This window comes from Mytilus californianus, unplaced genomic scaffold (assembly GCF_021869535.1).
Source record: "Mytilus californianus isolate M0D057914Y unplaced genomic scaffold, xbMytCali1.0.p SCAF_1, whole genome shotgun sequence".
Taxonomy (NCBI): Eukaryota; Metazoa; Mollusca; class Bivalvia; order Mytilida; family Mytilidae; genus Mytilus; species Mytilus californianus.
Window position 1 is genome coordinate 12444141 of NW_026262581.1, and position 72089 is coordinate 12516229.

At 32.4% G+C, this 72089-nt stretch overlaps 2 protein-coding genes and 1 non-coding gene across 6 annotated transcripts; 1 reads left to right on the forward strand and 2 right to left on the reverse strand.

Annotated features, from left to right (window-relative positions):
• Positions 1 to 528: 528 nt before the first annotated feature.
• Trnak-uuu (transfer RNA lysine (anticodon UUU)) lies at positions 529 to 601 on the reverse strand. The gene has a single exon. It is a non-coding gene; the product is annotated as a tRNA-Lys (tRNA).
• Positions 602 to 8770: 8169 nt separating this feature from the next.
• On the reverse strand, positions 8771 to 42713 carry LOC127701077 (transmembrane protein 209-like). 4 transcript variants are annotated; one of them, XM_052204980.1, is made up of 16 exons: positions 42453 to 42713; positions 35994 to 36138; positions 35548 to 35606; positions 32004 to 32135; positions 30140 to 30348; positions 28969 to 29164; positions 28531 to 28620; positions 27339 to 27511; positions 23570 to 23632; positions 22952 to 23048; positions 21661 to 21786; positions 17405 to 17499; positions 16371 to 16485; positions 15710 to 15807; positions 10583 to 10656; positions 8771 to 9028 (listed from the first exon to the last, which is right to left on the reverse strand). In XM_052204980.1, the coding sequence occupies exons 2-16, from the start codon at positions 36128 to 36130 to the stop codon at positions 8974 to 8976; spliced, it is 1719 nt and encodes a 572-aa protein (XP_052060940.1). In that variant the 5' UTR covers positions 36131 to 36138; positions 42453 to 42713; the 3' UTR covers positions 8771 to 8973. The 4 variants fall into 4 exon arrangements, with proteins under 4 accessions (XP_052060940.1, XP_052060873.1, XP_052061054.1 ...); XM_052204913.1 differs by having other exon boundaries at positions 42449 to 42712; XM_052205094.1 differs by lacking the exon at positions 42453 to 42713 and adding an exon at positions 37676 to 37708.
• Positions 42714 to 42905: 192 nt separating this feature from the next.
• LOC127703034 (U6 snRNA-associated Sm-like protein LSm3) lies at positions 42906 to 59656 on the forward strand. Its single transcript, XM_052207452.1, has 4 exons — positions 42906 to 42966; positions 54371 to 54481; positions 57534 to 57629; positions 59355 to 59656. Exons 1-4 carry the CDS (start codon positions 42946 to 42948, stop codon positions 59436 to 59438), a joined length of 312 nt encoding a protein of 103 aa, XP_052063412.1. The 5' UTR covers positions 42906 to 42945; the 3' UTR covers positions 59439 to 59656.
• Positions 59657 to 72089: the final 12433 nt, after the last annotated feature.

Here is a 72089-nt window from a genome sequence, read left to right on the forward strand (position 1 = left end):
CATTAGTCTATAATTGGTTTGTTTATTCAACAAATGTCTAATAACCGTGAACCAAATTAACGCCAGTCGTAATCACCTAATTCAATCAAAATCTACACCAACAAGGTCTTTTATTTGAAGTTCTAATAATTAATTGTTATTTTTTTTTTCAGGTAACATGAAGAAGAAATGTACAATATTTCTTTTCGCCACTTTCTTCTCTGTGTTCTATTTTTTTTTTGTACCATCAAATTGTGATATTAAAAGAACAACCCATCCTATCTCCTGTTTTATAGCAAGGATTCGGCAAATTAAACAACATTTCTCAATTTGAGAAGTTTTTATAAGGCCCGTCTGCATTGAAATTAAAACAAAATTAAAGCTTTTTCTATACAAATACCAGCTGTGTCCATCGTCAGCTGCTAATAAAATTGCAATTAAGACTACAATTTAAATTCGTACAAACTTAGGTATAGGGACCACGAATATAAACAAATAATGTCTAGAACAGAAATGACCCATGCAACCCAAAGGAGCAAAAATTACAATCGCCCACGTAGGGACTCGAACCCTAGACCCTCAGATTAAAAGTCTGATGCTCTACCGACTGAGCTACGCGGGCTGACGGGAGATACCGGAAAACAATATAATTTATACCTTTCATTTAGCACATACATAGTGTACAGTACAAATCGGTCAACACAGTCAATGTAAAATTCTCGACTTTTAAAGATAGAACAAGACCGTTTAGATTTCCTGGCAATTTTTCGGTCATTTAGAATTGAATATAGTGAATATAAATGTTCCTCGCAACTGCGGCCTTTTCTGAATCCGTTTTGTTCGTCGCACAAACAATCATTAACTTCTAACCATTTACTTAGTCGAAAATTCAGAACAGAATAACGTTATACCTCGATAATTTAAAAGGCATCTATTATCCGTGGAACCCTGTTTCAAAATAGATTCACACTCGGCCAAGTTCGAAACATCCACTAATTATTTGGTATAAAAGTTCTATTGCCACTTCATTTTCTCGGCCAGGTATATCATCAATTCCAGCAGCCTTCCGATTTGTTGCCAGCGTTACGGCTAACAGAATTTCATCTCGGGTAATTACACCATTAAAAGAATCAACATCTATGTTAGAGTCGAAATCCGTTTCATCAAGATCGTTGCTATTCTCACTGTTATTCGTAAACAAAGCATACCCAATAGTCTTGAAAACTTGTAATAAAAACATAATCAACATAATTGTTTTATACTGCATAATCATCCGTATTCATTTAAGGTTATTCAAATATTTTATATAAAAATATTATTATATTTCTTTATGAATCTGAATATAATTTTTTTTTTTAAATATTCAAATAAATGTCTCGTCTTATGAAAATTTAATCTCAAAATATTCGTCCACCTTTTATATTATTATGAAATTCATAAACACTGAATTCATATATATCTTTATTTTTATTCCTTATAAATATTTTTATATTGGGGACGGATCGACTTTAAATATGGGGCCGGATCGACTTGGGACGGATCGACTTGGGGCAGGATCGACATGAAAGCAAGTTGAACTGCACGAATAGTCATTGTTACAGCTTGGACTTTCTGGCTTCCTGATTGAGGAATCATCTTGAAAAGCCTGTGTGTCTCTACTGTTAGATGAAATGATACTATTAAAATTCTTATGGGTAAAGAAATTGTCAATTCTGACGGTTGCATTGTAACTAAGTAGAACACCCCGCAGACAAAATATTCGTTTGCTATTAAAAAAGAGGGGGAATAAAGCACAGGGGATGGGAACGAACGGGAGTCTGAGAAGTGATGTTATTGACTTCAACAACTTTTTTATTTAACCGCACAGCGTCCATTTTTCCTCCCCTTTCTCTCTTTTTTTTATTTTATTAAAACGATGTTGAAGCCTTGGTTTCCGAGCTTCCGCCTAGCTACGCCAATGTATATCAATGCGTGTCTAAACATGCATTTACAAGATTCTCTCTATCTATCATAGTTTCTGCAATAAACTGTAAAAAAATCATCTTTGAAGGGCAATAACTCCTGTAAAGAATCAATTGACATTTTCGGTCATGTGACTTATTTGTAGGTCTTAGTTTGCTGAAATTTTTTGCTGTTTTAAGTTTCTGTCTAGCTATCATAGTTTCTGCAAAAACAAAACGAGAGAAACATGTCAGTAATGCTCCCACTGCTTTAGTTTTTGAGATATAGGGTAAGCCAAAAATTGCATTTTACCCCTACCGGTATGTTTTATATTTAGCCATGGTGGCCATGTTGACTGCTCGGAATAAAAAAAACACAAACTTTATACCAGATTCCACAAGCATTCTGCGAGTATTGCCTGGCAATACAGTCTCCTACCGGTTAAAAATTCTTTGTACTGGAACAAAATGCTAACTTGATCTATAAATTGTCATGGTGTAAACGATATAACAAATATCAAGTCAATATCTTCAAACATGACAAAAAAAAATGTGAAAAATTGATTATTTGAGTGAATTTTCTAAGTCAAAGGACCATAACTCTGCACAAAAGCATCAGACTGGAACAAGTTAGACCTTGATCTGTAACTTGTCATGATAAAACTATATGCCAATTATCAAATCAATATCTCCAAGCATGACGAAAAAAAGTGAGGAAAAGTGATTATTTGAGTGAATTTTGTCCGAAGAAACTTTGATGAATTTTTATATCTATTGACATGAGCTCCCTTTCGATTTTTATAGATTTTTGATTTTACGTTTCCGAGTTATGGAGTTTTATTTCCCCCTTTTTTAATGAATAAAACCCCATAACTCGGAAACGTAAAATCAAAAATCTATAAAAATCGAAAGGGAGCTCATGTCAATAGATATAAAAATTCATCAAAGTTTCTTGCAAATTGGTTAAAGTGTTTTTTGAGTTATTGTCCGAAAACTGTAAAATCCCCCTTTAAAAAAAAAAAAAAAAACCCATAACTCGGAAACGTAAAATCTAAAATTTATAAAAATCAAAAGGGAGCTCATGTCAACAGTTATAAACAATTCACCAAAGTTTCTTGCAAATTGGTGAAAGTGTTTTTGAGTTATTGTCCGAAAACTGGAAAATACTCCTTTTTCAATGAATAAAACCCCCATAACTCGGAAACGTAAATCTAAAATTTATAAAAAAACGAAAGAGAGCTCATGTCAATAGATATAATCAATTCAACAAAGTTTCATGCAAATTGTTAAGGCGTTTTTGAGTTATTGTCCGACATGTGGACGACGGACGGACAGACGAACGGACAACGGTATACCATAATACGTCACGTAAACGGGCGTATAAAAACTAAAAAAGGCAGGGTGTTTTAAAATCTCAAAAAGGGCACTCAAGCATATAAAAATAATAAGAAAAATGTCACTTTAGCTTGTAAACAGAATTTTAAAGAATACTTAATCATATTAATATTGATTCCTCATATTGTTTGTTAAATGGGTAGTATTATCAGAGACATATAATACAATTATATGTCTCTGGTATTATACATGTATGCTAAGTATTCTGACAGATGATTGATTTTGCTCTTTTATCTGTATCCAAACAAGGGAAAACTGCCTTTACATTTGCATAATTGTGTTCTATGGCAATAGTTAGTCTTTTAGGCATAATCATAGCACGTTTCTATACAAAATGAGTAAAAAGAAGCAACATGAACCCCATCAAAAACCGAGGTGAATTCTGGTGCTCTGGATAGTGGGAAATCTAGTGACAAAATATTACCTCCCCTGTAAATACTGAAACTAGATCTTCTCAATGTTTGTCCCATTTTAGCAAGGACGCTATCAATTATGGATTCACGGGAAAACGTTCTGGTAAATAGTAAAGATAGAAATAAGTTGAAATAAAAACAAAACTTCCATTTAATGTTATCATTTCCTTCCTTAAGTAGCAAACGACGAGTACAGCAGGCTATAAAAGCTTGATGTAAAATTGGTTTAAAATGTTGCTATGCAAATATATTCCTGGAGTACCAACTTCAATTTATTTTTTCTACTGGCTGTATACCTCTCTGGAACATGCTAATTATCTATATATATATACAGCTAGATCAGAGAAAGTCAAGGAAAAAATTCCAAAGGAATCGATTGATATGCAGCAAAGATTGGTACTTTTGAAATTAAGTTACTAAGCAAATTCAAACGGACCTTATCTCGATGTAAACACTCCCCACTCATGCCATCCGCCCCTAAATCTCAATACATAGTCAGTGATTTTGCTAGCGCTCGTCATTTTCGTCATTTACGAAACGGTCTTCAAAATGACGAAAGTATTCCAAATCAATTTCGTCACTTAAATTTGGAAAGAGTAAAAATATTTTCGCATGAAAATACTATAATTCTACCTGTCCAGAGACATATATACACATATGTGTATATATGTCTCTGACCTGTCTTATTGTTTCTGACAAGTTTATGACCCTCAGCTAATTAACATTTTCAACAGGTGTTAAAAGTTGTGATTACAGATAATCCGCTTATCACCATCGGATGGGTCACTAATCCGTTAATCATTTATCAACCTCAAAATTGATCATCAATATAATTATTTTCCCCAGTAAAATCAGTCAGTCGGCATTTCAATTTCAATATTTATCAAACGAGCACAATTTGCAGTTCGTTTGTCGTAGTTTCGTCATTTCAACATTTGAGTATTCCCTCGGACAGTTCGCATTTTAATTTCAATATTTCTCAAACGATCACAATTTGCAGTTCGCTTGTCGTAGTTTCGTCAAATGAACGTATTTTCGTCATATTTGATATAACTTTTAATCAAAAACTTTCGATAAATTCGATTGAAAAGATAGAACTTTATTCATAACATTCAGAAATGTTTTCACAAGTCAAACAGGTACTTCTTTTACTAGGAACTGCGCTTGCGCGAAAGTATTCATATGAATTTAAAGATACTAAAACGTAAAATACGAAATAATTAAGTATTCAACTAAACGAGAGAGACAAATATAGTTCTTATGTAGCAAATTTAATTTAAAAAATGATAATTTCCTGCCTTTTTTAAACACGAACCAATCCGTAGATGAATCCGGATTCATTCTCAATTTATTATCAACTTGTCACTTCCCGTTTTCATTTCATTTGGAAATCGAAAGTAAACGTGACTATTCATGATAAATTTACAATTTAAAGTCATTAGAATTGTTCCAATAAGGATTTGTACAAATTCTTGGTTCCAACTTCATAAAAATTAATTCTAAATATCGCTTTAAAACGTTTTTAAGGATAATGAGTATGAATAATGCAGTGAAATAGTCCTTACAAGTTCATTTCTGCTGTGAATCCTGGTTTAAAAAAAAAATGGATCCCAACTTTTGCTGATTAGGAATGTACCCTGAAACTAACTGATGTGAAATTGTGAACTAGATTTCTAGATCTTATATCCTAATCTTTCGTATTAAAGTGCCACATCAGTCAAATCATGCAGTAACTGCCTAGTATGCCTATTAAAGTCCTTCAAAGACAAAGTCTGACAAAGTAATATACATCCTAGGTCCCTTGCTGCTACCCAAAAAAAGGTTGATTTTCATCCCACGCAAAAGTGACTAAAGCCCTCAAAATCCTAGCTTAAACCCTGCATAGTTCAATAGATCAGCATCAGTTACAGCATCAAGAGTCTATACAGATGTCAACTCAAAGCTTACTTCACACTCATTCCAAAAATACATGTTTTCTATGTATTTTGCTTTAAATAAGGGACATCATTTACTACTTTTTGTTCTTTCGGTTTGAAATAAGTAACCTCACATCGATTCAAAATATAGGTTCCTAGGTACTTTTACATTAGATAAGTACATAAAGGGCTACTTCCAGTTTACACAAAGTCACTTCCACTTATGCCTTCCAACCTAATTCAGAAGACTTTATGGCTTTAACATGTACCAGTATGAAGTTTTAGCAAAGGCCAAAATCTAGAATGTTACTTAGACCTAGACCTCAATTTCAAGGGCATTAAGCAAGGACCTCAATTTAAAATACCCTAGGTTTCTGCTGTGGTTAATGAGTTATATCACAATACAACTTATTTTAAACATTCCAGGGGAGAAAACTATTAAACGTCACTGCAACTCTTTGAACAAAATTTTTCAGTCGCAACTAACAATTTATTGGAAAAAAGAATATTTGAATTCTTATACAGTTTCTAAAGAGAAGCAAAAATAAGCTCTTACAAAAAATTAGAATATGACTTTGACCTGATTTTCTTTTTGGTGGACTAAGGATCTCAAATCAAACGACCCTGGGTCTCTATGACGTACAGTTATCAAGTTATACTTGTATTTCATTTACAATACATGAAGGAAAATAACTCTCATATGGAGTCTCCAGATCTCTACTGTAGGACTATTTACAACATCCTGAGGATGTTACAAGCCATTTGGAAAAAGAATTTTGTCTGTATCTTTTACGGTTATGAAGGAGTTGTGATAACAAGAAAAACATTTTCATGGAGATTAACTCTTAACTCATTCGACCCCAAGAGATTTCTTGAAAATCAGGCATTTTCGAAAATTTGCAAACTTATGCAAATTATATGCAAATTAGAGTTGATTCGAGCAAGGATTTGTATAGTAAGAAGGATTGGAATCTCATGGACTTTTGCATAGATTGTATTATAATGTCTTATGCAGCGCAAGATTTTAGTGTGATTACCCATGATGCATTTCGAAGATGCTCAGCGTGCCTTAATTAATGTCGGATTTTGCATCGACTAAACATCTAGATAACCGTTATGGAAGTATTACAGTCCATATTTATCAAATGTTATGCATGAAATAAGAAGTTTAAAATGGTTCTGGTGCAATTTATCAACTTTTTCGATTGCAGTACGAATACACGGGTCATAGAATGAATTTACATTTTTACCCAAATGACCTCAACCTATCCCGCCTAATGGGCAGTCCAAAAATAATTTTCTATTTCATACTCCTCCCTCAAAAAACGGAGATGAGTGATAGATATAGGATTGCTTCAGATCGTGAGTAAAATTCATAATGTTACATGCATTAGTTTTCGTTATTTTTCCGTTTCCTTGAGTTGATTACCACAAACAGGGGCGAGTCGTAACAAAAATGGGGTGGCTTAGGAAAAATCATTAAAGTTCTATAATTGGCCAAGGATAATGTATAAGACATTATTGACCGACCTTGCAAGGGCTGTATAGCCAGTCAAGGTCGTTAAAAACTTCCATCATCATAAGACATTATAATACAATCTATGCAAAAGTCCACGAGATTCCAATCCTTCTTACTATACAAATCCTTGATTTGAGAAAACTAGAACTCACAAATTATGATTGAAAAAGTACTACAACTGAAGTATTTTAGAAATCAGTGTAAGATAAGTTGTCCTCTGACTTACGAAGTGATTCTAAGAAACTATTTTCCAACCTCATTTTCAATTGTTCTGTTGACAATGTTTTAAATCTCTAGTTTTTAATATTTACATGCAGCAGTAGTTTGGGAGGAAACATTATATATTAAATAATGTCATTATTGTAAGCTTGTTTGGTTATAAATCTATATTTAATTACAATCCTGTGGCAGGGATTGTGAACCTTAAAAATCTTATCTTATCAAAATCTTCATATAGAAGACCTCTCGTTAGAACTTAAATAACTAAGGAAAAAAAATGGAGTAACATTAATGTTCAAAAGCATTTAAAGAAGTGAAGATATCTAAAATAACTTTCAATATTTTATTTTGTATAAGTGCAAAAGCATTGAAATTATTTAAGAACATTCTATAATGTTATTGCATTTAATTTTTGCTATTCAATTATTTTTTTATCAACAAATATAATATAAAATATTATATTTTGAAATCACTATAAGACAGGGGAAGTAACTCTACATACATTTTATTTTTGTAAACATTAATTGATATTCATGTATTATCCAGGGTTAAAGTAAAAGACATTAATAAGAAGTATGTTTGACACTGTAAATTAAAGCAAATTTAATGTCAAAATTAATTTTGGCTGAATTTAAATTTGCTGCAAAACTGAAAGTAAACCATTGTTTGGAAATTGTAAATTTGTTGTAAAAAAAAGCTCAGTAAAAGGACAGGGCAGCACAAAACAGAAAAAGTTCCAAAATCACAATCGCATAGGGTGACAGATAGGAAGGGCATGGGCTGTACCCTGTGATAATGGTCTAGCTTTGAAAAAAGGGGGGTGGGGTGGACAAAGTAAGTAATGTTTCCAGTGGGACATGTAAAAAGTCTAAGCATTAACCATATATGTAGCTCCATAAGGGGGCCCAGCCCCACTACCCCTAAATCTGCATCTGGAGATCACTTTATCTGAGGGAAAGAGAAGAATTGATAATGGAGTGATGACTGGAATAAATCCCTTGTTTGTGATACAGGAGGGTAGATACATATTCTTCCAGTGAAATGAATAGGGAAGCTTATGATGTATGGTTAATCTGCTTGAAAATTGATCTATTAGAGCCCAATGTCTGGGTTTGGAACTTTCATGTCATATAAAAGGAATGCACTCTAAAGTCCCAGGGCCCATGGAAATCCCCATAAAGGCTGTTAGACTTTACAGCAATATCTGACTAATCAAAGGGAATATATTTCCTTAATTTGGTTTCAAATGCTAGCTTTTTTTTTAAAAGTACAAATAGTTTAGGTCTGAAAGTAAACAAATATACACATCACAGGCACATAAATGGCTTAAACCCAAACGGTTTGTGGCCACTATGGATAATAAAATATTACTTAGAAAAAAAAATGAAATAAAAAAGACAGCCTTTATTTGACTTATCATTCTAAAAATTGTAAAAACTGTTTCCATATCAATCAATCTTTCACTTCTGTTATCTGTTATCATGCAACATTCTCGGAACTGTGACTAACAGAGATCTTCTTTCCTTTGCTTAGCAATTCACCACCACTGTGTTTATGTCCATATTTTCATACATATGTCTTACAAAACACTGTCATGACTCAAAAATCCATAAAACATTCACACCTGACATTCCAAGATTAACTCTCCTGTAAGTATAAATTAGAAATAAATAAATAAAACATGCTATTTTGAAAACCTATGAACGACCTACAGTCTTCAGATAAAAGGGGCTGTAGGAGAGGTGTCATCCGGAATCCCTGAAAAAATAAAGCATTCTTTCCTGGATCCAGAAAAAATTAATCATTATTTCCCTAGTGCCCGATGAATGTAAATCCTGAATTCGAGCAAAAAAAAAAAGGCCCAATCCTGACGTCCCGAAAAAGGTCCTTCCGCCCCTCAGATAAGATATAACACTAATGGAGCTCTATGTTTTGAACATTCTTCACGCTTTGTTTTGAATTCAGGATTTAGCCCTTCCTATTTAACTTTTTATGATTATTGACAAGCATCCTCCCCACATCAATATATATATGATTTTCATTTCAGAATTAACCTTGTTGATAGAAATAATTTTCATGTCATGCTCCACTCTTATTTAAACTCAGGAGTGTAAAATAACCTTTGGATGTTTTAGACAAATTACATACTTTTGATGGTCCTTTTTAAGAGGGAACATTAAGTTTTGATTCCACAGTGACTTTTTACGAAAATTTGCATACAAGCTTTTTTTCATCTAATCAATTTAAGTATGTAATAAAAAATATACCTTCATATTTTTTAGACTCAAAATGTCGGTTTCTTTGGACAGACATACCTAACCAAATATCTTCTTTACATATCCCAGCTATAAATTTATGCAACAATTGTTAAGAAATTATTTATTTTCATTAAATTTTCATGATTTAAAAAAAATCTGGCATTTTTGCTCTATTTAATAACACTTACCTTTATCTTGATAATATTTTTCATTAAATAATGTAAACAGCAATAACTGTCCTTTCATAGATTTAGATATTTCAGTTTTACATGGGAAACTCTACACAAATATTTATGACAAAAGGGATGATTTTTTTTTCCTTATTGTTAATTTTCCTATATTGGATGGTGATATTCCTTAGCCCCATCTCCCCAGGTTTATATATCCCAAATCCTTCACTTTTTATCGAGCCCAGAATTTTAGATACCATCTGGTGTCATATGGTATTTTGAATCCCCTAAAAAAACCAACCAAATATTTTCACTATACACCTATTTACATTCACGGTACTACATTCTGTCTATACCTATATTTTGGCATTGAACACAATCATTTTTTCCTCAGACTGTAAATGAGGTCTTTACACTAATTTCATGGGATGTTGGGTATGTACTGATTAAGAAATAATTCATGCAAGCCATAGATTTGTTGGATTTTCACATGGCCTGGGCTGTTATATTCAAATTTTATCCCAAGCGTATGGTGACTTATAGTTGCTCACTTCTTTGTCATTTGGTCTCTGGTGGAGAGTTGTCTCATTGGCAATCATACCACATCTTCTTATTTTTCTATTATGAATCATAATTTATGATATCATTAATTGCGAGTGATATCAGTATCAGTCACTTCTTTGATGGAGCTGTACTTGACTAATACAGCAGTATCATGGACCTTGATTAATATTGCCTGTTTACTTCTGTTCATGTTACAAATATATACCTACCCTAACATTCCATGTTCCTTTGTCTTTATGTGATGTAAAAATAACAATACTGCCTGGAACATGTTATTTCTTCCCTGAAAAACAACGACAGTGTGAAGCAAACTATTTAAGGCAATACAGATGGCAAGGTTGTTTAATATAACAATTATACAAATTTTTATGGTTAGATCATAGAATTCTATTTTTTATTTATTACCTTTTATCTATTTGAGTTTGATTATATTTATACTGTGTAACATAGTTTTATGCAGTAACTAAATAATAATAAAATGCTTCGCTGGGCGCAGCTTGATACGACCGCAGAGGTCGAACCCTGAACAGTTGGGGCAAGTATGGACACAACATTCAAGCTTGATACAGCTCTGAATTTGGATTGTGATTAAATATTTGACACAGCATAGGTTTCTGACACAGAAAGAATGTGGTCCAAGAACTTCAATTTTTTTAATTTACCTATTATGGTCCAATGTCCAAAATAAAAATACATGGTTAGATTCAGCATATCAAAGAACCCCATATATTCAATTTTTGTTGAAATCGAACAAAGTTTAATTTTGGACCCCAACTTGGACAAACTTGAAAACTGGTCCCATAATCAAAAATCTAAACACATGTTTAGATTCAGCATATCAAAGTACCCCAAGAATTCAATTTTTGTTAAAATCAAACTAAGTTTAATTTTGGACCCTTTGGACCTTAATGTAGACCAATTTAAAAAACTGGACCCAAAATTAAAAATCTAAAAACATGGTTAGATTTGGCATATCAAAAACCCCAATAATTTAATTTTTGATGAAATCAAACAAAGTTTAATTTTGGACCCTTTTGACCTCAATATGAACCAATTTGATAGCGGGCCCACAAATAAAAAATCTAAATACATGGTAAGATTCAGCATATTAAAGAACCCCATATATTCAATTTTTGTTGAAATCAAACAAAGTTTAATTTTGGACCCCAATTTGGACCAACTTGAAAACTGGGCCAAAAATCTAAAATCTAAATACATGTTTAGATTCAGCATATCAAAGAACGCCATATATTCAATTTTTGTTGAAATCAAACAAAGTTTAATTTTGGACCCCAACTTGGACCAACTTGAAAACTGGGCCCATAATCAAAAATCTAAACACATGTTTAGATTCAGCATATCAAAGAACCCCAAGAATTCAATTTTTGTTAAAATCAAACTAAGTTTAATTTTGGACCCTTTGGACCTTAATGTAGACCAATTTAAAAACGGGACCCAAAATTAAAAATCTAAATACACGGTTAGATTTGGCATATCAAAGAACCCCAATAATTCAATTTTTGATGAAATCAAACAAAGTTTAATTTTGGACCCTTTTGACCTCAATATGAACCAATTTGATAGCGGGTCCACAAATAAAAAATCTAAATACATGGTTAGATTCAGCATATCAAAGAACCCCAAGAATTCAATTTTTGATGAAATCAAACAAAGTTTAATTTTGGACCCTTTTGACCTCAATGTGGACAAAGTTGATAACGGGGCCCAAAAATCAAAAATCTAAATATATGGTTAGATTCAGCATATCAAAGAACCCCACATATTCAATTTTTGTTGAAATCAAACAAAGTTTAATTTTGGACCCTGATTTGGACCAACTTGAAAACTGGGCCCATAATCAAAAATCTAAATACATGTTTAGATTCAGCATATCAAAGAACCCTAAAAATTCAATTTTTGTTAAAATCAAACTAAGTTTAATTTTGGACCCTTTTGACCTTAATGTAAACCAATTTGAAAACGGAACCAAAAATTAAGAATCTAAATACACGGTAAGATTCGGCATATCAAAGAACCCCAATAATTCAATTTTTGATGAAATCAAACAAAGTTAAATTTTGGACCCTTTGGACCTCAATGTGGACCAATTTAAAAACGGGGCCCAAAATCCAAAAACTTAATACACGGTTAGATTCAGCATATTAAAGAACCCCAAGAATTCAAGAATAAAACCCCATTGAAATTGATCAAGAAATTAGCAATTTATACGAAGTATCTTCTTTTGCACAATACTGTGCAATTGAATATTTCTTGCTATTGTGCAATACTGTACAATTGACAATTTCTTGCTATTGCGCAATATTGTGCTATTGGATATTTCTTGCTATTGCGCAATACTGTGCAATTGAAGATTTCTTCCTATTGCGCAATACTGTGCAATTGAAGATTTCTTGCAATTGTGCAATACTGTGCAATTGAAAATTTCTTGCTATTGCACAATACTTATTATATAATAATTTACACATCCTGTTTGGTGTGTATCTCCTACCATATCATTATTATTTGCTTTTAAATATTAATCAGAAATAACCAACTTAAAATGGAAAATTTTAAAAGAAAAAAAAAAGGAAAAAAAGAAAAAAAAAAGAAAAAAAAGAAAAATCCCCCCCCCCCAAATTTTTTGAACCCCCTTATGATTCATCACCCCCAAACTCAATCCCAGCCTTCCCTTTGTGGTATGGTACCTTGCAGTACAATTTCAGAGAGATCCATACACTTGAACACAAGTTATTATCTGGAAACTAGAAAAATGCTTATTTTTGGCCCCTTTTTGGCCCCCAATTCCTAAACGTTTCGGGCAATTACCCACAAACTCAATTCCAGCTTTCCCTTTGTGATATGGAACCTTGTAGTACAATTTCAGAAATATCCAAACACTTACACACAAGTTATTGTCATGAAACTAGAAAAATGCTTGTTTTTTGCCCCTTTTTTGGCCCCTAATTCCTAAAATTTTGAGGTAATTACCCCCAAAATCAATTACAGCCTTCCCTTTGTGATATGGAACCTTGTGGTACAATGTCAGAGAGATCCATACACTTACACACAAGTTATTGTCTGGAAGTTACAAAAATGCTTATTTTTGGCCCCTTTTTGGCCCCTAATTCCTTAACTGTTGGTACCATAACCCCCAAAATCAATCCCAACCTTCCTTTCGTGGTATTGAACCTTATGGTAAAATTTCATGGAGATCCATTCACTTAAACTAAAGTTAGAGTGCGAAAACCAATGTGTCTTCGGACGACGACGACAACGAAGACGACGACGACGCCAACGTCATACCAATATACGACCAAAAAATTTTCAATTTTTGCGGTCGTATAAAAATGGATGAATTGTTTGATGTGTATGTGTACAGTACTAGGTAGTATATAGGGTAATTGAAGTACTCCCATTGATTGTAAATTGTTAAGTTGAATATCATTTTTACTAGACAGTAAAGAAGTGGATGAGAATGTATACTACTTTCTAACATGGGATATAAATACTATTCATAAATATAATACTGATTTCAAATCAATAGAAGAATTGAAGATATTACCTCTCATTTACAATGTATTATTTCTGTTATTACATTTCATCTTAACAGTTTGTAAATAATTTAAAGTTATAAATAATCTTTTGAATGAACATAATTTTTAGCATTAGAATTTTAAAATAGCCAAAAATAAAGTGAGTTACTCTTTATTTATTTATTGTGAAAACATTTCTTGCTGTTAAAATACTCATCATACCTTTGGGTGAAATGACAAAACCTTTTCAACAGTACCCAGACTGTGACTGTCAATAGAAGTCACTTAATGGTCCAAATTAATTGTGGCTGGTGTATAAAACTCATTGAATCAACTACTAAACTAGAAGAAAACCAGCTGTCAAAAATGTAAGTTTTATTGTTGTAAAAGAGTAGGAAGACTCATTAAAGCAGACAGGATATGATGGTTTGCTTGGACAACTTGCTTCACACAGAATAATAAACAGCTGCGCCATGAGCGCATGATACGCCCGTCGTCTTGTGTGTGAATTTTTATGCAATAAGCATAAATAGTTTCTGACATACAGCGTGACATGCGAAAACCCCCTTTTTTTTTTAACAAAAACTCAATATCTCTAAAATATAATTTTGAATCAAAACCAAAAAGTATACAGATCTTTAGATTAATATAACTTAGAAGTGTGTAAAATTTTAAGCAATAATCATAAATTGTTTTTGAGATACGGCGTGACATCTGAAAACCCCCCTTTTAAAAAAAAAAAAAATCAATATCTCAAAAATAAAATTTTGAATCAAAACCAAAAAGTATACAGATCTTTAGATTAACATAACTAAGAAGTGTGTAAATTTTAAGCAATATTCATAAATCGTTTTTGAGATACGGCGCGACATGTGAAAAACCCCTCCCCCTTTTTTTACAAAATACTCAATAACTCAAAAATAAAATTTTGAATCATCACCAAAAAGTATACAGATCTTAAGGTTAATATAACTAAGAAGTGTGTAAAGTTTTAAGCAATAATCATAAAATGTTTTTGAGATACGGCGCGACATGTGAAAAACCCCTCCCCCTTTTTTAACAAAATACTCAATATCTCTAAAATAAAATTTTGAATCATCACCAAAAAGTATACAGATCTTAAGATTAATATAACTAAGAAGTGTGTAAAGTTTTAAGCAATAATCATAAATTGTTTTTGAGATACGGCGCGACATGTGAAAAAAAACACACACCTGTTTTAGTTACTAAGTCCCGTAACTCAAAAAGTTTTAATCTAATTTTCACCAAAAAGTATACAGATCGTTTGACCATCATAAGAAACAACTATGTTAAGTTTCATGAAATTTGGATAAGTCATTCTCAAGTTACGGTGCGACATGTTTACGCCAGACAGACAGACGGACGGACAGAAAGACAGATGGACGCCGGACATTTGTATAACATAATATGTCCCGTCAAAAATTTTCTGGGCGTATAAAAATATGCATAATTGTCAATTATTATTCTTTAATGGACCATTTTTATTAAGTTCGTTGATGCTATGAATCTATACCCGAATCTAGTGTGATTTCGATAATTTGAAAAAAGGGCCCACCTTTTAAATCATATCAAAATGACAGAAATTACGGAAAAAAATTCTGGATCCTTGTATAGGACCACACTCTGAAATTATAGGACCGAGGGTCTGTGGTGCTTTAAGGTCCTGGGGAGAACACAGGATTTAAGATCATGGGGAGAACACTGGGTATGTTTTTTGAAGACTTGCCTATCGCTACATGGAAATCTGGTAGATTCATTCATTGTTGAATGAATAATACTTACTTTAGGTAAATTGTGCATAGACTTTCCTATAACCACTTGAAAATGTGGTGGATTTATAGCTGACTGATATATACAAAATGTGTCTTCTTTATCTAAATCTGAAAGATATAATATACATATAAATAAACTTTTTTTCAGCTTTATTTTATATCAGAGTTTACAGCATATTGAAGCAAGCAGAGTTCAAAGTATATGAAAGCAGGAAGAAAGTGTCTGACAGATCTGAAAAGTGCTCATACATGTATGCTACAATTAACCACTGTTTTAAAGCTGCTGATCAAATATGAAGTCATTCTGTTCTGCAATTCTTTAGAAGAGAGTGGCTAAAATATTTGCTGGACCATTGGACAGACAATGTGATAGCAATGTAGCCCCATTCCTATGGGAATGAAAGGCACTTTTTTAAGGCACCAACCACCCATAAAATAATATTTTTCATTTTACTTAAAATTCTTTTTAAATTCCAAGGAAATGCAACCACCCATACTTATTTAATTTGAGGGCTTCCAATCCCCCACCTGTTAAATTTTGGAACAGCCAAATTTTTTTCCATTAAAATCCGCCTAAATAGTGATTATTGCAGAAACTGTTGTTGCAAAAATGAGATAAAATAAATGTTTTCACTTTTTTTTAACAGAATTTGATACCATAGCCTTCTTACTTGGTTTATCAGGAGTTTTAATAAAATACTGTGAAGTAAATGTCTTTCCATCTGGATATTTTGGTTGAGCTGGTAATCTAGTATCAAAATAGGTACACAACATATGCATCACAAGCTAAAACAAATGACAAAAAGACAATTTATTAAGACAAAAAGACAATTTATTAAATATATTTGTAATATTTTAGATTTATAAAATTAAATATTATTTAACAACTAAAATTGTGGAAAGAGAACAACAGTTCACAAAATTTTGAAATACAACTTTCATATTTAGTTACCTTCTTAAACCTGTTAAACAATTTTTAAACATAGTGAAAGATAAATAAATAATAAACAGTCCGCCTGAAGTTCTATAAATGTTTTAACTAAAAACCACCTGAATTTCTATAGCTTTTCTTTTATATTGATATCTAACTTTTTTTTTTTATCTTTCACTATGTTAACTATGGTGATGCTCATTGTTTTATCTTTCACTATGTTAACTATGCTGATGCTCATTGTGATCATAAAAGTTGTAACTATACTAACTACAACGTTCCACTGAAGAAGACCGTGCATTTTCAATTTTAATTTCCAATATTTATTTGCATACATTTATTCATAAATCATATGAAATTTTTTGTCTTTGAAAAGCAAGAATGTCACAATTAAAAAAAAAAAAAAAACTACAAACTACAGAGAAAACCAAAAGCCCTATAAATTGCTTAAATTTATTGCACTCTTTAAAAAATCTGAGCGTCGTAATGAAATACTGAAATGATGACTTGATGATGCAATTCTTCTGACATTGCTAACTTGCAAATTTACAAGCCTAAATCTTGTTTTAAATCTAATGTACATCAATGTTTGTCAGGTCCAGGAATTTTTCTCCCAACAAGTAAGTGCATTTTGTTTACTTAGTTTAAAATGACCATACCTGAAGGATGAAGGGAATCATCAATGAGCATCATATAACATACATATGATTTTGCATGTGATCCCTTAAAAAATATTACAAATGAAATCAAGAGAGTTAGTTTCCTTTGACTTACACTAGCATCATTAGGGAGATGTTCTCCCCAAGTTTTCCCATAATGTCCTCCATTATTCCACACAAAGTCACTCATACAACCATCTCTCCCTAAATCTGTAATATATAACATATTAGATTAGTCAATACAACTGATGCAAGCCACCCTTTTTTATTAAACAGAAGATAACCATTTAGACTGTGGACCAGAATGTAGTAAGACTATACTTCAAGTTTCTTATTTCTGTCTTTCTTCAACTAATGACTTTCATTGCCCCTCGGTATTGTCTCCCCTTTTTTCATAGTAACAATAAAACTATATAGAAGATTTAATTATCATATGTATCAGAATTTATTTTAGTCAAAAAAGGCATTTTTTGCTGTATATTTATCTAATTTAAAAAAATTTCATCAGTGATTTGTTTATAAAAATTGGCACTAGTAATCTTCATACATAATAAAGCCAAATATCATTTTTAAAAATAGGGGCCTGTGAACTCGTTTTCAAGATAAATCAGTCTGAATGATAATAAAATGCTTCGCTGGGGCGCAGCTTGATACGACCGCAGAGGTCGAACCCTGAACAGTTGGGGCAAGTATGGACACAACATTCAAGCTTGATACAGCTCTGAATTTGGATTGTTATTAAATATTTGACACAGCATAGGTTTCTGACACAGAAAGAATGTGGTCTAAGAACTTGAATTTTTTTAATTTACCTATTATGGTCCAATGTCCAAAATCAAAATACATGGTTAGATTCAGCATATCAAAGAACCCCATATATTCAATTTTTGTTAAAATCAAACAAAGTTTAATTTTGGACCCCAACTTGGACAAACTTGAAAACTGGGCCAATAATCAAAAATCCAAACACATGTTTAGATTCAGCATATCAAAGAACCCCAAGAATTCAATTTTGCTAAAATCAAACTAAGTTTAATTTTGGACCCTTTGGACCTTAATGTACACCAATTTAAAAAACGGGACTTCAAATTAAAAATCTAAATACACGGTTAGATTTGGAATATCAAAGAACCCCAATAATTCAATTTTTGATGAAATCAAACAAAGTTTAATTTTGGACCCTTTTGACCTCAATATGAACCAATTTGATAGCAGGGCCCACAAATAAAAAATCTAAATTCATGGTTAGATTCAGCATATCAAAGAACCCCATATATTCAATTTTTGTTGAAATCAAACAAAGTTTAATTTTGGACCCCAATTTGGACCAACTTGAAAACTGGGCCAAAAATCAAAAATCTAAATACATGTTTAGATTCAGCATATCAAAGAACCTCATATATTCAATTTTTGTTAAAATCAAAAAAAGTTTAATTTTGGACCCCTACTTGGACCAACTTGAAAACTGGGTCCATAATCAAAAATCTAAACACATGTTTAGATTCAGCATATCAAAGAACCCCAAGAATTCAATTTTTGTTAAAATCAAACTAAGTTTAATTTTGGACCCTTTGGACCTCAATGAAGACCAATTTAAAAAACGGGACCCAAATTAAAAATCTAAAAACACGGTTAGATTTGGCATATCAAAGAACCCCAATAATTCAATTTTTGATGAAATCAAACAAAGTTTAATTTTGGACCCTTTTGACCTCAATATGAACCAATTTGATAGCGGGGCCCACAAATAAAAAATCTAAATACATGGTTAGATTCAGCATATCAAAGAACCTCATATATTCAATTTTTGTTGAAATCAAACAAAGTTTAATTTTGGACCCCAATTTGGACCAACTTGAAAACTGGGCCCATAATTAAAAATCTAAATACATGTTTAGATTCAGCATATCAAAGAACCCCATATATTCAATTTTTGTTGAAATCAAACAAAGTTTAAATACTGGACCCTATCTTGGACCAACTTGAAAACTGGGCCCATAATCAAAAATCTAAACACATGTTTAGATTCAGCATATCAAAGAACCCCAAGAATTCAATTTTTGTTAAAATCAAACTAAGTTTAATTTTGGACCCTTTGGACCTTAATGTACACCAATTTAAAAAACAGGACCCAAAATTAAAAATCTAAATACACGGTTAGATTTGGAATATCAAAGAACCCCAATAATTCAATTTTAGATGAAATCAAACAAAGTTTAATTTTGGACCCTTTTGACCTCAATATGAACCAATTTGAAAACTGGGCCCATAATTAAAAATCTAAATACATGTTTAGATTCAGCATATCAAAGAACCCCATATATTCAATTTTTGTTGAAATCAAACAAAGTTTAAATACTGGACCCTATCTTGGACCAACTTGAAAACTGGGCCCATAATCAAAAATCTAAACACATGTTTAGATTCAGCATATCAAAGAACCCCAAGAATTCAATTTTTGTTAAAATCAAACTAAGTTTAATTTTGGACCCTTTGGACCTTAATGTACACCAATTTAAAAAACAGGACCCAAAATTAAAAATCTAAATACACGGTTAGATTTGGAATATCAAAGAACCCCAATAATTCAATTTTAGATGAAATCAAACAAAGTTTAATTTTGGACCCTTTTGACCTCAATATGAACCAATTTGATAACGGGGTCCACAAATAAAAAATCTAAATACATGGTTAGATTCAGCATATCAAAGAACCCCATATATTCAATTTTTGTTGAAATCAAACAAAAGTTTAATTTTGGACCCCAATTTGGACCAACTTGAAAACTGGGCCAAAAATCATAAATCTAAATACATGTTTAGATTCAGCATATCAAAGAACCTCATATATTCAATTTTTGCTAAAATCAAACAAAGTTTAATTTTGGACCCTTTGGACCTTAATGTAGACCAATTTGAAAACTGGACCCAAAATTAAAAATCTAAATACACTGTTAGATTCGGCATAACAAATAAATAAATGTGATCAAAGATTTTACAAATCTAATGCGCCATACTGTGCAATTAAAGACTACTTCTTGAAATTTTTCAATATTTGAAATTTGAAAAAAAAATAATATTTGAAGAATAATTCTTTTTAATTTCTGAAATCTGAAATAAGAAAAAAATTGACCCCCCACAATTTCTTTTTATCCCCCCCCCTTTTTTCCCCCAAAAAATTCTTTCCCTCAAGATATGGTCATAATCTCAATTCAAATTTCCAATGGAGTTGGCAACCATAATTACCCATTAAAATTTACCATAGTGCTAACTTAATCTATTTTATAATAGAATTAAAAATATATTGTCAAATCTTTCATATGGATTTTTTTGTAAAAAAAAAAGATGCAACATTTGCAGATATTTTTACTGGTCTTCCTTTATAAATATGCATTTCTTTAAACATAATTTAAAAGCAGTGTAAGGGAAGTAACCAAAACGTTGTATTTGGATTACCTCCCTTACACTGTTTTAAATTATCTTTATTGTTCATTAACCATTACTTTATACATAATTTAAAAGCAGTGTAAGGGAGATAATTTGAATGATGTATTTGATTTATCTCCCTTACACTGCTTTAAATTATGTTTTGTACTAAAGTATTTGTCCATTAACCAGGACAACCTTGTTTTTCCCCCTTTTTTGCCCCTAATTCCTAAACGGTTTGAGCCATAACCCCCCAAAGCAAATCCTAACCATCCCTTTGTGGTATGGAAACTTGTAGCATAATTTCAGAGAGATCCATACACCGTTCCACAGTTATTGTCTGGAAACTAGAAAATGCTTATTTTTGGCCCCTTATTCCTTAACTGTTGGTACCATAACCCCCAAAATCAATCCCCACCTTCCTTTTGTGGTATTTAACCTTATGGTCAAATTTCAAAAAGATCCATTCACTTAAACTAAAGTAAGAGTGCGAAAACCAATGTGTCTTCGGACGACGACGACGACGACGCCAACGTCATACCAATATACGACCACAAATTTTTTTTGCGGTCCTATAAAAATCAGTCGAAAGATGCATCTTTTCCGATTTATATCATAGTTTGACATCGCGAAAAATAACATTTTACGTTAGCGACATCATTACCTCCCCTGTAACTGTATTGTATGCCTTTAATAATTCAATCAAACTGTCTTAGTAAACAAGTAAGGCTAATCAATAAAAGTGTTTTAGTTCAAAATTTTAATCGATTTTCAACAATGTACAATAATGTTGATGGTTTTAAATTTACATTCCATTGTAAATACTCCATAATATACCCTGAATATAGATGTGGCAACAAACCAGGAGAAATTTTGAGAATACAGCATTACCCTACCTAGTCCTGGGTCATACCCTGAATAAGCTTTTTAGATAAATACAACTTACCTTTGATTCTTTTGACAAGGTATTCTTGATTAGAAGAGAAATCTAAGTATGTTACAACAGTATTCAGTGATGGTACCAGTGATCCTTTGGTGAAGGCTAAATGTTTTAGGGTTGAGACACTCACCTCTGAAAACAGCATTTTCAATATTAAGGGATAAAACATCAATTCCAATTTTAGGCGATAAAATATCACTTCAATTTTAAGTGATTAAACATCATTTTCGATAAATTTCTATCAGCTAAAAATATTTAAAACGTTACTGTTTTAACAATTCAAAAATTTATAAAACAATTTCAATGAAAATAGTTGATTTTGTAACAGATCTCAGAAACTGAAAATTAAAGATGTTATTAAGACAAGTGTCATCATAAGAACATCAAACAGATGGTTAAAATATTGGAGGCTGTAAAGAATATTTGGATAGAGCTTTATCCTAATTACTGAAAGTCAACTTATTTTCGCAGATACTTTATTTTGTGTTAGCCCTTTCTAGCTGATTTCATGGTAATTTATATTTTCGGGATTACTAGTTTTTGTTGGTGTATTTATATCTATATGACAAGAGTAGCAAACTTTTTCTGTATAAAAAATAATAGAATATGGTTGTTACATTAAAATTGCCAGAGAACAAAGACTGTGCAAAACCTGCTAGGTAAACCAGTATATTAGACAAAATCTATTCAATGATATACAATTAGATGATGAACATTTCATCCATTTCCCTAATGAACAAAAATTATTTTATATTAAACCCAGTTTCCTGGCATGTTAGATATGTTAGAATTATTGGCTTCTTTTATAAAAGGTCATTATAACTGAGGGCAGAGGTCTCATTGTAACATGGCTATTGAATATTGTGTTCTATCACTAATGCTTTTTGTATTCTGTTTTGTTTTTATTTTGTTGTTTAAATTTGCATTGCCACAAACATGTAGAAATGTTTAATGGCAATAAAATTGATTTGATTTGATTTATAAAAGGGATGTCCCAGGTTTCACATTTTCGCAACAATTTATATTCACATTATTTTTGTACTCACTGAAATTAGCTGGTTTACAGTACTCATAATCTCTTGATGTATTTTAAAAGCACATATATTATAGTAAGTAGTGAAATAACATTGGTATAGCTTTCGTTATCACATTAACATATAAAAATTGAAGAACTGCAGGAAAAATACTGTGATTAACAAAAATGCCAATGATTATTGACACCTTGACTGAGACTAATAGAGTTATCTCCCATGTTAAATATCTGAAATTGTTAGATACCAGTATGTGTATTGTTTACCTCCTATTTCAGTTTCTTCTGACCCTATTCTTCTTAATGTAGCATTAATTTGGTCTATTTCTTTTGCAACTCTTGATACAACTGACAAACATATCCACTGTACAAATATACAAAACATTGTAAAAGATTTTTATTGCATTATTTCTTTACCTTTTTTCAAGGCAGATAAAATAACTTTCCATGAAGACAAACATAAATATACTATTTAACATTTAGTAGTTTTTATGGAATATATCTTATTAAATGAATCCCCTGAAATTGACAGCAAGCTAACTTTTGTGGACAGAGATGCAATTTCTCAGGAAAACTAAGAAAATATCAACATCTGGTGCAGCAAATACCAGAAAACCCATGGTACCATTGATAGAATTCATAAATCTGGTTTATCAGTGCTGGACCGCAGAGACTCATACCCTAACATTACTGTTGACTATTGTGCCACACATCCCAAAAATTTCTTTTTGATGTCTGAATACAAAACAAAAATAAAAATCACTACTGAACAAATGATTCTATTTTTCATAAAAATTGGTCAACCTATCAATATTAAAATGTATTATCTTCAAGACTTGACTGTATATGGCCTGGAAAATTTAGTTAAAACTGCTATTTACTAACCTTTCTTACTCTCTCTGTCCATAAATATAATTCATCTTCTGTTACACGTCTCTTACCCCAGATCTAAAAAGATAGGATAAATATGGTTGCTTATAAAATCAGATATAAATGATTACAAGACCATTTTAGATTTTTTTTTTTTTTTTTAACCAACTCATCTAACATGAGGGTACCCAAATTCCACCCATTTTGACAGTTTTTTCACCTAAGTTTATTTATGATCCAGACAAAAGTTTCCAATCTGTCTTTATTTTGTAGATGTATCCTTATTTACTACATATTTCCACCAATCTAATTTTGAAAACATATTGAATCATAGAAAAATAGCTTTGAACTGACCTCCAAACTACCCATATTGCTGTAATGAGGAGTACCAAAATTGAATCTGTTAAAATTGATCAACTGATGTTTTTTTTTATTTTTCCAAATATTTAGATAATTTGATAATAGTCCATGCTTACTGTTTATTTTTTAAGAAATGGATGCCAGGAACATATCTTAATTGCTAATTTTTTAAAGTTGGCTTTTTGTGGATGTCGAATGGCTACGCTTCCGTAGATTTTACATTTTCCAGTGAATACTTCATTTTTTGCTACAACTGTGAACTTTTTGTGTATATTCAAATATGTTTAGCTATGTGGAAAGACATGCATATTGTCAAATCATAAAAATACAAATTATTTTGTCTCTACGAACACTTGTAAGATTTCCGCTGCTATTTTTGCAATTTGGGTACTGTGACTTCAATTTCAATGTCCAAGTTTCCCCAACAATTCAAAGGCAAACAAATTGGCATACAATAACAAGTGTGTCTAGGAAACATTTTTGAAAATTCTACATATATATACATTTGCTTGAAAAACAAGTTGTAGTGTGAGCTACTGCTCACTTATATATACTCCTGCACTTGCTTTTAGAGAAAGAAAATACATAAATCAAATAATGTGGAAACAGACAACAGAAAGTAGATTAGCAAACTGTTTATAATATACAACTTGGTAGAGTAAGGGCCCTATTTGGCTCCCAATATTAAGTCTTATTTCAAGATGAAAAGTGTTTCAAGTAGATGCAGGTCTGTCATACTTTTTTTTTGTAAATTGTTTTGTTTTAAAATAGGCCGTTAGTTTTATCTATTGAATTGTTTCACATTTTTCATGTCATAGCCTTTTATAGTCGACTATACGGTATGGATTTTGCTCATTGTTAAAGGCCGTACAGTTACCTATAATTGCTTACATCCACTTCATTTGAACTTTGGTGGATAGTTGTCTCATTGGCAATCATACCACATCTTCTTATTTTTATAAACATACATGAAATGGAACAATTTTTGTGATTTAATTTTTTTTATATGATATTAGTTTTTTATATTCTCAGCTGATTATTGCATCTTCCAATAGAAGATCTGAGTTTAAACCATAGTTTGATGTTTTGAAAATGAAACACTTTAGGAGGCACACCACTAATTCTTGGCCCCATAGCTTTATATGTTAAATTCTTCAATTTCAAGCATTCATAGCTCTTTTGTTTTAAGTTCAAATAAAGTGACAGCAAGTTCATGTCAAAGCACTGCCATAGCTTCTTTTGTGCTGAAAAAAAATCAACATGTCTTTACTTTAATTCATTTAAGAGTGTACTGGTTCCCAGAACTTAGGAAGTACGAAAGCTTCAGGCCTGAGAAACATTCAAAATGTACCCTCCTTTTTAAATTTCATGCAATTTTTTATTATTCAAAATGTGTTCTTTAATGATCACCAATCATTCAATTTTCATTTGATACCAAACTCAAAAAAATATTCTACATATTTTGAAAGTTATACCCATGTGTAGGAACTATTTCGTTTAGAATATGTACTTTTTTCTGGAATGTTCATTCTGACCGGGCCCAAATTAGTGGTGTTACAAATTTATATTATATAATAAGCTAATACTAATGTATGCAGTTGATTTCTTATATGATACATGAGGGTGGTTAAATAATTAATGTATATAATAGAAAAACAAAGGATATGGGGTATCCATTCATAAAGCAAAATCAGTATATGCACCGCAAAAAAACACACAATAAACTGTTGACACAGAGATATGTAATTTTTATTGTATAATGCAAATATTGAATTGAAATATTTAAACATGTAAACTGTGTAAAACATTAAGAGTAAAAAAAAAAACCATGATTTATGGTGCAGGACCAAATGACTCAATGGAAATGAGAAATACCAATGCTTATAAAACTTATACCAAATACCAAGTACTTAGCATAAGTGGTTCCCTTTACAATTACCTAAACACAAACTTTAATTTGTAAACAATGTAAAAGTTTCAAAGTCAATGAACCATGCTGAGGGGGTTGGACCATATAAGCACCATGGAAAAGAGACTTGAAAATGTTAAAACAACTGCATACCAAATATCATTGACTTAACCTTAAACTGATCTAATCACAAACTTAAAGTAAACTATGCAAAACATTCAAAGTCAATAGACCATGACTGAGGGGGTGGAGCCAAATAATTTCCGTCGAAATGAAATGTGCCAATGCTTCTTCATACCAATTATCATTGACCTTCCACTAGTGGTTCCCCTTACACTGACCTAATTAAAAACTAATACATGAAAAGTAAGCAAAAGTTTCAAAGTCAATAGACCATGAATAAGGGGGTGGGGCAAGGTTGAATAATTTCCATGGAAATGAGATGTGCCAATGCTTCTTCATACCAAATATCATTGACCTACCACTAGTTGTTCTTCTTAAAATGACCTAAATTAATCACAAACTAATGTATGTAAAGTAAACAAAAGTTTCAAAGTCCATAGACCATGAATAAGGGGGCGGGGCCAAATATTCTCCACCGAAATGAGATGTGCTAATGCTAATACAACTGCATACCAAATACCATTGACCTAACACTAGTGGTTCCTCAATCCCCATAAACTGACCTAATCACAAACTAATACATTGTTGACACCACCGACACCGTTGGAAACAGCATAACTAAGTCTCACATTTTGATTCCACCAAAGCGACACAAAAAGCAAAGGAACAGAGCTTTTATTGCTGTTCTTCATCTGAAAGTCACAGTGAGGCTTTCTACATGGAGCAAAAGCTCTCAACTAACTGCAAGTTTAAAATGGCCCCATGCACCGGTTTGAGCGGAATTCTTTGAAAGATGTAACACCACCAAATCCAACCAGTCAAAAGGAACATACATATCTAAAACAAAATAGTTCCTACACATAGGTGTAAATATCAAACTATGTAGAATATATTTTGGTAATTTAGGTATCATATGAAAGATGAAGGACTGGTGATCCTTGTAGAACACCTTTGGCTGATAATTTTGAATAATACAAAAATGTATGAATAAATCTAAAAAGGAGGGCATATATTGACTGTTTCTCAGATATGAAGTTCCTGATTTGGTATATCCAAGGTTCCGGTAACCAATACGGTCTAATGTAAAAATAAAGGTGTATAGACCGCTCCTACATAAATGCTTGAAATGGAAAATTTAAAAAAATTAACATAGAAAGTGATGGGGGCCAAGAATAGGTGCTGTGCATCTTATTAAAATTTTAGTACACAATCTGGCCTTAAATTGAGAGAATACATGCATTTTATAAATTGTGACTTGGATGGAGAATTGTCTCATTGGCACTCATACCACATCTTCTTATATCTATTTGACATCAATTTTCTTACAAGGTCAAAGTGAAACATACTTTTCTATTATAAAACAAGTTAGAAATATTAAATCCTGTTGCTTACATCTTCTCCATTGTACAAAGAGGATTGGTCACTATCATAATGTCTAGATGTGGGTGATTGTGGTGATCTACTAGCCATCTGGTACATATATTTTTTCAGTAGGTGTGTACAATCCATTGCTGATCTTCCATAACTCCAGAATGAGGCTCCAGCTGAGGTATTGTCTGGCGAGCCTTTAATGTTTAAAAATGGTAAATCTGTAGTCAAGATTTTATTAGTCTTTTCATTTTTTCTACTAAAGTTATAATGACTTTTAAAACTGTCTTCTGAATATTTACATAAATTATCTAATAATATTCTCTATACACTAGTTCATGTACACTACAGATGCATTATTCTTCCGGAACATTTATCACCATCGCAAGAATGCAATGGAATCAAACATGGAGTAACCATGATTTCATATATTTAATCTGACAACTATAAAGTAAGACTATTTAACCTAAAAGGGGCATTAGCTACGTCAAAAATTAAAACATGAAGTTTTTGTTTCAAAAAATATATAAGAGCAGAATTTAAATATGTATTCATGCAACCTTTAGGTTGAACTTTAGTGGAGATGGGCATGCATGTGTTCAGCAGGTGGTTCATTCATTAAAAAGAAAAGAATGTCATCATTGAAAAGTGAAAAAAGGAAGACTCCAGGAATAATCATTTCTTAGACTGATTAGGCCCACGAAAAATCATTCTTATACATATATTTTTAATCTAAAACATTAAATCAAACAGACCTAGAAAAATCGTAATTTTACGATTACAATTGCTTGACTGTCTATTTATATTTATCTTTATAACTAGTTATATGACCATCAGCAGTCTTTGGAGGTCATCTAAATGGATACTTAGATTGCATTTAGTCTAAAATATGCACAAAATGCCTATTCATTGTAACGAGTCCATGTATTGAAGTCATAATTGAAAAGTGAGTGTTGCATGACGTCAGAAGGTTAATCAGAGACAGATCTCGGGTCATTCAGAGATGAAGTTTAGCCAAATATCCCAAAGTAAATAAGTCTATTGAAATAAGGAAAACTTAAACTGTCACAGTTTCTTGATATCATATCAAAACCAATGGGTTAATTGACATTTAAATATACTTAGACAGTAACAGACAACAAAAATAGAGCCATCTATCAAGTTTAGGCAAAAATCTAAATACTACTACTGTAAACGTAAACATAAAAACTCTTACTTAAAGCTGTTTTATATTCTCTTTCATCTTGTTCTTTTAAATACTGGCTGAGAGAATGAAGGTCTGTGATCCTATCAAAGGATGTTGATGCTAGAAATAGAACAGTGAAATTTTAGATGTACGTGTTGTTTGGAAAAAAGATATGACATTTGTGTTTTAATGTCCCTGTCAATCATTGTTTTTCAATTCACTTGACAAGGTGTGTTATTGGAAATTAAACAAGTCATTTTCAACACTGCTTTTAAAAAACTACTTCTAAACCTTAGACAGCATTTTAGTATATAATTCATTTATCCCCTTTTCTTCATTTAGCCATTATATTTTTGTCCATCTGTTAAAACTAACTTTATCAAAACCATGTGTTTGGAATATTCAGTATAAACCTCTTTTGCTAATATTAATATTGAGAGTTATAATTCATATATGTCAATATTTTACCTGGAGAAGCCTTGAATGAATTAGACATGGATCTCCTTCCTCTCAGCCCACTTGAATCAAAACTGTTCTGCATTCCAGGTGAGAAGGAATTTCCTGGTGAGAATGAGGGATGATGGGTAAATCCTGATACATTTGGAGAAATGGAAGAATTGTGAGCAAATGATGTTCCAGGACTTATACTGCTGATATTCTGAACCTGAAATGAAATGATTTAGAGAATTATTAGCCTTTAAAGAATAAGTTTTTAATTACAAAATATATGAAAGAGCTGTTCAATATTAAAATACAAGGGTAGATTTGCTTTTATCGATATATGTAACTGCATTTGGGACCTCCTGTATTTTGATAATACCTGTTGATACATATTGAATGAGATTGGTAGCCCATGGTTCTGATTCAGCTTTCTCTATGCAGAATGCAAGAATTTTGTTTCTGGTGATTTCATTTTCTTTACATTTTCTTTGTAGATTGTCAATTATTGTTTCAAATGGTCTTGCATGGTCATGACACAGATGTTTGTTGCATCTCGACCAGTTCTTGAAGTAATTGTCGATGTGTCTGTTGCTGATGGCCCATATTTATACTTGTTCTAACTAAAATCTTTTCATATACATATACATGTAGCATAACTTAAATTTTCTTGTCCGCAAGATTATCGGCAAATAGGATAGGAATATTCAGGAAAATTTTGTCAAAACCATGCACAATCGAATATTTTCAATGTTTTCTTACATGCACAATCGGATATTTTCAATGTTTTCTGAAGGAAATGGACCCGGAAGTTATGCAATTAAGAATATATTGGCAAATAGGATAGGAATATTCAGGAAAATTTTGTCAAAACCATGCACAATTGGATATTTTCAATGTTTTCTGAAGGAAATGGACCCGGAAGTTATGCAATTGCATATTCTTATATCCGATATTCAATAGCACGATAAAATTTACATTAAACATATAGGAAAGGGTTTGGTGTTTTGAAATAATATTACAATAGTTGATATATTCGTTTAGGTGGAATCTACTGTACTATAATAAATATTTTTAAACAGTATTGCAGTATTCTATACAAGTATTGTGATCGTCAAGTACAGGAGATCCTGCATTTGTAATAAATGGATAATTAAGTTAACAAGAAAATATGTCATCTCCCCTGACAGGTGAAACTTACCCCACTAATATTTGCTGCTGGTGAACTGTAAGTTGAATATATCATGGAATGATTAGTGAAGCTAATGGGACCTGACATATTTGTAGGTGTCGTCTGTCGCTGACTTGCTGTACTAGAGAAACTAGAATGAGCTGATGGAGTACTAGACAGCATTAAACTTTCTTCTGATGATAAATTCAATTTCCTTGGTGAAATGCTGAATCCAGCATCTGAAAAAAGAAAAGGAATTTTTTTAATTACAATGTTGTATTAAACATGTGTCAAAGCAACATATCAACGTTTTCAAGAAGAGTAATGTTGACACTGACAACTTGCAACCAAGCTAACTTCCTTCTTGGTTTATTTATAAAAAAATAAATGTGGATAGTGTCCACATGTGGACACAGATGATGCCCCCGCTTGCATATCATATAGTTATAAAGGGACATAACTGAAGAACGGTAAAAGTGACACTACCCAAATTTGAACTTGATCTGAGTTTTGTGGTAATAAGCATTGTGTGTAAGTCTCATAACATTTGGTTGAGGCTAACTTAAGTAGAGAACAGAAACTAAAAATTCAGCAATTTTTCTATTTGTAATGATGCATAACTCTAGAACGGTTGTGTATAAGTTTTACAACATTTGGATGAGACAAACTAAAAAATTCAGCAATTTTTATGTTTATAATGGGACATAACTCTAGAATGGTAAAAGTGTTGCCACCTAATTTTGTACTTAATCTGTATTATGTAGTAATTAGCATTGTGTATAAGTTTCATAACATTTGGTTGAGGCAAACTCAAGTTAGAGAACTGAAACAAAAAAAATGTACTTGATCTTTACTGAGTTTTGTTGGAATGAATATTGTGTATAGGTTTCACAATGTTTGGCTGGGGAAAACTTCAGTTACAGAATGGAAACTAAAAAATTTTGCAATCTTTCTATTTATAAAGGGGCATAACTCAATAATGGTTAAAGTGACACTACCCAAATTCAACTTGATCTGTGTTTTATCAGTGGTAGTCAAAATTAAACATTGCATTGTATAAAGCATTGATTGTAGTTGATTCAACTATAATCATGGTCAAAGGAAGATAACTCCAATTTTAAAAATATATTATATAAACTTGATATTTAGAAGAAAATAAAAATTTTGCAATTTTTCCTTTTATAAAGGGGCATAACTCTAGATCGGTTAAAGTGACACCACCAAAATTCAAACTTGATCTGTGTTTTGTGGTAATAAGCATTGTGTATAAGTTTCATAACATTTGGTTGAGGCAAACTTAAGTTAGAGAACGGAAACTAAAAATTATGCAATATTTCCTTTTATAAAGGGGCATAACTCTAGATCGGTTAAAGTGACGCCACCAAAATTCAAACTTGATCTGTGTTTTGTGGTAATAAGCATTGTGTATAAGTTTCATTACATTTGGTTGAGGCAAACTCAAGTTAGAGAACGGAAACCAATTTCGGGACGTACGTACGTACGTACGTACGTACAGACGGACAAGGGTAAAACTTAATGCCCCCTCCGGTACGGCGGGGGCATAAAAACACACTATGTTGGTTGGTTAAACTCTTTGTCTTCTCCTTAGTTCTACTTTCAGTAATTGTGGATTCATCAATTTTTTCACGGAACCACCAAATATTTCTAAAATGGTGAGTTTAGGACTCACTATTTTTAATCCTACTTAGAAATATGCAAAGATTATGATAGCCATTCTTATCTTCATAATTTTAAAACAAATTCAGTTATGTAACATACCGGTACCAGGTTTTTTTTACCCTTTAGTAATACATGTACATAGCACTTGTCAATTTTTTTAAAAATCAATTTCTGCTTCTGCTCCACTTCAATGAAAGACTTGATTGTTCATTACCTATGTCTCTGACAGCCAGGAGTTTTTTCTGTGCTGGAGTCATCATTACCGACTTGGTAGATATGTATGGTTTAAGGTAAACAAAAAAGTTTGTCACACTGTTTAACAAAAAAATCACAGCCAGAATACATTCTGAAAAAAAAAGAAAAACAATACAACAGAAAGTGATATTTTATTCAATAGTTTTTTATTATATTGAATGCATCGATCATGACCTCATTATCCTGGTTTATTGGTTAATGTTAGGTTGTTTCTCAGGTACTTTAAGCAAAAGGTCAACTGTATTTGGTGTATGGTGTATGATGTGAATGTGTGGCCAGTTCATCTTACCTTGACCTCATTTTCAGGGTTCAAAAGGCAGCATTACGTTTTCATGGTTAATATAAAAAAGAAGATGTGGTATGATTGCCAATGAGACAACTCTCCACAAGAGACCAAATGACACAGAAATTAACAACTATAGGTCACCATACGGCCTTCAACAATGAGCAAAGCCCATACCGCACAGTCAGCTATAAAAGGTGTATGGAATGATTGCAAATTGTACATGCCTCACTACATGTATCTGTCTAACAGAGTTCATCTGACCTTAACCTCATTTTCATGGATCATCGTTAAAAGTTTATTTTTATGGTAAGGTGTATTTTTCAGTTACTATTAGCAATATCTATAAGTAAACTATATTTGGTGTATGGAATGATCGTGAGGCATACATGTCGATTTGACAAGGTTCATATGAACTTGACCTCATTCACATGGATCATTGATAATCTTTATTTTATGTAATACTTGTTGTATAACCTTTTCCTCTAAGACTTTCAACATATATTCAACCCTGATCAGTACTGAGACATTTCAGCTTGTGCACTCTTGCTTAAATGGTCATTAGCCATGAAATGAGGCTAAAGATGATAGACAAATGCCAGATAAAAACCTCCTCAGACTATAAGACATCTGAAGCCTGAACCACAATTAATGACCCCGCTTTTCGTTGTCCACCAATATAGTTCCCTTAAATTAAAATGTATTTTTTCTTTATTTTTTTCTTCCCTTTCTCATTCATTTCTTAGTTTTTATGGGGTGGAAATTAAAGAAGACAGCTGAAATAAATTTTTGGATGTTGTATTTTAACACATTTTGATATGGAAAGAGTGATTAGGCCAGGTGCAAAAAGGTAATATTTACAGTTTTCGGAACATATCTTGACTTGTCCATAGGGGTATGCATGTGTATTGGCTAAATTTGTAAGATGTAAAAATGCAATCTTTCTGAATGTTGGATATATTTTTGGACTAGTACTGCACATTACACACACACAAGATTTGACAAAAAGACTAGGTGCATATTTTATAAATGAGACAAAACATTATAAAGAACTAATAGAGGAATTTAATTGTGGTCTGTGGCCTGTATACCAGATATGGATTATCAAGTTCCTTTACCTTCTGAAATATACTGTAGATTTGTTATTATTGTTGAATACCAATTTTCATGAATTTCATGGGTAGAGGTTAACCATGAAATTTAAATGTTCACCAAAGTACAAGTTATCTATAGACTTTGTATGCAGACGTTGGCAAAAGCATGAAATTAAGTATCCAAGAATATACAATGTTTCCATGTAAATCCAGGAAAATTGGTTCTTCTTTCAAAAGATGAATATTGTCCATATTTCACCATCACCGGTGTATATGCACAAAAATGTGCCTTTTAAAGCACTTTCTGTGGTGCTATTTGCAAAAAAGTATATGCTTTTTTTACCCTTTCACAGAGACACTTGACAATTTGCGCACTTAACTAAATGTGGTTATTTTTAATAATACCTTGAAGCAAAAAAAAAAATGAAATTGAATTCTGAATGATTAACTAAACGATCTCTATTGATATTCAGTATTATTAAACAAATATCTTTCACAGGTAGGATATTTGCGAAAAATTCTTCAAGAAGAGGTCAAATTTCCTGAGCCACAAGACAAAGGAAATTTCTTCAACGACTGGTATTTTTCACAAATACCCCACCTGAAAATGATACAAGAGGCTGTCAGAGTGACAGCAAACCCGATTTCCTGCAAAGGTCGAACCCTGAACAATTGAGTAAGTATGGACACTACATTTAGCTTAAAACAGCTCTGAATTTGGATTGTGATTGAATATTTGACACAGCATAGGTTTGTGGCACAAAATAAATGTGGTCAAAGAACTGAAAAATTTGAAATTGGACATTTCCCTATTATGGTCCAATATCCAAAATCTATATCAAAGAACCCCAAGAATTTAATTTTTGATGAAATTAAACAAAAGTTTAATTTAGGATCTTTTGGACCAATTTGATAAAGGAGCCCACAATCCAAAATCTCTAGATACATGGTTAGATTCAGCATTTCAAAGAACCCCATAAATTCAATTTTTGTTGAATCAAACAAAGTTTAATTTTGGACCCTGATTTGGATCAACTTGAAAACTGGGCCCAAATATCTAATGTTTAGAAACAAGGTTTAGATTCAGCATTTGAAAGAACCCATTATATATTTAATTTATGTTGAAATGAAACACAGTTTAATTTAATCCATATAATTTTCTGTTCAAAGGGAAATAACTCAAACTGACTAAATGTTAAACACATAGTTCTCTAAAATTAGATATGATTTAATCACTACAAAATAGTTCTCTAAAATAAGATATGATATTATATATATATCTATTTTCAAATTATAATCAAAGATATGATTTAACCACTAAAAAATAGTTCTCTAAAATTAGACACAATGTATATCTATTTTCAAATTATAATCAAATATAATTAATAGTTCCAAATATTTTTTCTTTCAATTGTCACAAACTAATATAGATCTGCAACTTATCTATCAATGTCAACAACTTTATCTACACAATGTAATGTAATGAAATATATCCTTTAATAAAAATAGATTATTATCTAATTAAAGGAGTTCACTTCATCAAAAAAAAATTATATATATAGCATTCAGAAAATTAGTTTATACAGAATAACAAACAAACCTACCACAAAATTCTTCAAACAATTTACCAAAGAAAAGAAAAAAACATATATAATAATTAATAATGTAATTAACTTCAAAATGTCTAATAATATAGCTTATAATCATCACCACTTAGGAAATAGAAAATTTTCAAATAAATCTGTTACTCCAATTTCAATTTTGAGATAAGACATTTACTACGCTTAGTCATAATATGATAACAAGAGAAAAATATTTAAAAATACCACTTTTGGATATTAAAAATGGCGATAACTCAAAAAGGATAAATACTAAAATAGTGAAAATTGAACTAGACCTTCATTTAGTCACAAGAAACAACAAATCTAAATTTGAAAAAAAATCATCACAGCGTTTTCATGTTATTGAAGAGACACTGTTTGGCAGCCGCCCGTCCGCCCGCCCGCCCGCCGTACATCCCCAAATCAATAACCGATATTTCCTTTGAAAATCCGGTTCAAAATTATATTTGTTCATTTATTTACATGCATATGTGTTTGCCTATTTTTTTCTTTAGTGTAACTTACCAAAGTACCATAGTACTGGATGTGTGATGTTCAAACTGGATCCTATACTGTTCAATTGCCTGAAAAAATGAGTTCAGATAATAAATAATCAAATTATAACTGCCTGAAGTGTTTATTGTCAACTTCAATTCACTGGTCACTTACATTCTTATCATTTTATCTATTCTTCCTTAATGCAGAGTATTAAGTTTTTGAATGTATAGTTTGTACATAAGCTACACATTGTACATGTAAGTTTCATTGACATTTCCATTGGCTACTATGAAGGGTTATGTTGCTGGTTCATGAACTTTTTCTTACAACATTTCTTAATGATGCTGAAAAATAACTAAATATCAAATATCTCACAGCATTAAATCTATACAACTGATATCAATAGAGGTATTCATTGTAAAATAATGTCTTTATTGAGAGATTTAAACATACTCTTGTACATTGGTTCTTACATTTCAGTGTACATCACAATAGCTAAGAGGATATTAACACAGCACCAGAAGGAACTCTTTCTTGCTTGTTTCCATGACTGCCTTTTATTCCAAGTCTCATTGACTACTGGATCTGTAACTGTACCAATCTTTGTCATCCTGTTACCTACAATTGACATCATATTTATTGTCTTTGTTCTCTCTATTGTTAGTTTTGTTAACAGTAACAAGATTTTAAAATTTAAAAGACATTAGTTTAACTGCTTATAAGTATATGCACTGAAACTTTTGGGAGCCCACTGTACTTCACCATTTTGATAACCGGATTTTTCCAAAGGAAAAACCCTGATTAAAAAAGCATCTGCCTAAATCATTGTACATGTATATGCACAAGCACTAGAGTTCTATCAATAATAAAATAAGGGCAATGAGAAGAAAATAGTGTCAATTTATATAAGCTCTTTTTTATATACATTGACACTATTTTCTTCCCATTGCCCATATTTTATTACAATAGACCTTATCGCTATTTGGAATCTGTGACACTTGACTTCAGAATCTGCAACAATTGAACTATTGACGTCATACAATAACTCTTCCTTTATTGTGTCAAACATTTGCTATTATGACGTCAAAATTTTCCAGGAACCTCTGTGATGTCCAGTAATAGCGGACAAATAGCAATAAGGTGTATAGATAGAAATTCTGGTGCCTGAGAAATTCTAGTGCCTATGGTATATGAAATAATAATATTACGGTGCAGTCAGGTGTATCTGTCGGTTTGGTTATTTCATTAAACCAATAATCCAATAATATTGTGTGAACAAATTCATGACATACTTTAATATTATGAAATCTTTATGTATGGTTTCATCCTTAAGATTTTAAGTAGTGTGTGTCCAAAATAAGGGAAACCCTTGTTTTGACAGTTCTTCAAATGTCTGGTGATTTCGTGCATGCCTTATAAAAATAGCTAATTTTGAATACAGGAAAGAATTATACTTTGAATTCTAACATGACGTTCCTCATACGCTTTGAGTACACACCTGTGGTAAAATATGAATATATTGTTTGGGCTGTTCCGTTCGTACTCCCACGTCATATGCTTTTTTATGAATGAGCTACACGACGTCATACAAATCTATCGCTCAGGGTAAAATATTTAGCATAAAGTGCCAACCCGTGGTAAAATCACGATATATTCAAGCCCCCATGAATTATTTCTTAAATATAGTTCAGTTTGAAACAAACAGACTGCCAAGGATGCGGAGCAAAATTTATTTCATATTGATAAAAAATTGACTTAAAATGAAACAATAATTATCTATTGATGTAATTTTTTTTTTGGAAAATGGCTAAATATGGTTAATCATGAGATTGCAATTATAAATTTATGCTTGAACTTATCAATTTTAATCTTTTTTGTCTCTTCGGAAGACTAAAACAATTACAAGAACTATTCTATTTGTGTTACATTGCTTATATGACGAAATCAGGTAATACGCAGGGGATTCCACTGTAACTTGTAGGTAAACTTCATGGAAGTCGGTCAGACATAAGAAGTAGGTAGAATCGATCTTTTTTTTTCTTATGTCAGACTCAGAGACTACTTTAACACAGTGTTATAGTAGTCTCAGTGTCAGACATATATCTATAATTATTAACCTCCTAAGTTTAGATGATGAATACTTGGTCACACTCACAGTGTTTGTAAGCGTACTTTCATTCCACCGTGTATTTATTCCGGGTTACTGTTTTTCACTAGAGAATATTGAATGTAAATTGTGTGAAAGCGTCGATCTTGATATCTTTGTTTTGTTTATATTAGACCGGTTTGTTGTTTACATAAATAAATGGGTTAAAATTAAAATGATTTTCAAGGAACCAGTTTAATAAATCTGAGTCAATGGGCTATTCCAGAAATAATCCATCCACCCCCTATGGAAGACATCAGCTGTGAAAAAAAAATTCCATGGAAATTATTTTGACCATTACCAAAATTTTCCGGAATTCCAGCATTTAGAATCATAATACAACTTAAAAATCCTGGAAATTTTTTCATGATGCTGTCAATTTGTCTGGAAATTTGAGTTAAAGGTTAGAAGCAATACCTATGGAAGACATCAGTTTTATATTTTTTGTCTGGAATTTATCTGTTTCTGTCTAAATGTGCAAAAAAATCCTGGAATTTACTTAGTAATACATGTATATGCAGCCATAACCAAAAGAAGCGTATTTAAAAGTTAAGCGCAAATATATTCCTGACTAGAAACTACATTTTTGTATGTTTACCTGTGTATATATGTACACCACTATTCCAGGATCCAGCACTGAACATACTCCACCCTTTTCATATCATATTGTTACTTATCAAAAATGTATATCTGTCATAAAAGCATAAAAATGTATTTATGAACAAATAATAGACCTATATAGTACCGGTATATTAAACTGAAGAAAGTTACATTGCCATTTCCTCTAAACACATCAGAATTTCTTTTTAGGATAGTAATGTAGTGTTTCATTATTACATATATTTAATATTATATAGGTGAAAATGTCAAAATAATGGGATTAAAAGCACAAACAGCAAGTTAATAGCTACAGCTATAGCTGGTAAGAAATTGCATGGGAAAATTGATAGAGAGATAATTGATATGACCTCTATTGGATACATTTACAACTGTTGTTTTACCACATCAAAAGATTCTGACATCTGATTAGTTTCAGACACTTGTGATATAAACAGGCAAGTTAAAAACTTGACCTTCATCTAAATTTTCAGATTTTATCATATGTAATGAAGCTTGAAATAGTGACCATGGTGACCAGCTCATCCCTAATAAGCTACCATTCAAAACATAGTCATTGAAATTGGATTTCCTGTTTGAAAATGCAACCTGCTAAAGTTCACTTATGAATGCAATAATCCTTCCATAAAATTTCTAGACCTTGAAATCTTCAAAGACGAACATTTCGAAAATACTAGCGTTTTAGATATGAAATGCTATTAAAAAATACCGAAAAATTCCAATATCTTCATAAAAACTCAAACCAGCCCATTTGGAACTTTAAATCCTTTATTAAAGGCAAAGATATCCATATACATAGAAACACAAACCAGAAAAAAACTCTTTATTGAAAGACTATTTTATTAACTGAAATTGGTAAAACAAATTCTATCAAAAATCAAATTCCAAGACAGACATAAGAACAAAGTTGAAAATAGATGTAATGTATCATTCATTACATATTATCATCCTCAAGCAGTAAACTTCAAAAAGTATTCAGGAAATACTGGCAACTTATTAAAACAGATTCAACAATAGGTGCTAGATCTCATTAAAACCTATCCATAGGATTCAAAAGAAATAGAACATTGGTGAATTAGTGAAATGAGCTATAAAATAGTTTGAATGACCATCACAGTTCCTACAAAATATTTCGCTGTGCAGAACTAATTAATGACCATCATGTAAACCACACAAGTAAACTGATATTCTTATGACAAAATTGTTACCATGAAACACTTCATTCAACATTTATTGAAATAGGTTGAAATAGGTTGAAATAGTTGAAAATCAAAAAATCAAATTCAAATTCAAATTCAAATTTAAATTAACAAATTTTAAAATTGTAATAAATAAAAAAAAATGTTAATAAAATTTTTAAAAAAATGAAAAAAAAAAAAATGAAAAACAGAAGGGGTGGTCTCTGCTGAAAGTTTCCCTTTAATTAACACATTTCCTGAAAAACCCAAAACATTGCTACATAGCACAGTATCAATGAAAGGCCAGAGAAATGATTTGCACTAAAAATCATATGTGGATATTGAATCTATTTGAAAAAATTCTAATTTTTACTCTACATGTCAGGTATTTATAGAGTATGAAGAATCTTCTTTAAAAGTTTCCTGATATTGCTTAAAGGTTTGAGGAGGTTATTGATATTTTGTTAACTTCAACACTAGGCTGTATCTAAATGTTTATTGAACAAAAATAAGTCTAATCATCAGTAAAATACAGAAGATATAAAAAAAAAAAAAACATTTTTTCTAAAGTTGCTGTTTTTGTCGAGAAGAAACTTCTGTCCTTAATCTTGAAATTCTATAGTTATATTGATGTCTTAATACTTTAACCCAAGACTATATTTAAATGATAACTTCAATAATGACATTTTAATATCAGTAAACTATAAAAATTGAAACTAATATTTTAAAATTTTACTCTTGATCTTGAAGAAGCTATTTATATCGTTCCAAGGACTTTAGTGCCCAAGTGTCTAAGTATTCTAACTACTGTATCATTGGCTCATTGCATAGGCGGATCTAGGGATTGTGCCCCCTTTTGTGGAAAAAATTTGGTTGCTTATATAGGGAATCACTAGATACAGGTTCTATCTACAAAAGACTCAACAGTGGCGCTCAAATCAAAAAGTTGAATAAAAGGCCTAATTAAGTATGAAGTTGAAGAGCATTAGCCCAAAGTTTCAAAGAGGTTTCGCCAAATACAGCTACTGTAATCTATTCCTGGAATAAAAAAAATCCTTAGTATTTTGAAAAATTCAATTTTTTGTAAACAATGTTAGTGCAAAACAAACTTAGTCCATTATATCAATGAAATATTGAAAAATGAATAAAAATCTCTGGATTCTGTCTTTGTAAAGAAGAAGTGTCTGTCAGTTAAGCAGAAATCCATCAAGATTTAACAAAGCTTTTGATGTTTAAAAAAAACAGAAATTAACCAAAAATGAACTTAAATGTTGATGATACTAGAGCAAAGGATTGCTATGTCTAGCTTTGACGACTCTAGTCACAGGCTAGACAAATAGTAAATTGTAAAACAGGATGTATTAAGAATGTCAAGTTTTTTTTTGTGAAATGAATTTTTATCAACTTTTTAAATTTTCAAAACTCATTGGGGTTTTTATACATCATTGTTAAGAAAATACATTTTCAGATTATGCAATTGGTAGGAGAACATTGCATTCAATATCTTTAAAGTTTCATTCCAGTACACAACAAAAATATATTTGATTATAGGTTAATTCTTAAAATATCAGTCATTTCTTATTCATATCCATTTTACTTATCTTAGTTATAACTTATATACTTTCATATGAAAATAAAATACTAACCACAAATACTGAACTATTGCCTTGTATTAAGACTATTAATTTAAAAAAAGGGGGGATCTTCTGTATGTAAATTCAAAAGTCAGTAGCTATATAGACAGTTTGCCACTGATTCTGATAACAATCTATTTATGTGTAACAGTATTTTGCAATCCATAGTAGAGTCATAGTACACAGCTGGTCATTTCTGGTCAGTCTTCTACAATATTGTGGTAATAAGACAATTTCCTGCTGTGAAGACAAACAAGTGTGTTTGAATAAATGATGTATCAATTGTCTATTAATTGGTAAATGTTCTGCCTATTTAGTTGAAGTGACTGAAAATCTGGCATTTGTTAATAATGTTATAGGACAAATCCTAAATTTCATCATAAAATTTATGATATCAAATTGCACAATTTATTGGCGTAAATTGATCCATATATATGAAAAGGGTGAAAAATACAGATTTTAGTATATATAACTACGTTGAAATTATCATCTTCTTGATTACATGACAAGTGTCTGAAACAAATCATATGTTAGGATTTTATTTGGTGATGTGTTAACAAAGGTCATTAAGGCATCAAATATTTATTAAACCAAATTTTCTCTGTTTTTATCTTTCCATGTGATATAATTTTCCACTAGTATTAGTAGTCATAGATGCTATTAATCCAATCATTTTGACATTTGCACCGGATTAAGATTCAACAGTTGTGGATACATGAAACAATTCAAGATAAAAATTATAGGTTGCAATTCTGTAAATATAGACAATGCAATTTCCCATAGGAACTACCTTTACAGCTAAAACTGTGCCTCTTTTACTATGAAGTTTCGTAAAAATTATATCCTAAAATGGAAAGTTGTTGATATGTACTACTATTTTATTCAAAGGTCAAAACAAAGGGCTGTGCAGCATACTTTCAACATTTACATGCCCCAAACTTCTAAGAGTCTAAACTAGTTTAAGTACTAGTAATACCCTCCCCCCCCCCCCCCCCCCCGAATCATATCTGGGAACCAGTACATAAACAAAACAAAATTATATGGAAATTACTCTACCCTTTGGAAAATTCATGGAATTTCTTGTGCACTTACAGACAAAAAGTTTGGAAATTTTTTGTCCAGATTGGAAATTTGTCTGGAATTTTAGAAAAAAATCGAGAAAAAAAATCTGGAATTCCAATGTCTTCCATAGGAGGGGGATGGATTATTTCTGGAATAGCCCAATCTAGTAAATAATATTGATGATGTTTCATGTTGATCACTGTCATATTTATGATTTAGCTTCAGAATGAAAACAAAAATATATGCTTTAATAATGGTTTTCAATAATTTTTAAGAAGGACGTGATTCACCAACGATCAAAACAGGGAGATCTATATGTCAATCATTGTGGTTAATCAAAACATGCCGCCTCAGCTTCTTCAAAGTAAACTTCCGGTGAAAATCAGGGTTACCTCGTCCCTACACTCGGCTACAGATTTGTCTTGTTCAAACTATTTTACACAACCAATGTAGTTTTAATGAAACAAATGGGAATAAAGAAATATGTTGATATATATAAACGCGTTTTTGTAGAGATAAACCAAAGAATAGTTAAGTGACACAAAGTCGAAAATGAGTCCGGACAGAACGAATGCTGTGGTACGGTTAAATACCAAATGCTCTGTTGATTGTTGAAATTCGAAAGTCTCTGATACAAAAAGTTTTATATGCATTATAAATTATTTTATTTCACGATGAAGTGGTTGTTACCTTTCACGACTTACACCAATTATACGCAATTTCAATATTTCTATATAAAAAAATGAACTTAGATTTTGGGTTATAGGATACAACCTACAGCTCAAAGATGGCCGATGAACAAGAACAGGTGCGTTTGGACGACAGATAAATTTGAGAATAATGTGTTTTCAAAATTTTACTTTTTGTTATACATTACATATTTCAAGTAAACCAGTCCCATATTTTAAATTTCATTTAAGTAACAGTTTACTTAGTTTCTAGATGTCATTTCAAAAGATCTTGAGATATTTAAATGGTAAGCTCAACTGAAATTGATAGAATTGGTGACAACTCGCCCCAAATCTAATCGCCCTCTATTTTATATTAACCGTCCCACATTCTACCAACTTGACACACTTTCTACTAACTCGTCCCATTAAAAGGACAGAAGCTTTATCTCGCTGAATAAACACCTGCCAACTCACAATCATCAAAAATTTGATAAATAACTCGCCATATCATGAGAAAAGCAAGGAGTTTCATCCCATTTGATAAAGAAGACCAGTGCCAACTCGCCTCAATAATCATGATAATGAAAAAGAATTTACTCTGCTGATTTAAAGACCCTTCAAACTGCCCCACTAATTAAATGGAGTTTAATCTGACTGAATAAAAACCTGCAGACTCTCCCCACTAATGAAAAGGAGTTTACACAATTACCCCAACTTTCAACAAGTTAGGGACAACCCACCAAATGGGGAATAGTTCCTCAAATGACAAAATATTCCTCAGATTAGAGATACCTTTCTAGTGTTTAAAAAAACTATTTTAAAAGTACAATGTACTCAATTTATACATTTTTTACTTGAAATGGCACATATTCATGATATTTATGAAAAATGCAGCAAATTTTCTTAAAGATGAATAGCACTAGAAGTTCATTACTAGACGAAGTGTGCAAGCTGTACTATATAGTAAGGCGATCACGATGTCCCCATTATCAGTGGAAAGCCCCATAGGTGGTCTTCCCAAATCTCGTTTTATAACTATGGAATCATGAGTACAAATATTATCATCAAACAGATAGCTGTTAATTAGTCTCCTTGAGTGTTTCATTAATTATCAGTTTGTTGTAAATGAAGTGAGCCGATTTAGTGTGGTAGTTTCTTATTGCCAGTTATTTAACTTCATTTTAATTCAACATTTAGAAAATGATATAAAATTTTATAAACGAATACATTGGTACCATTTTTCATCGCGCAAAGGTAAATGAAAACTATAAAATCTGCCGTGTCGGACTAAAAATGTATCGTCTATTTCAAAGATAATTATAGTTTTTTTTGTCAAAATATAGTCATAATTGCCTCTTTTTTTAAATAGAACGTTGTGTTGACGAATTGTGTCTCGGTTACTTACAGCACCAAGGAAGCTATATATACGGTAACGAACAAGCAAAAGACGTGGTTTTTTCTTCGCTTTTACCGAAATACATTTGTCAAAAATATCCAACCATTTGTTGCTTCAGATGACTTCGAAACAATTTCGAATTGCAAAAGTCTCTTGTTTTTTAGCCATTTTAAATTAAGAGACATACTCTTCTCCTGTCTGTCCGTCATTACGTTGGCCATCATAAGATGTATATGTGATTCAGTGTTGCAACGTGTAATAGTTCTTTTTTTGTTTTATACTCACAAGACTGAAGACATCTGTAGATCATGCGGATTAAAGTTTTGATTTATTGTGTGTTGCTAGCTTTACGTTCAGTTGCAAATATATCATGCATATTTCACCAAAGAGTTGTCGCAAGTGTTATATTTAACATCAGTCTAAGATCGTAACATTCATCCTGAATACGCGAGGTACTGGATTTAAAGTCCCTAATCCGACCTGACTCGGCTGCTATTAATATATACATCCCACACTTGTAAGAAAGGGTTTTACTGTTGGAACCGGACAATTCCAGGGATTACTTTATTTCTTTACGACCCAACTTAACCCTTGAGATTGATTTAGTATTTGAACAATTTAAACAACAGCTATAGGTTTTTGAAGTAAGACTTCGTCATATTTCTGTATGAAGTATACTTACATAAAGAATAAATATTTATTACTCATTTGTTTACAAAGATCGTGATCGCAACTTGTCCTACAATTTAAAAATTTATACGCCGAACGCACGTGTTGTGAACAGCATTTTTTACATGTATTTTAACGGATAAATGTAACAATATCTGACTGAAATGATAACCTTTGTTCGTCCACACCGTCATCCGAGGTGGTATTACCATCAAGATCTCAGTTACTCAGGATCGAAGATATTCCAGCAAAATTGAAGAAAGGGTATAAAATTAAATTTCCCCTCTTTTTTCAAAATTGAGGGTACAATTTGTTAATTTTGCTAAAAATGGTTATATCTGCAGAATTCCTGTGTAACTTTTAGAAAAACTTATTTCTTGAAATTTGTAATTAGTAACATATATTCTTAAAATAAATATAATAGAATGTTTATTCCTATTAAACTCATCCCTCATCCAGTGTAACTTGTACTGTATATGGATACACAATTTTCCGACCTAATTTTTCCTTGCCAACTTTTTAATGGCAATTTTTTCACAAATAACTCTAAAACCAAATGTTTATTGTATTTAGAAGTGAGCCTTTTTTTTTCATCTGACAATTTTTCTACGGTTATAATTGTAGTTTTTAAATTGATAAATTATACAAACATATTTATCATTTAATATTAAAACCATCATAATGACTCATGACACTGATATAATATGCTAGGATCTGCTATTCATCAAACATTATTTTCAACAGTGTGCTAATTAAGTTATAGGGTGTTTTGCATAAATTATCTCTACCCAGAATGCATCGCAAAAAATTTGGCCATTGATTTTTGTTACTATTAATAGCAATCTCGCTCAAATCCCATTTCAATCACAGTTGGAAGTACGGGGACAACGTGATCGCCTTACTATATAGAGGGTTGCACACTTTGTCTTGTAATGGACTTCTGATAGCACTAACCTTTTTTAACGCAAAGATAATGAAAGGCTATGAAAAATGCAGCAAATTGACAAATTTCAAAGCTGCTAATTTTTTTAAAACTCAAAATAGAAATATGTTTTTTTGGAGGATCTAGCGCTTCCATTTTTATAAATTTGTGCCATTTTGAATAAAAAGTCTCAGCTATGAAATTTTGTTATTACCACTATCAAATGAAATACTCAATTAAGGGATTGTCATTCATTTCGGCAATAACTCCCCATTATGAGGGTTGTCCAAAACATTTTCGAACTTACACCAAAAGCAACAGGCTGGGGTAGATCCTCATTTATTGGTATTATACTCGAACAGGCCGAGGTATCAATTTCAGTGCTAAAAAAATAAACCTTTGATTTCAAGATATTTGCTGTCATGGCGCAAACCTTCAGGTAAATGACAGCATTTCCCTCATAGACATCATGACTCAAATAATTATCATCTGGATAAACTATTACAGCCTTCAAAAAGTAGGACTTTTGGATGCAGTTATCTGTGTATTCAGTTCACATTTGAACTATGGTCTTAAAGGGGAAAATGTTGTATGGGTGTTTTGTGCCATGACTGTTATTTAGGCCTAGAAAAATATATATAATTTCCTGCCTCCCAACCGTTCCTGTCTCACACCCTCCAACCCTAATTTTACTTTTGTGCATTTGCAGAAAAGTCCTTGCAGAAAGTTTCACCTTTCTGTGTAAAGACCTTTTGATTTTGTTATGATTTAATATTTTTTATGCCCCTGCCGTAGCGGAGGGGGCATTAAGTTTTACCTGTGTCCGTCTGAACATCCCAAGTTGGTTTCCGTTCTCTAACTTTAGTTTGCCTCAACCAAATGTTATGAAACTTATACACAATGCTTATTACCACAAAATACAGATCAAGTTTGAATTTTGGTGGTGTCACTTTAACCGTTCTAGAGTTATGCCCCTTTACAAATGGACAAATTGCTGAATTTTTCATTCCGTTCTTTAACTTTAGTTTGCCTCAACCAAATGTTATGAAACTTATATACAATGCTTATTACAACAAAATACAAATCAAGTTTGAATTTTGGTGGTGTCACTTTAACCGTTCTAGAGTTATGCCCCTTTACAAATGGAAAAATTGCTGAATTTTTCGTTTCCGTTTTCTAACTTAAGTTAGCCTCAACCAAATGTTATGAAACTTATACACAATACTTATTACCACAAAACACAGATCAAGTACAAATTTGGGTAGCGTCACTTTTACCGTTTTTCAGTTATGTCCCTTTATAACTTTATATGATATGCAAGCGGGGGCATCATCTGTGTCCCATGGACACATTCCCCATTTATTTTCATCTTCCTCCACTTTTTTTTCTTGCGCTGTACATGGTTTCGGAAGATGTCCCTGACATATTTTAGATATTATATAGAACAGTTAGGCCAGACTTTTTTTTTTATCTGTTTAACGAGAAAATTTGTAAAAAATTAGGGTGGAGGGGACGAAATAAAAAAAAAAATAAAAGTGCAAAGTTGGTCCAGTTGACACTAAAAATAAAAATAAAATCATTATAAGTGATTTTTTTTTTTTTTTTTTTTTTTTAAGAATTTATCAAAATACAAGAATAATGAAATGAAAACAGACCAGTATATTAACCCTTCTATTAATATGAACATAAAAAATATCTTTTGATTCTGTATGTCCTCTAATTTAGATCCATGCATATACACCAGGCAAATATATCAACCTCCCTGCATATACACTATATATATGTATATTACCAATCAGGAACCTCTTAGTGTATGTTACATGTTTATACTGTATATACAATTCAATTAAAAAAACTACTCTGTTATCATGTTCATGAAATTAATTATTTTTCATTAAAAAGATATATTCATTTAAACGTTAAGCTTGGAAATAATATAATTATTTTATATTAGTGTAATAGACATGGTTGAGCAACATTAACTTATAAATTGAAACAATGCATTAAAAAGGAAATATTAATCAAAAATATCTAACCAAAAGTATGTGTGTGGAATGCGTAATTTTTCCTTTTGGGATCAATTTTTGTCTGTCAGCACATAGATATTATAGCCATAGATAAAGTACTGAACCCACATCAAAAGCAGATGATATTTGCCGAAATTTTATCACCCTCTTATTATATATATGTCACGCTTGGTGTTAATTAGCCTTCATTGGCAATTGCCGTCGATCGATATCTAATAAATTGTGAATCTGGAGAGTAATAAGTCATTCTTCGGTAGTTATCGTAATCTTCCGTTACATCATTTACATTGACAATCATGTCCGACACTGATGCGACTGATTTTACGGAAGAAGAAATTAATGAAATAAAGAAAGATGGCAGTCTTACAGAAATATTTTGCCATTGACAATGATGTCATTAATTTGAGATTTTAATAAATAACATTTTATAAAATCAAGTGACATAGAACTTTCTTATGTAAATATATTTAAGCAACTAGTTCAAGCTTTTATAATCCACAGTGCAGACATTTAATAAGTTTATAATGTAACCTTTTTTCTCTTTATTTTCTCAGAATATAGACCTAATTTTTCCTTGCCAACTTTTTAATGGCAATTTTTTCACAAATAACTCTAAAACCAAACGTTTATTGTATTTAGAAGTGAGCCTTTTTATTTCGTCTGACAATTTTTTTACGGTTATAATTGTAGTTTTTAAATTGATAAATTATACAAACATATTTATCATTTAATATTAAAACCATCATAATGACTCATGACACTGATATAATATGCTAGGATCTGCTATTCATTAACACGTCGATGGTCAAACATTATTTTCAACAGTGTGCTAATTAAGTTATAGGGTGTTTTGCATAAATTATCTCTACCCAGAATGCATCGCAAAAAATTTGGCCATTGATTTTTGTTACTATTAATAGCAATCTCGCTTAAATCCCGTTTCAATCACAGTTGGAAGTACGGGGACAACGTGATCGCCTTACTATATAGCGGGTTGCACACTTCGTCTTGTAATGGACTTCTGATAGCACTAACCATTTTTACCGCAAAGATAATGAAAGGCTATGAAAAATGCAGCAAATTGACAAATTTCAAAGCTGCTAATTTTTTTAAAACTCAAAATAGAAATATGTTTTTTTGGAGGATCTAGCGCTTCCATTTTTATAAATTTGTGCCATTTTGAATAAAAAGTCTCAGCTATGAAATTTTGTTATTAGCACTATCAAATGAATACTCAATTAAGGGATTGTCATTCATTTCAGCAATAACTCCCCATTATGAGGGTTGTCCAAAACATTTTCGAACTTACACCAAAAGCAACAGGCTGGGGAAGATCCTCATTTATTGGTATTATACTCGAACAGGCTGAGGTATCAATTTCAGTGCTAAAAAAATAAACCTTTGATTTCAAGATATTTGCTGTCATGGCGCAAACCTTCAGGTAAATGACAGCATTTTGCTCATAGACATCATGACTCAAATAATTATCATCTGGATAAAATATTACAGCCTTCAAAAAGTAGGACTTTTGGATGCCATTATCTGTGTATTCAGTTCACATTTGAACTATGGTCTTAAAGGGGAAAATGTTGTATGGGTGTTTTGTGCCATGACTGTTATTTAGGCCTAAAAAAATATATATAATTTCCTGCCTCCCAACCGTTCCTGTCTCACACCCTCCAACCCTAATTTTACTTTTGTGCATTTGCAGAAAATTTCTTGCAGAAAGTTTCACCTTTCTGTGTAAAGACCTTTTGATTTTGTTATGATTTAATATTTTTTATGCCCCTGCTGTAGCGGAGAGGGCATTAAGTTTTACCTGTGTCCGTCTGAACGTACATACGTACGTCCCAAGTTGGTTTCCGTTCTCTAACTTTAGTTTGCCTCAACCAAATGTTATGAAACTTATACACAATGCTTATTACCACAAAATACAGATCAAGTATGAATTTTGGTGGTGTCACTTTAACCGTTCTAGAGTTATGCCCCTTTACAAATGGAAAAATTGCTGAATTTTTCGTTTCTGTTCTTTAACTTTAGTTTGCCTCAACCAAATGTTATGAAACTTATTACATAATGCTTATTACCACAAAATACAAATCAAGTTTGAATTTTGGTGGTGTCACTTTAATCGTTCTAGAGTTATGCCCCTTTACAAATGGAAAAATTGCTGAATTTTTCGTTTCTGTTCTAACTTAAGTTAGCCTCAACCAAATGTTATGAAACTTATACACAATACTTATTACCACAAAACACAGATCAAGTACAAATTTGGGTAGCGTTACTTTTACCGTTTTTCAGTTATGTCCCTTTATAACTTTATATGATATGCAAGCGGGGGCATCATATGTGTCATTTATTTTCATCTTCCTCCACTTTTTTTTCTTGCGCTGTACATGGTTTCGCAAGATGTCCCTGACATATTTTAGATATTATATAGAACAGTTAGGCCAGACTTTTTTTTTTATCTGTTTAACAAGAAAATTTGTAAAAAATTAGGGTGGAGGGGACGAAATAAAAAAAAAAATAAAAGTGCAAAGTTGGTCCAGTTGACACTCAAAATAAAAATAAAACCATTATAAGTGATTTTTTTTTTTTTTTTTTTTTTTTTTTTTTTTTTTTTTTTTTTAAGAATTTATCAAAATACAAGAATAATGAAATGAAAACAGACCAGTATATTAACCCTTCTATTAATATGAACATAAAAAATATCTTTTGATTCTGTATGTCCTCTAATTTGGATCCATGCATATACACCAGGCAAATATATCAACCTCCCTGCATATACACTATATATATGTATATTACCAATCAGGAACCTCTTAGTGTATGTTACATGTTTATACTGTATATACAATTCAATTAAAAAAGCTACTCTGTTATCATGTTCATGAAATTAATTATTTTTCATTAAAAAGATATATTCATTTAAACGTTAAGCTTGGAAATAATATAATTATTTTATATTAGTGTAATAGACATGGTTGAGCAACATTAACTTATAAATTGAAACAATGCATTAAAAAGGAAATATTAATCAAAAATATCTAACCAAAAGTACGTGTGTGGAATGCGTAATTTTTCCTTTTGGGATCAATTTTTGTCTGTCAGCACATAGATATTATAGCCATAGATAAAGTACTGAACCCACATCAAAAGCAGATGATATTTGCCGAAATTTTATCACCCTCTTATTATATATATGTCACGCTTGGTGTTAATTAGCCTTCATTGGCAATTGCTGTCGATCGATATCTAATAAATTGTGAATCTGGAGAGTAATAAGTCATTCTTCGGTAGTTATCGTAATCTTCCGTTACATCATTTACATTGACAATCATGTCCGACACTGATGCGACTGATTTTACGGAAGAAGAAATTAATGAAATAAAGAAAGATGGCAGTCTTACAGAAATATTTTGCCATTGACAATGATGTCATTAATTTGAGATTTAAACAAATAACATTTTATAAAATCAAGTGACATAGAACTTTCTTATGTAAATATATTTAAGCAACTAGTTCAAGCTTTTATAATCCACAGTGCAGACATTTAATAAGTTTATAATGTAACCTTTTTTCTCTTTATTTTCTAAAACTTCGATAGAAAGTTTCAATACTTGTAAAAAAATTTTCTTTTCTAAAAAAGTAATAATTTCTTCTTTCTGGCATAAAATATGATTTCACTTTTTTGAATCTTGATAAAAACTTTTTTCTTTAAATCGCCATAGAAAAATTTGACTCGGTTCGACCTCTTAACCACATATTCCATCAAACGATATGTCTCCTCTTGTCAATGATACTGGTCTTATTTCCCGAGTGCAACTGATGTAAGAGCTATGACAATTTAACTTAACATATCTGTCAAGTCCATTTTTCATGATTTCTCTATTTTATTATTTCAACAACAGCATAACCTTCTCATTTGTTGACCGATTTTCTCCAAATAAATTACAATCCAAACAACTTTTACAACCAGACGCTTTTTATTGCCTCCGCCTCCTGGCATATTTTTACTTGAGACAGGTAAGGCACAGTAATTATAGGCTGATAAGACGAGTGCCCGATAATTTATATATAATTTTGATGAGTAATTAGTCTATTGGGAGGATGTCGGCAAATATCATCTACATCACAGGCCACTATGTGCAGTGTCATGCTTTAGATACTTCAAAGGAAACTGCATGGGGCTTAGTGGGACACATTCTGAGCACTTTATCTATGGCTATTATATCTATGGTCAGCAGTACCATTCATGCGTCCGTAGTCATTATCGCAAGAATCCGGATTTCGGTCAAAGCGGGTCCGCTTCTGATGAAATCCCGACTCCGATCCGTAGTTCTTCAAAAATATACCCAATAATTTAAATGTCGGAGAAAACTTTACAAAAATAAACGATGTTTAGTACGCTTTTTGGAAAGGAATATGACGTTTTTAATGCAATACATGGATTACATATTTACTTCAGTCTGATTTCATCAAGTTCAAATGAAGTAATAACTTATTTAGCCGAAAGTTAGAATGATTTGATGTACTCTCTCGTGTAACAAGTACCAGTGAAAGTGGGGTTAAACAATTTGTTTTTATGAAAAAACATGCCACCAGCTTAAAAAATCAATGCTTTAACCTCTTTTTTGAAGTCATAAATCGTTTATGCCTTTAATTTCTTTACTTTGAAATTGCTGTTTCATCGACTTGGTAAAAATTAAATATTACCGATGACGAAAGTGGGTATCGTAAACCACAGATTTTATTTTTGTTCTGAGGATTTTGTAACAGTCGGCGGGAAAAATAACAGATAATAAAAAAAATCTGGCCTTTAAAATATTGTGCTTTCGAAGCTCATCCTGTTTAGCCATACACTTTTTTTTGTAAGAGTTTTCTTACCGAACACTGGTTTTCTTGTGAGCACAGCTCCTCTGAAACCGTTTAAGACCAAGACAAATTTATTTTTCCAAATTGCCTGTCTGGATGTTCTGTTCCATTTTAATCGAGGCAATGCGAAGACTATGCAAGAGTATTTTCACCTCTATTTGAAATAAGTGATATATTAATTTATTATATGACTATAAATTTTCTGTTTTCTCATTGGCTAAAAACATAGGAAGATTTTCTATGTTTTCTCATTGGCTAAAAACATAGGAAATCTTCCTCGATAAAACATTATATTCACCACGACAAAAATCACAAGAGGTTAAAAATAAGATTTGGAACAGCCTAAATATAGATATTCCAAGGCAACGTTAATGATGTAGGCTTATGACAACATGTAAATTCCCGGTTTTTATCTTTTTTCTTCTTGTTTTCGGTGTATTTTTTTCTCTTCTTCTTGTCTTTGGTGTATTTTTTTAGTAAACTTAATTGAATATTTCAACTTATGAAAAATAGCAACTGCAAAAGCAGATGATATATTTAGTATTAAAATAGGGAGCAGTTTTAAAAGTATCTTGAGCAAATACTAGAAAATTAGAGAAGCATAAAAAGTCATATAATAAAACAATTGTTGACTTGATTTCAGTTGATACAATGATTTATCAACCCCAGAGATGTAACATTCACCCTCGGCCATTGGCCTCGGTGAATATCATATCTCTGGGGTTGATAAATCATTGTATCAACCTCATCAAAAGTCAATAATTGTATAGTATCACATGAACCGTAAGCGATAGAGACCTGGGGTAATACTATTTTGATATTAGGTTCCTTGGTCCACTGAAAAGAAAATGGGGTACTGGTCAAATATCAATATCATGTTCTTGATTTTGACTTTGGCTTATGTCTGCATCTCATCTGAAGCTTTTAAAGATTTAACAGAACTGGTACAAAATGTTTGCATTATTGTGATGAAGATGTGGAACATTTTATTCTGAAACAATCCAATGACATCTGATAGGAGTTATTGCCCCTGAAATGTTTTAATTTAGGGTTAACTAATGAATACTTCAAAGTTGTACATGATAAAGTCATTGGGTCTTTTGCAAAAGATTGGGTTACATATGACCTTAATATTCCAGAAATGAAATTGACTGAAGTTTAGTAAAAACAAGGAATTATTTGAATCTGGAATAAATTAATAAGAAACTAACCCAATTTAGGAGGCATGCATGGCTAAGGGTGGTTAGTTAGTTCATACAAAAATATCAGTGAAAGTAAACGCATGGCTACCCCTCTTTAGTTGGGTTAGTTTTCATCATACATTTCTTATCAATTTTCCGGAATTCAAACTTATTCCAGATTCAAATAATTCCTTGTTTAAACCATATTAAAGTAGCCATTTTTTGTACTTTTTCGTTGAAAAGGACTGATTTTAATCGGCATACACTAATCTATCACAAGACTGGAAGTGACGTTCTGTTGAATCTGAAGAAGCAAGTTATCTCCCTTATTGCGAAGAACCGACAAAAGAAACCATATATTTTAAAATAACTTCTATGTATGTAAATAGTAAACATTTAACAATGTTACATGTATAATGAATTGTATGAAATTTTTAGTTGTGTGTATTGTATATGTGTTTTTTATTTAAGCAAGTACCAGTGCAAAATGTGGAAGAGCCACTTGATCTTATTAGACTTAGTTTAGATGAAAGAATTTATGTTAAGATGAGAAATGAGAGAGAACTTCGAGGAAGGCTTCATGTAAATATCTTATATAATTTTTTTAATAAGTATTATTACACCCACACCCTATTTTTGTCGAGCCTGCGACTTTTGTTGCAGAAAGCTCGACATAGGGATAGTGATCCTGCGGCTTCATACTTTGTATATAGATGGCTCATGTTACGAAGTTTCCGTCAGTCACATGTCCAATGTCCTTGACCTCATTTTCATGGTTCAGTGACTACTTGAAAAAAAAGTTCAGATTTTTTGTAATGTTAATTTCTCTCTTATTATAAGTAATAGGATAACTATATTTGGTATGTGCGTACCTTGCAAGGTCCTCATGTCTGTCAGACAGTTTTCACTTGACCTCGACCTCATTTCATGGATCAGTGAACAAGGTTAAGTTTTGGTGGTCATGTCCATATCTCAGATACTATAAGCAATAGATCTAGTATATTCGGTATATGGAAGGACTGTAAGGTGTACATGTCCAACTGGCAGGTGTCATCTGACCTTGACCTCATTTTCATGGTTCAGTGGTCATAGTTTAGTTTTTGTGTTTTGGTCTGTTTTTCTAATACTGTATGCAATAGGTCAACCATATTTGGTGTATGGAAATATTTTACGATGTACATGTCAGTCTGGCAGGTTTTATTTGACCTTGACCTCATTTTCACGATTCATTGCTCAATGTTAAGTTTTTGTGTTTTGGTCTATTTTTCTAATACTGTATGCAGTAGGTCAACTATATTTGGTGTATGGAAATATTTTAGGATGTACATGTCAGTCTAGCATGTTTTATTTGACCTTGACCTCATTTTTAGGGTTCATTGCTCAATGTTAAGTTTTTGTGTTTTGGTCTGTTTTTCTAATACTGTATGCAGTAGGTCAACTTTATTTGGTGTATGGAAATATTTTACTATGTACATGTCAGTCTGGCAGGTTTTATTTGACCTTGACCTCATTTTCATGGTTGATTGCTCATGTTAAGTTTTTGTGTTTTGGTCTGTTTTTCTTAAACTTTAAGCAAAAGGTCAACTATATTTGGTGTATAGAATGATTGTAAGGTGTATATGTCTGTCTGGCAGGTATCATCTGACCTTCACCTCATTTTCATGGTTGATTGGTCAATGTTCAGTTTTCCTGGTTAACTTTATTTCTTAGATACTTTAAGCAATAGGTCAACTATATTTGATGCATGGAATGATTTTTAAGGTGTACATGTCTGTCTGGCAGGGTTCATCTGACTTGACCTCATTTTCATGGTTCATTGGTCAGTATATAGAATTTCCATGGTTTGGTCTATTTCATTTATACTATAAGCAACAGGTCATCTATATTCTGTGTATGGAATGATTGTATTAAAGGTGTACATGTATTTACGGCTTGGTTTATCTGACCTTGACCTCATTTTCTTGGATCATAAATGTTAATGTGATACTTGTAGTAAAACTTTATATGTAGGATTATCAACATAAAATCAATGGTCAGTTTAGTAGGCGAGACATTTCAGTGTGTGCACTCTTGTTGTTCAATTTTTGTTGGGGAAATATTTATTTTAACCTATCCATCAGTCTGGCCTAATCAAATTAATGTCTTGTTTGTCTGAATCTCCGCTCCAAACTTGCCAATTTTGTTTGTTATTGTTGTTTAATTTTGCTCAGATATTTGTTTGCCCGCCCTGATTCATGATATTAGTTTTACAATAATATTTCCTAAATGAATCCAGTGATATTGTTGTCTTTTTTCAAAACTACCTCTACCCATTTTTTTGGGGGAAAAATGCATCATTTTTTTTGGGAAATTGGGAAGTTTTGAATAAGAAATAATTGTCCTAAAACATGAATTGTAGACATTTTCAACCGGAAAGGAACTTTTTGGGGAAGGGAAAGAAACGGAAAAAATGACAGTACTTAATACATTAAAAACCACGCGTGTTACAAACACCGCATTAATGATTCTAATCAGAAACCCGGATCTCAAAAGTGCTTTTATAATATCAAAATAATAACATGAATACGAAATTTATGTACATTACTACTGAAGCCATCACCGTTTGGGAAAAATATACAACTTATTGGGAGGAATTTTTTGCCATTTTTTTTTAGTAATTGGGAATTTTCTCTAGGGGACAAAGCCGAATTTCATAGGTAATTTGAGGCAAACAATATCACTGGAATCAAATTGAGAATTTTGAGTTTACTACTGCTTATAAATTAGACTCAAAATAATGAGTTTTATCAACACTGTTAGCGCAAAATTCAAAAGTGCTGAGACCAAGCACTTTTCTTTTTATGCAAACCATGGATACATTAGTATGTTGTTTAAAAAAAGGTTGAGGTTCAAAATGTTACTTGATTGTTTTAAGATTTTTGTTTTACTTTCTTATCCAAACATCTCATTATGTTTCATTGAAAATTATTTGTTGTCATAGTAAAAATATAACAACATGGTACTTATAGGCCCTGACAAGAACACTGTCATTGAAATCTGAAATGTCACTGCAAATAAATGTACTTGCATATCAAACCAATTAGAAATAGTACACCTCAAAAGAACAAGCCAATATTTTCCAGCTTAATAATGACACAAGGAGTAATTAATTGCTGTAAAAAGAAGCCCTTGTTTGGCAAATGCTATGATGAATTTTTCCCTGCTGTTAAAAATTATTCAGTAAAGAAAATATTACCTTCATTAATATCAGTGATCATCCGATGATATTGCAAAAACATGTCTAACAAAAATTACACCATAACCTCAAATTATGTGTATTGTATCATATTTAAACAGAAGCAGAAATAACAACACATCATCCGACTGACCAGAATCTTTCACATAAGAAATCTGTAAACCATTGAACAAATTAAAAAACTCTGGCCTTAAGAACATCACTATCAAGGCAGTGAAATGTAATAATATGAAAGAAAAAGTCTTAAAGATTATCATTAAACATGTAGTCAGTAATCCCAAAAGGAAACTTATTTACAGTGGGTATATAGGCTGGTATTTTCAAACTCATATTAGTGAAAATTGAATGTATGGTTTTCTTTGTACATTGTAATCAAGTAATTTCTTTCTATATTTATAGGCCTATGATCAACATTTGAACATGATAATGGGTGATGTGGAAGAAACAGTTACAACAGTGGAAATTGATGAAGAAACATATGAAGAAATATATAAAGTAAGTTGATAATTGTGTAAGTGGAATATAAAATCAATGTATTTTTAATTTTATCAATTATAATATTTTCATCAACTTCCAAGTTTATTCAGGCAAAACAAAATTTAATAAATGGTTCTAGTAATGCAAAATAAATGAATTTATTCACCAGTTTTCACCAGCATTAACCCCAGTTTAAGATGTTGAATACATATTTGCATATTTCTAGATTATCAGTTCGTTTGGAAATCTTGAAAGGGAGCACACTGTACGTTATTGAAGTGCATATAATATTTTCAGATGATTTGGCCTATGGACTTCATCAATATTTCTGTTATCATGTTTTGTCTCTAATTAGTCCCCTACCGACGAAGTCAAAGGGGACTTTAGGTTTGCACTCCGTCCGTCTGTCTGTCTGTCCGTCCGTCTGTCCATCCGTCAGTCCGGCAAATCAGTTTTCCACACTTTTTTTCTTCATGCTTGAAGATATTGATTTGAAATTTGGTATATAGTTTTATCATGACAAGTTACAGATCAAGTTCGAATTATGTTTTGGTCTGATGATTTTGTGCAGAGTTATGGTCCTTGGACTTAGAAAATTCACTCAAATAATCAGTTTTCCACACTTTTTTTGTTATGCTTAAAGATATTAATTTTATAATTGGTATATAGTTTTATCATGACAACTTACAGATCAAGTTCGAATTTTGTTCCGGTCTAGTGATTTTGTGCAGAGTTATGGGTCTTGGACTTAGAAAATTCACTCAAATAATCAGTTTTCCACACTTTTTTTCATCACGCTTGAAGATATTGACTTGATATTTTTGTTATATAGTTTACACCATTAAAAGTTATAGATCAAGTTAGCATTTGTTTCAGTACAATTAATTCTTAACCGGTAGGGGACTATGTATTGCCATGCAATACTATCAGAATGCTTGTTTAATTTTAAATATCAGTCACTTTTCACAAATCATTTGAATGTTATGCATGTATGCTAAATTCAGCACAATGTATCTAAAAACATAGCTCTGATGAGTCCTATGACACTAAACATGTTACTATGATTTTAAGTGCTATTAACCTGTATTTAGTTTGTATTAATATTTCTATTGACATTCTTTTATTGTGATATTGCATTTAAAAAAAAAAGAAAAGTTTTTTTTTCTACTGGAATTTATTATAGATATCTCCATACTCCTATAGAATTATATAATTCAATGAACTGTAGATTATCAGGCTTTAAAAACTGTCAAAAAGGAGGCGGAAGGTACAAATGGGATATTCAAAACTCATTTCTAGTTGAAGAAAAGTGGCTAAAAACAGAAAAATGATGTAAAGACTGCCAACAGTCTACAAATCATTACATAGAAAACTAAAGACTTGGAAACCCTAACCCCAACAAAAAATAGGGGTTGATCTCCGTTACTTCAGAAAGATTAGCAGATCCTGCCTACATACATAAATACCTTTGGAATACACATAACACTTCATTTAGATTAAATGTAGTCTTTGTTTGCAAGATACATTCAGATATTAGGCAAACAACAACGAGGCAATCAAAATAATAGATTTAATCTGACTTTACGTAACTGTCAACCAAGAACCTACCAACTGATTTTAGTGTTCAACATGTTCTCATCCTGTCTACAAATGTCCAACCTATTGTATACAGTTGATTGTGTATTAAAGAAACTTGATATGTTTTTCTATTTTTTTTATTTTAAATCTTATTTGATTTTTTAGTCCACGAAGAGAAATATTCCAATGTTGTTTGTTCGTGGTGATGGTGTTATCCTGGTGTCTCCACCTATGAGAACTGGAACATAATGCTATCAATGATGACAAACAGACCAATAAAACTGTCAACAATTTATATTTAGTACAATGTCTCAAGCTGAGATGCTGAATGTATGTGTTCAAGGATTATGTAGATATCAAAAGTCATTGTATTTCCTGTGTATACTGGAACAGTATGAGATGATCACCTTCATTATTTACTCATTGGTGCAAATGTAATGTTGAAATAAATTGCAATCTCATTTTCACAGCGTTTTGTTGAAAATATGACAAGACTGGTAGTAGTAGCACTACTTTTGCCTTCTTTAACCGTATTTCCAAAGGAAAATTTGGTGATGTACGGCGTGCGGGCTGGCAGGTGTGCTGGCAGATTGGCTGCCAAACAGTGTCCGTGCAATAACTTGAAAATACTTTGACGAGATCTTTTCAAAATTAGATATGTTGTTTCCTGTGACTAAATGAAGGTCAAGTTCGATTTTCACAATTTTAACTTTTATCTTTGCTGAGTTGTAGACCTTTTAGTAGCGAAAAGTGATTTCTGCCTACCCACCCCTGCTGAGCAAATGTGTGTACTTATGTACTCTCTTAAATTCCGATGTTATGTCACTTAGGATAAATAGGTCAATATTGATTTTAACCTTTCCATTTCTGAACCCTACAAAAATTCATTTATTTTTTTAACTTGATCCTGTTTAGGGGTTCAGATTTGCTATTATCATTTTCATGCAGGAAAATCCAGTTTGCTGTCAATCTGACAGCCTCTTGTTCATTATGAGGTCTTTCCACTTTTCTGTGGAAAGACCTTTAAATTTTTTTGGCTCGCCTCCAATGAAAGTCGTGGAAAGCGAGACATAGGAATTGCTTTTCCTGTAACGGTGACGGCGACAGATTCAACAACTGTTAAATTTTCTGCTTATGTTAGTTTGATAGAAACTACTTTGAGACCCTGCCCCCAAGGTCAAGGTTCAGCGACTTTGAATTCATTAACAATTTTCAGCAATTTTCAATGTTAAGTTTTCCCCTTTTTGCTTTCACTTTGTCGACCATTTTCAGGCCCTGCATGTCCACTAGATCATGGTCCAGCAACTTTGAATTAATAAGCAATGTTGCTGTCAATTAGATTGTCTTTTTCTGATTTTTATGCCAACAGACAAGACATATCTCTGTGTCAACAGTTTATTTTTTCTTATTATTATCATTTTTTTTTTCTTCCGCAACTTTTATTTCTTGAGAGAAGATTTTGTTTCACAAGATGTCGCTTTGGTACATGATATCGAACAGTTTATATGCTTTTAAAACTGACACCGTTTTACCAAACACTTGATAAGAGTTATCTCCCCATACACTGTTTTCCTTCAGATTGCTACTCATTCGCAACTGTGAAAGAACCCAACAAAATTATTTGACGAAATTGCTTGTTACATCCTCGGGATGTCAAAAAACAATTTGGCCAAAGCCATCCGGAGACTCCAAAGAGAGTTATTTCCCCTTATGTATTTGATATAAATGATATGTATTTGTAACTGGTAATCAACAAGTGATTGAGACCTTGGGTCTTTTGATTTAGTAAATGAGGTCAAGGTCAAAGGTCAAGGTAATGTTCTGAATTTTGATTTTTGCTATTGAAACCTTCTTCTCAGAAACCGTATAAGATATCCACAAAATATTTATTTGAAATGTAATAACATATGTTTAGGTTTAAAGGGTATGTTGACATTTAATGGGGTTTTCTCCCCTCTTATATCTAGAATTAGCTTTGTGGCAACATAACTCATTAACCATATAAAGTAGGAACCTAGTGTCTTTTGATTTGAGGTCCTTGCTTTATAAATTCATGTCAGGGTCTAAGTTTAATTTGATGTTCTAGATTTTGACCTTTGCTGTAATTCACATTAGGACATGATAAAGTCATAGGGTCTTTTACATTTGGTTGCTGACACATGACCTGGAAGAAGGTCAATCCGAAGTGACCTTCAGTAAACTGGAAATGTGCATTTTTCAAGGAAAAGTACCCATAAACCATACATTATTTTAATCAGCATACAAAAGCCTATCATTTGAGACCGGAAGTGACCTTTTAAAAACCGGAAATAGCTTATTATCACCCTTATTTCAAGCAAAAGTATATAGAAACCATATATTTTTGGAATCAGAGTGTGAATAAAGCTATCACATGTAACCGAAGTGACATTTTCAAACCTGGAAGTAGCAAATTGTCTCCCTTATTTCAGACAAAGTATATAGAAATCGTATACTTTTTAATCGATATGAAGAAACCTATGATTGGACACCAATAGTAACTTTGAGTAAACAGAAAGAAGTTTTGTATCCATTATTTTAGATATTTAATGTGGAAAGACCTTCAATTGTTCTCGAATCAATTTGTTTTATATTGTCTAATTGATGTACATTTACACCATAGTCATTTTCATTTACAAATATTGCAAGGTTGCTATGTCAAGATTATTTCTTTTTTTTCAAACTATTAAATGAAAATTGTACTTTTTGGTGTGTTCAAAGACTCAAAATGTATTTTGTTTAACTTTTGATTCTGTCTAAATGCTAAACAGTTAGCAAGGTGCCTCGTAATCTATTTGAGAAAAGTTCTAGATGAAACTGGAGAACAAAGCTAAGTAGACAGTTTTAAGTACTTTTCCATCTAAGAACTGTACAGTCTCTGCTTTGTATATTTCACCACAATGATGGAGTTTATTGGGCCCTACCTCTAAGTCATGGTCTATTGACTTCAGAAATTTTGCTTAGTTTTCATGTTAAAGTTTGGTCAGTTTAAGAGGAACCACAAATGGTATGTCAATGATATTCTGTATGCAGTTATATATGCAATAGCACATCTCAGATTCATGGAGCTCAGTCATGGTCTATTGATTATTGACCTCTGAATTTTTGCATAGTTTACATGTTTAAGTTGTGATTACATGGATTAGATTAGATGAAGTTGAACCACTTATGATAAGTCAATGATATGTATCAACATTTGCATATCTCATTACCTTCAGTCATGGTTCAAAGACTTGCAATGTTTTGCAAAGTTTTCATGTAAAAAATAATATCAAAATTACATACCGGTACAGGATAGACATATCTCCATATTAGCTGTTTTAGATATATAAGATATGATTAAAAAAAGAAAGCGCTTTGAAAAAGAGCTTACATGGGAGTTAATCATGTAATTGACAAAGGATTCTTATGTGCACAGTATATGAAACTTGAAACACGAAAATTTAATAATAGTTTTAAGAAATCCCAATGAGAGTAATAGGGTAAAAGCCAATGAGACAGAATCGGAACATCACAATCAACCTAAGAAAATTTCTTGTGGGTCAACATAGAGGATTTTTCTACCATAGACTTGTGTCCATACCATATGTCAAATTCAATTTACACACAATTAACACATGGGTTAGGCAATTTGTATATAAATTCAATATAGACCCCCACAGATATGTTAACTACTAATTTGGTTTCTGACTCTGTGTACTGACTTGCATTGAGAAACATTAACCCCACCAAAACTGGGGGTGAACTCAGGTGCTCTGGAAGGTAAGCCGTTCTTGTTCCTCATGTGGCACCCGTTGTGTTGCTCATGGTAATTACAAATCCAGCAATATGTCGTATTCAGTATTTTCACAGTCAAGGGAAAAGGTACCAGATTTTTGTTTTGACAATTGGAACATATCCCTGGTCATCTGTGACAGATATTCCATTACAATTTTTCAAATCATGATGCACCTGTAAAATGTTCAAAGGGATGACTTTAACTTTACCACTTTGAACCATTGATGCGATAGCTTTCATACAAGCAGTAACCCTCCATCAAGGAAATCATGATAGGAATCACACGCTAGGGAATATCTTATGAGCTGGGAGATATATACTCCATATGCAGGCACTGATTGAATTTTGCTAAATATTCAGGTGATCCGGAAGGGTAAGCAGATCCTGCTCCACATTTGGTACCCGTCGTGTTGCTCATGTGAGTATAAACGGGGTGATAAGTCTAATTCGGTATGTCACATTCGGGAAAAAGGAGCACAGGATTGTGGTAACGACAATTGGAACATATCCGTCGTCATCTGTGAAACAGTTATTTCATAACGGTCAACCAACTTGTGATGGAGTCCTTGAAATTTACGAAGGGATGATTTCAACTTCACCACTTGAACTCTTGGTATAATAGCTTCCTTATGAGAGCAACCATCTATTAAGGAAATCATACCGGTAAAAGGAGAAGCAAGCCCTGGAATATCGTATCAACTGAGAGATATATACTCCATATGCAGGCGCTGATGGAATGTTGCTACATGGAAATGGAAAGTTCACATTTGGTAAGTTGAAACCATCTTTTCTGGCGTAAAGTTTTGTTTTTAACCGACCATCCTTGTCAATTTCAAGATGTAAGTCAAGATATGAGGCAGACTTAAGTGTATCTGTTGTATCCTTTATTTCAAGTTCGATGGGATAGATACGTTCAACATAGTCGCCAAACTTTGAAATATCTAGTGAGAGGACATCATCTATGTAGCGGAAAATGAAGTTAAAGTATAATGCTTACTTCTTTTCTTTCTTCCTAAGAAGCTTTGTATGAAGTCAGCCTCATATGAATAAAGGAACAAGTCGGCAAAAAGAGGAGCACAGTTAGTGCCCATGGGAATGCCGATTGTTGGTTGAAAAACGCGTCCTCCAAACTTAACAAATATGTTGCCAATCAAGAAATCGAGCATCTTGATAATGTCAGTTTCAGAGAATATTTGTGATTTTTCACAAAGTACGATTCATCCTTCTAAGACAAGATACTTGTATCTACGTTGGCCATTCTTTTTTATGAAACAAAGCAGGACCAACTCTTTCAATTTGACTTTTAGATTGGATTGGGGAATACTTATGTTAAGTGCTGAAAAGTCAAATGTTTTAATACTATTGCAAGATGAAAGAATCTTAGATTGTATGCACTTAGAAGACCCAGCAATATAATGTTGTTTATATGGACACTAATGTAATTTAGGTATCCAATACAGTGAAGGAAGATTCAGTTCTTCATCTTTGTTTGAAATTCCAAAGGAACATAGAACAGACCTATGATTATCCAGGATTTCCTCCTTGGTAAGTGTCGTGGAAGTATATGTTGAGTTTCCAAGTAAATCGTCAATACCTCATTCATTTATCAAGCAGTTTATGTAATGTGATTTACAAACAAAAACGATGTTGTTTTGGGCTTTATCTGCGGAGAAAATCACATATTTGTCATGGAGGTAGGACTGATGTAGCATGTGTATTCATAGACCTATTCAGATTTTTTTAATTCTGATTTGTATCAACGACTTGCAGTCTTCATCCATTTGGAAAGAGTATCGACGTCTTCTTTTTTGCGTTTAACCCATTGCCTGGCATAATCCCCATCATTATTTTGAATTTGTGTTTCCATTGATGGATTTAAGCTCACAATATTTCGGGCCTTTGGATAACACATTTCGTAGAGAAGTGTTATATGTTGTTGTCCCCGCAGATAAAGCCCCAAACAACATCGTGTGTAGATATTATTACATAAACTGCTTGATAAATGAATTAGGTATTGACAATTCACTTGGAAACTCAACATATACCCTCACGACACTTACCAAAGAGGAAATCTTGGATAATAATAGGTCTGTTCTATGTGAAACTGCCTATTATAGAAGTGGCGTGAATCAGATGTGGATACTAAAAAAATCAAAAATCTTTTAGAGTACATACAATCTAAGACTCTCTCATCTTGCAATAGTATTAAAACATTTGACTTTTCTACACTTTACACAAGTATTCCCCATTTGAAACTAAAAGACAAATTGAAAGAGTTGGTATTACTTTGTTTCATTAAAAAGAATGGCGAACGTAGATACAAGTATCTTGTCTTGGGGAGGGATAAATCCTACTTTGTAGAGAATCACTCTGATTCAAACAAAAAATTCTCTGAAACTGACATTATCAAGATGCTTGATTTCTTGATTGACAACATATTTGTTACGTTTGGAGGACGCGTTTTTCAACAGACTGTCGGAATTCCAATGGGAACCAAATGTGCCCCTCTTCTTGCCGACTTGTTTCTTTATTATTATGAGGCTGACTTCATACAGGAACTTCTTAGGAAGAAAGATAAAAAGTTAGCAATATCCTTTAACTTTACGTTCCGCTATATAGATGATGTTCTCTCACTAAATAATACAAAATTTGGTGACTATGTTGAACGAATCTATCCCATCGAACTAGAGATAAATGATACTACAGATACAGTTAAGTCTGCCTCATATCTTGACTTACATCTAGAAATTAACAATGAGGGTCGGTTGAAAACAAAACTTTACGACAAAAGAGATGATTTCAGCTTCACAATTGTGAACTTTCCATTTCTATGTAGCAACATTCCAGCAGCGCCTGCATACGAAGTATATATCTCCCAATTGATACGATATTCCCGGGCTTGTATTTCCTATCATGATTTCCTTGATAGAGGATTGCTGCTCACAAGGAAGCTATTAAACCAAGAGTTTCAAATGGTGAAGTTGAAATCATCCCTTCGTAAATTTTACGGACGCCATCACGAGTTGGTTGACCGTTATGGAATAACCGTTTCACAGATGATATTGGATATGTTCTTTATGTCGTAACTACAATACCCTTCCCTTTTCACGAATGTGACCTACCGAATTAGACTATTTACCGGATTTGTAATAACATAAGCAACACGACGGGTGCTACATGTGGAGCAGGATCTGCTTACCCTTCCGGAGCACCTTAGATCAACCCCAGTTTTTGGTGGGGTTCGTGTTGCTTAGTCTTTAGTTTTCTATGTTGTGTCATCTGTACTATTATTTGTCTGTTTGCCTTTTATTTTTGGCCATGGCGTTGTCAGTTTGTTTTCGATCTATGTGTTTGACTGTCCCTCTGGTATCTTTCGTCCCTCTTTTATAACCACTGGGTCGATGTCTCTTCTGGTGGACATTTTGTCCCCGAGGACATCATCCGCCCAGAAGCAAAATTGCATGAATTTACGAAGATCTAACAGGAAACTGGCTCGGACGTCGCCCAGTATAAAAAGGTCCGAAACAGACGTCACCATGGACACGGTGTCGTCTGATAAGGCAGGTGTCCCCTCATCACCAGACATGACAAATATCCCAAACATGACTCATTCAGATCATCATACTAGTGACAATAGCAATAGTACACATACACAGCCATGTTCAGTTCTCCTTAAAGACATTTTGGATTTTGATGACTCTGAACAACACTGTCTCATTTCGAAATGTGGAACAAACGGCTGCAAAACTTGTGAAATTTTAATAACAGATGCTCAAGTCACTAGCAATTTAACTAAAAAGTCTTATTTTACTAGAAGTTACGATGATCTGAATTGTAAATCTATAAATGTCGTCTACGGATTAGAGTGTAACCTTTGCGGATTGGTTTACGTCGGTGAAACGAAAGGAAGGCTAAACAAACGTATGTGCGGCCATAGACCAGATATCAACCTCAATGCAAACGACATTCTGTACCAGCATTTAAATCAGCCTGATCATTCCATCGTTTCTATGACAGTTCGTATCATCGAAAAAATATACCACAAGACTAACAATCCTCAACTTGCAACGCCTCTCCGTAGACAAAAAGATGACTACTGGATTCGACAATTGGGAACTGCGACACCATATGGTTGCAATGACAAAATTGATGGTATAAGTATTCTATTTAGTCCTTCCTGTAGCTCGGTGAATGTGATGAATATTTTCAACTCTACTCCTTGACGAAGACGCAGTCATGGTCATCGTCATCATACATCAACTTCTTTGCATGATGTCTCTATTAATGACTTGCTGCCATTTATACAAAAGCCGTTAGGTATTCATCACATTCGCACGAAACTTTATTCATTAACCCTTTCAAAACTTCATTCTCTGTTCAATTTATGTTTGGAAACCACTGTTACAAACCCTCATTCAAACCAATACAAACTTACAGCTATCATTTCGGATATTGCAAGTCACAGACTTTTCAAACAAGATCGCATTGGAAAAGATGAAAAAGAGAAAAGATCTTTTCTTAAACTTTCCTTTGCCAACAAAGGTCTCGATGGCGTCAACTTAGGCAATATCCTTCATCATAAATTAGTTCAGTCGAAAATACCTCCTTATTTTAAAGATCAGTCTGTACCAATAATTTCTTATACCTATACCAAACCAATTGCAACTAAAATTTTCAATTACAAACACGTTTTGCAGGATCTCAGTATTGACGACTTTAAGTCTAAACCTCCTGATTGCACCTTTGCTAGTTCCCAATTCACATATAGTCCGGCTGGCCACGTTATTACCGGAGACCTCAACATTGTCAATAACACTTCCCTGCGAAATTTGTTATCCAAAGGTCCGAAATATCGTGAGCCTAAATCCATTAATTGGAAATACAACTTCAAAATACTGATGGATTCAGTCGAGGATTATGCCAGGCAATATGCTAAACGCGAGAAAGAAGACGTAGATACTCTTTCCGAATGGATTAAGGCTGTGAGGTCGTTGATACAAATCCGAATTAATCAACTGAATGGGTCTATTAATACCCACGCTACCTCAATTTTTAAAGACCCAAGTGTTGCAAAACACTTGTCCTACCTTCATGACAAATATGTTGTTGTCCCCGCAGATAAAGCCCCAAATAACATCGTTTTTGTGTGTAAATATTATTACATAAACTGCTTGATAAATGAATTAGGTATGGACAATTCACTTTGAAACTCAACATATACCCTCACGACACTTACCAAAGAGGAAATCCTGGATAATCATAGGTCTGTTCTATGTTCCTTTGGAATTTCAACCAAAGATGAAGAACTGGATCTTCCATCACTGTATTGGATACCTAAACTACATAAGTGTCCTTACAAACAACGGTATATTGCTGGGTCTTCCAAGTGCTCCACGAAACCTCTTTCTAAATTATTAACATCTATTTTATCAGCAATCAAAGCCGGGCTCCAAAGTTATTGTGAAACTGCCTATTCTAGAGGTGGCGTGAATCAGATGTGGATACTAAAAAAATTCAAAAATCTTTTAGAGTACATACAATCTAAGACTCTCTCATCTTGCAATAGTATTAAAACGTTTGAATTTTCTACACTTTACACAAGTATTCCCCATTCGAAACTAAAAGACAAATTGAAAGAGTTGGTATTAATTTGTTTCATTAAAAAGAATGGCGAACGTAAATACACGTATCTTGTCTTGGGGAGGGATAAATCCTACTTTGTAAAGAATCACTCTGATTCAAACAAAAAATTCTCTGAAACTGACATTATCAAGATGCTTGATTTCTTGATTGACAACATATTTGTTACGTTTGGAGGACGCGTTTTTCAACAGACTGTCGGAATTCCAATGGGAACCAAATGTGCCCCTCTTCTTGCCGACTTGTTTCTTTATTATTATGAGGCTGACTTCATACAGGAACTTCTTAGGAAGAAAGATAAAAGTTAGCAATATCTTTTAAATTTACGTTCCGCTATATAGATGATGTTCTCTCACTAAATAATACAAAATTTCTTGACTATGTTGAACGAATCTATCCCATCGAACTAGAGATAAAGGATACTACAGATACAGTTAAGTCTGCCTCATATCTTGACTTACATCTAGAAATTAACAATGAGGGTCGGTTGAAAACAAAACTTTACGACAAAAGAGATGATTTCAGCTTCACAATTGTGAACTTTCCATTTCTATGTAGCAACATTCCAGCAGCGCCTGCATACGGAGTATATTTCTCCCAATTGACACGATATTCCCGGGCTTGTATTTCCTATCATGATTTCCTTGATAGAGGATTGCTACTCACAAGGAAGCTATTGAACCAAGAGTTCCAAATGGTGAAGTTGAAATCATCCCTTCGTAAATTTTACGGACGCCATCACGAGTTGGTTGACCGTTATGGAATAACCGTTTCACAGATGATATCGGATATGTTCCTTATGTCGTAACTACAATACCCTTCCCTTTTCACGAATGTGACCTACCGAATTAGACTATTTACCGGATTTTTAATAACATAAGCAACACGACGGGTGCCACATGTGGAGCAGGATCTGCTTACCCTTCCGGAGCACCTGAGATCACCCCCAGTTTTTGGTGGGGTCCGTGTTGCTTAGTCTTTAGTTTTCTATGTTGTGTCATCTGTGCTATTATTTGTCTGTTTTATCTTTTTATTTTTGGCCATGGCGTTGTCAGTTTGTTTTCGATCTATGAGTTTGACTGTCCCTCTGGTATCTTTCGTCCCTCTTTTATTGACAATGTTTAGGTCACCGGTAATAACGTAGCCAGTCGGATTATATATGAATGGGGAACTAGCACGTACTGGTGAAAGTAGGAGGTTTAGACTTGAAGTCGTCAATATTGATATCCCGCATCACGTGTTCGTAACTGAAAATTTAGTTGAAATTGGTTTGGTATAGGTATAAGAAATGATAGATACAGAGTGATCTTAAAAATAGGGAAGTATTTTCGATTGAACTGATTGAGGTTGAAGGATATTGCCCAAGCTGATGGCATCGAGACTTTTGTTGGCAAAGGAAAGTTTTACTTTTCTCCTTTTCATCTTTTCCAATCTGAACTGGTTTGAAAAGTCTGTGACTGGCAATACACCAAACTTTGTATAGCTGAAAGTGAAGTCAAAGGATAATGCCAGCTTCTCTTCCCTTTTTCTTGAGAAGCTTTTGAAGTCTGCTTCATATGAATAAAGGAACAAATAGGCAAACAGAGGGGCACAGTTGTTTCCCATAGGAATTCTAATTATATTGAAAAACTCGCCCAAACACCCAAAAAGCAGGCACATCAATACATTGCCAAGTGACATCATTGAAAACAAAAATGATAAAATTTACTTAAGTTCCGATCCCTTGCCCGGCTTTGGCTACACTTTTTCAGTTCTTTTTGATTTTATTTGCTCTTCATTTTTCAAATATTTTGGCCTCGGGCATAATTGAATTTATTGTCGAAATGTGCCTCTGGTGCAGTAAAATCGGTACCGTTGATGTCATTACTATAGACAAGGTCAAGGTGCTTTATCAGCTGGTATAGAAATCACACCTTCCTGCTCATTATATTCGTCTGCTGAATGTACAAGTATATGTGACATTTACTTTGTTTCTTTAACAGAATTATTTTTTCCATTAACAGGGAGTTCTGCAAAGATGATTATAATCAAAATCATATATTGCAATGACTAATTTAAAAAATACTTGCCGCTTTTTTTAGTTTTTACTCAGTGTGCAACATGTTTCACCACCGATTAACCTAATATTTTTGTGCTACTGTAAGACAAACTTGTGGCTTTTAATTTCCATTTTTGTTTTCTTCATTTCCTATTTTTGGTGGGGTTCGTGTTGCTCAGTCTTTAGTTTTCTATATTGTGTTTTGTGTACTGTTGTTTTTCTGTTGTCTTTTTCTTTTTAATACATGGCGTTGTTTTTTTTATTTTCGACTTATGAGTTTGAATGTCCTTTGGTATCTTTCGCCTCTCTTTTATACAAATTTCGAAGTGTAGACTCCTGAGTTTACAGCTTTTATGACCTGAGAGTGGACTGAAAAGGGTGGTTGGTGTTGGGAGGGAGTCAAACTTTTGAAAGTAATAAGCAAAAAAATAAAAGCTTTTCTATAGTCTTATATCGTAGGAGTTTGTCGGTGTCCTCTTTCATGATTTTTGCCAACAAGTGTGGGGAGGGGGAACATAGCAATTGCCACCCCTTTGCCTCCAGTCTCCTACGCCAATGAGCTTCTTTTTTTTTAACCAAATAAGCTATCTGTTCGACCCGACATCTGTCATCACATTTATGATATAAGCTTTACAGAGGATCGATAAAAGTATATATCTACTACACAACTGCAAAGAATTTATCAATATTAGTTATTAACACCTCTTTTTTATTTGTAGTAATGGCTGCTATTTTGTTTGTTGTGTGATTTATATCACCTGATATAAATACTATGATGTCATTTCGGGTAAAAGCTTAAGCTCATCTAGCTAAAAAAAAGTTGTAAACTCAGGAGCCTGAACTTTATAAATGGATATAAAATGGGAGAAGATACCAACATGGTCAATAAAAAGTCATAAGTCGAAAAACAGACAACACAATGACCATAAGAAAATCAACGAAAACACAAAACTACAATCCTCAAAACACTAGACAGAAGTCTAAAGATTGAGCAGCACTAACCAAACCAATAACCCGGTCGAACTTGGATGTTCCGGCAGAATAGGAAGTTTCTGTTCTACTAGTGGACCAGTCATGATGTCCACGGCAAGTGTAGATTAGGTGATAAGTCGCATACAGTAATGAATGTAGATGAGTATATATTTCATTACTGATAATATCTTCTAGAGCTTGCGTTTGTTGCCAGGATTTCATGGATGAATTTCTAATGGCAAGGAAGCTTTTAATTATGGGTTCTTACTAGTAAATCATATATATATAAAGTTATACGGATATCATGATGACTTGGTAGACCGTTACAAAATATCCGTGTTGCAAATAAATGTAATCTCAGTTTTTTGGTTTTCTGTGGAATGTAAATTGTTGTCAGCCCTTTCGTTTTTTTTGTTTTGTTTATGCTTCTTTTGACTTGTGATTTTGATTGCCCT

Excerpts from the sequence above, each read along its gene's own strand:
- LOC127701077 (XM_052204980.1), bottom strand. The coding sequence starts at position 36,130 with ATGACAAAGATTGGTACAGTTACAGATCCAGTAGTCAATGAGACTTGG. Across the intron at positions 32,136-35,547 it reads TCCAGTACTATGGTACTTTG|AATGTATTCTGGCTGTGATT; the intron begins GTAAGTTACACT and ends TTTTTTTTTCAG. Across the intron at positions 23,633-27,338 it reads CTTTGTACAATGGAGAAGAT|ATCTGGGGTAAGAGACGTGT; the intron begins GTAAGCAACAGG and ends CTATCTTTTTAG.
- LOC127703034 (XM_052207452.1), top strand. The coding sequence starts at position 42,946 with ATGGCCGATGAACAAGAACAG. Across the intron at positions 54,482-57,533 it reads AACTTCGAGGAAGGCTTCAT|GCCTATGATCAACATTTGAA; the intron begins GTAAATATCTTA and ends CTATATTTATAG. Across the intron at positions 57,630-59,354 it reads CATATGAAGAAATATATAAA|TCCACGAAGAGAAATATTCC; the intron begins GTAAGTTGATAA and ends TTGATTTTTTAG.